This window comes from Triticum dicoccoides, chromosome 5B (assembly GCF_002162155.2).
Source record: "Triticum dicoccoides isolate Atlit2015 ecotype Zavitan chromosome 5B, WEW_v2.0, whole genome shotgun sequence".
NCBI classification, from domain to species: Eukaryota; Viridiplantae; Streptophyta; class Magnoliopsida; order Poales; family Poaceae; genus Triticum; species Triticum dicoccoides.
In genome coordinates, this window is record NC_041389.1 from 593911681 (window position 1) to 593983326 (window position 71646).

At 46.4% G+C, this 71646-nt stretch overlaps 3 protein-coding genes across 4 annotated transcripts; 1 reads left to right on the forward strand and 2 right to left on the reverse strand.

The window, feature by feature from the left end:
* Nucleotides 1–8942: 8942 nt before the first annotated feature.
* LOC119311880 (uncharacterized protein C630.12-like) lies at nucleotides 8943–16571 on the forward strand. 2 transcript variants are annotated; one of them, XM_037587591.1, is made up of 14 exons: nucleotides 8943–9345; nucleotides 9590–9628; nucleotides 9915–10093; nucleotides 10705–10840; nucleotides 13810–13906; nucleotides 14281–14343; nucleotides 14422–14522; nucleotides 14765–14799; nucleotides 15163–15220; nucleotides 15286–15360; nucleotides 15436–15584; nucleotides 15690–15950; nucleotides 16060–16262; nucleotides 16352–16571. In XM_037587591.1, the coding sequence occupies exons 1-14, from the start codon at nucleotides 9208–9210 to the stop codon at nucleotides 16393–16395; spliced, it is 1578 nt and encodes a 525-aa protein (XP_037443488.1). In that variant the 5' UTR covers nucleotides 8943–9207; the 3' UTR covers nucleotides 16396–16571. The 2 variants fall into 2 exon arrangements, with proteins under 2 accessions (XP_037443488.1, XP_037443489.1); XM_037587592.1 differs by having other exon boundaries at nucleotides 8944–9345; nucleotides 16060–16294; nucleotides 16384–16571.
* Nucleotides 16572–17588: 1017 nt separating this feature from the next.
* LOC119306258 (early nodulin-like protein 1) lies at nucleotides 17589–18568 on the reverse strand. Its single transcript, XM_037582528.1, has 2 exons — nucleotides 18238–18568; nucleotides 17589–18163 (listed from the first exon to the last, which is right to left on the reverse strand). Exons 1-2 carry the CDS (start codon nucleotides 18407–18409, stop codon nucleotides 17769–17771), a joined length of 567 nt encoding a protein of 188 aa, XP_037438425.1. The 5' UTR covers nucleotides 18410–18568; the 3' UTR covers nucleotides 17589–17768.
* A 5625-nt stretch (nucleotides 18569–24193) lies between these two features.
* LOC119306259 (uclacyanin-2-like) lies at nucleotides 24194–24840 on the reverse strand. The gene is made up of 2 exons (XM_037582529.1): nucleotides 24678–24840; nucleotides 24194–24598 (listed from the first exon to the last, which is right to left on the reverse strand). The coding sequence occupies exons 1-2, from the start codon at nucleotides 24838–24840 to the stop codon at nucleotides 24210–24212; spliced, it is 552 nt and encodes a 183-aa protein (XP_037438426.1). The 3' UTR covers nucleotides 24194–24209.
* Nucleotides 24841–71646: the final 46806 nt, after the last annotated feature.

Genomic DNA, 71646 nt, shown 5'->3' on the forward strand with positions numbered 1-71646 from the left:
CTTGTTTACTCTAGTCCACCTCTTCCAAAGCCAGTTCAAGACCACAAGGTAAGTATATGCATCACACTCATGTGCATGAAGATTTCTTTCTGAGGTATTATTTTTCGCAAGAAGGACTCATGAACATGAAGGTATATTTCCAGTATCTACACCATTTGCTCTGATGCATATAGCCAAGATACATGTAACTCATTGCTTGATCTTTCATGCTTATGCATTCTCATGCTCTCATATTCCATAATCACATGATTGCATACATGTAGGGGGGGGGCATATGAATGTTACATGTCTTTCCAAAGCTTTACTTGCTATTTACTTATATTCTTATCTAAAGCTTTGATTTATGTTGTCATCAATTACCAAAAAGGGGGAGATTGAAAGCACAAGTGCTACCTGGGTGATTTTGGTAATTAATGTCAACATATCTATTCTTGGACTAATATTTTCATCTAGTATATTTCAGATAAGTTCAACATTGGAGTGGCATGGACAAGAGGATGTGGAACCCCTTCTAGATGCTAAGGACAAACATTGGCAAAAGCTCAAGACTCTACATTTTCATTTTAGTGGTCCAAGATCACATTGAGTCCATAGGAAAAGCTAATACTATTAAAAGGGAATGAGATGTTGCTTAATGGCTTGCTTCCTCAAAGTGCTTAGTGATATGCTCCAAAGCCCTCAACCACTTTCTCACTTCCACATATGTCCTAAACCTAAAAGTCAAACTCGGCCCCACCGATTTGATCTATCCGGCGCCACCGAGTTCATTTGACATAGCCACTGCCAGAAACCCTGATCGGTTTGGTCTCACCGATGGGATCTCGGTCTCACCGAGATGGGCTTGCAAACTCTCTGTTGTCTGTTGCAATAATTTCGGTCCCACCGAGATATGCAATTGGCCCCATCGAGTCTTCTTGACCAACTCTCTGTTTGCTTATTACCAAAATCGGTCTCACCACGTTTGTGTAATCGGTCAAACCGGGTTGAGGTTTTACCCTAACCCTAGTACATCGGTCCCACCAAGTTGATGTTGTCGGTCCCACCGAAAACTCTAACGTTCACATTTTGAACCATATCGGTCTGACCGGGTTTCACTATTTGGTCCCACCGATTTGGGAATTTGTGTAACGGTTAGATTTTGTGTGGAGGCTATATATACCCCTCCACCCTTTCTCCATTCGTGGAGAGAACCATCAGAAAGTGCCTACACTTCCACTACTCATTTTTCTGAGAGAGAACAACCTACTCATGTGTTGAGACCAAGACATTCCAATCCAACCACAAGAATCTTGATCTCTAGCCTTCCCAAGTTGCTTTCCACTCAAATCATCTTTCCGCCATAGCCAAATCTGTGAGAGAGAGTTGAGTGTTGAGGAGACTATCATTTGAAGCACAAGAGCAAGGAGTTCATCATCAACACACCATCTATTACCTTTTGGAGAGTGGTGTCTCCTAGACTGGTTAGGTGTCAGTTGGGAGCCTCTGTCAACATAGCCTTCCAATATATCGATCTTTATGTCTCGACCATTTCGAGACTCCTTGTCATGTCTGTGATCACATCCGGGACTCCGAACAACCTTCGGTACATCAAAACACATAAACTCATAATACCAATCGTCATCGAACGTTAAGCGTGTGGACCTTACAGGTTTGAGAACTATGTAGACATGACTGAGACACGTCTCCGGTCAATAACTAATAGCGGAACCTTGATGATCATGTTGGTTCCTACATATTCTACGAAGATCTTTATCGGTCAAACCGCATAACAACATACGTTGTTCCCTTTGTCATCGGTATGTTACTTGCCCAAGATTCGATCGTCGGTATCTCAATACCTAGTTCAATCTCGTTACCGGCAAGTCTATTTACTCGTTCCGTAATACTTCATCCCGCAACTAACTCATTAGTCACAACGCTTGCAAGGCTTATAGTGATGAGTATTACCGAGAGGGCCCAGAGATACCTCTCCGAAACTCGGAGTGACAAATCCTAATCTCGATCTATGCTAACCCAACAAACACCTTCAGAGACACCTGTAGAGCACCTTTATAATCACCCATTTACGTTGCAACATTTGGTAGCACACAGAGTGTTCCTCCGGTATTCGGGGGTTGCATAATCTCATAGTCTGAGGAACTTGTATAAGTTATGAAGAAAGCAGTAGCAATGAAACTGACACGATCATAATGCTAAGCTAATGGATGGGTCATGTCCATCACATCATTCTCCTAATGATGTGATCCCCTTCATCAAATGACAACACATGTCTATGGGTAGGAAACATAACCATCTTTGATTAACGAGCTAGTCAAGTAGAGGCATACTAGGGACTGTATGTTTTGTCTATGTATTCACACATGTACTAAGTTTCCGTTTAATACAATTCTAGCATGAATAGTAAACATTTATCATGAATTAAGGAAATAAATAATAACTTTATTATTGCATCTAGGGCATACTTCCTTCACAACGGTGCGGGACACTGAGCTGATAGTGGGGCGCGCGTGGGTCGCGGGGTCGATGCCCAGCACACGTGCTTTGCGTAGGGCATGACGCGGGGCACGAGCTGGCGGCCAGGGCATGTTGGTCGCTGTCATGTGGCTCATGCGGCTGGCCTAGGCACGTGTTGCTATCCAGGTCGCAATGGCGTGTGGCTGGGCGCTAGTTCGACGCGTCGGGGAGGCACGAGGGAACGCATGGACGACGCTGGCCTGTGGATCTCTAGGGCATGACGGAGGTGCAACACATGAGGTGTTGATGAAGCGGGCAGGCCAGATCTGGCCCGTCTATGAGGCAGACGTTCCTGGTGATGGCGCCTCGGGTCTTAGGAGGGCGCGCGAGCATGCTCCTTATCGCAATGGGCGTCAGGGCGTGCCGCTGATGTGGCTACTGCGTGACGGCCGCTGCGGATTTGGGCGCGACAACGCATCTTTGGCCCAATCTGCTGCCCTGGCGTCCAGGTGATTTGTAGGAGGTGGTTGGTGGTCGAAGGGCCTGAGGGCATGCTAGTCTTGACACGAAGATGTTTGCATAGGTGGGCTAGTCGGGTCCATGGGTTGGAAGGCCGAAGCTGCCGGCGAAAGCCATACTCCGACAATGGCCGGAGTCATTGATGGCGGCGCCGGCAAGCGCCGCTCCCTTTCTGAAGGCGTTGATATCATAGTTCTCACCGCTGAAAGCACAAGTGCTCCCTGGGTGATTTTGGTAATTAATGTCAACATATCTCTTGTTGGACTAATATTTTCATCTAGTATATTTTAGATAAGTTCAACATTGGAGTCGCATGGACAAGAGGACGTGGAACTCCTTCTAGATGCTAAGGACAAACATTGGCAAAAGCTCAAGACTCTACATTTTCATTTTAGTGGTCCAAGATCACATTGAGTCCATAGGAAAAGCCAATACTATTAAAAGGGGATGGAATGTTGCTTAATGGCTTGCTTGCTCGAAGTGCTTGGTGATATGCTCCAAAGCCCTCAACCACTTTCTCACTTCCACATATGTCCTAAACCTAAAAGTCAAACTCGGCCCCACCGATTTGATCTATCCGGCGCCACCGAGTTCATTTGAAATAGCTACTGCCAGAAACCCTAATCAGTTTGGTCTCACCGATGGGATCTCGGTCTCACCGAGATGGGCTTGCAAACTCTCTGTTGTCTGTTGCAATAATTTCGGTCCCACCGAGATATGCAATCGGGCCCATCGAGTTTGCTTAACCAACTCTTTGTTTGCTTATTACCAAAATCGGTCTCACCGAGTTTGTGTAATCGGTCAAACCGAGTTGAGGTTTTACCCTAACCCTTGTACATCGGTCCCACCAAGTTGATGTTGTCGGTACCACCGAAAACTCTAACATTCACATTTGAACCATATCGGTCTGATCGAGTTTCACTATTTGGTCCCACCGAGTTTGAGAATTTGTGTGTAACAGTTAGATTTTGTGTGGAGGCTATATATACCCTTCCACCCTTTTTCCATTTGTGGGGAGAACCATCAGAAAGTGCCTACACTTCTACTACTCATTTTGTGAGAGAGAACCACCTACTCATGTGTTGAGACCAAGACATTCCAATCCAACCACAAGAATCTTGATCTCTAGCCTTCCCAAGTTGCTTTCCACTCAAATCATCTTTCCACCATAGCCAAATCTGTGAGAGAGAGAGAGTTGGGTGTTGGGGAGACTATCATTTGAAGCACAAGAGCAAGGAGTTCATCATCAACACACCATCTATTACCTTTTGGAGAGTGGTGTCTCCTAGATTGGTTAGGTGTCAGTTGGGAGCCTCTGTCAAGATTGTGGAGTTGAACTAAGGAGTTTGTAAGGGCAAGGAGATCGCCTACTTCGTGAAGATCTACCCAAGTGAGGCAAGTCCTTCATGGGTGATGGCCATGGTAGGATAGACAAGGTTGCTTCTTTGTGGACCCTTCATGGGTGCAGCCCTCCGTGGACTCACGCAACCGCTACCCTTCGTGGGTTGAAGTCTCCACCAACGTGGATGTATGATAGCACCACCTATCGGAACCACACCAAAAATCTCCGTGTCTCCAATTGCATTTGCACACTCCAATCCCATCCCTTTACTTTCTTTCAATTTGCATGCTTTACTTTCCGCTGCTCATATACTCTTTCCATGCTTGCTTGAATTATATTGTGAATGATTAAAATTGTGCTAATTTCCAACCTCAACTTGAAAAACTTAAAAACTGCTACCTTTACATGTTGAGGGTCTAATCACCCCCCTCTAGACACCTCTTCTCGATCCTTTCAACTGCCCTTCCCGACTTTCTCTTGGGGAAACCCCTAGATCCGGTCTTCCAGATTGGACGACGGCGACACTAGTAGTTGTGCTCGGCGCCGCTTTCCCTCTTGGGGGCATCGTCTTGGAGGTGGATCTGGTCAGAGGGGCCCGTGGCTCGTGATGGTGGTGGATGGCGGCTCGCGAAGGGGTGTTCGTCGGGTGATGTGGGCGGCTATGCTCCCGTGGCAACGATGACAGGATGAACGATGTGAGACATGCCATTAGTTGGGGTAGTCGGCTCTTCTCTGGCGTGTCCGTGGAATTGCATTGGATGTTTGTTGCTGTGAAGTCAAAGCTGCGATGGTACGGCCCTGGTGGCGTACGATGACCGGCGACATATGGTCTTTTCAGTGATCGTATGTGGTGCCAGCCAGCCTAGTTCTCCTTCGTAGTTTCTCCATTAGAGTCGAAGCTGCATTGTCTTGTCGTGGGTGGATGGCATTCCACATGAGAGGTTATTCCTAATTTGTAGCCAAGAGGGTTATTATTTTATTTTTTCTTTGATCTTCGGATCCACTGTTGTTGTTCTTCCGATGCTTTCTATTAAATCTAAATCAAGACAACAATTTGCTGGTTTTTCTTTCAAAAAAGAAAAAGAAATCTTGTCACGTATTCTGCTATGCGAGTTCGCTAATAGATGGGACTCAGGAGGGGCTTTAAAAATGCAACACCACATGGCTCCACCACAACACAGGTACATACGCAAGGGTGTACGAAGGATATCATATTGTAGCATTTCTTAACTTTAGGGACATTAGGGCAACTCCAACGGTGCGACCTAACATACACAAAATGTTTGCTCTTTTAGTCCATTCGGTGGCCAGGCGGATAGGTGTCCGACCCTTGTCCACCCTTTCCTAACCATGACACTCAACGGAGCGATCCATTTGGTCTGTCGTGTGCTTTTCCTTTACCAATTTGTCATTTTGGCCATTCTATATAGTATTAATTAGAATAAATAAAATATTGCACATGATTAAACAAATAAGTCACGTAGTTTACAACCCAAAAGTAATAAATCACATAGTTTGCAACAAAATAAATATAAAACTATAGCATAAAATTTGGAAGATTTTTTTAGAAAATATAACTTTTGGTTTCATATGTGAGTCTACATATTCTCAAGCAGATCATTTTGAAGTTGAATGTGAGCTGAACCATAACACATTTCATGATGAAATTGGATGAATAGTTCAAATGTTGCTGCTCCACCCCAGGCTCAACCAAATCACCATAGCAATCCCACTCTTGGTCATAGATGTTGTCATCATGCTCATCCTCTACGATCATGTTGTGCATGATCACACAAGCAATTATCACCTCTCACATAGTGTCAATGCTCCATGTTCTAGCAGGGTGACGAACAATAACCCAGTGAGATTGAAGCACACCAATAGCACGCTCCACATCCATCCTAACACTCTCCTGTTCTTTGAAAACACTTAGCCCTCTTCTCTCCTCCGGGAAGCCTCGAGAGTACCAAAGAGCGCTGAAGAACATTGATGTCATTGTGAGAACTTCTCATGCTAAAAAAAGAGTGCCAAATCCAAAGATCTTGTGATGTCACAGCTTCAAGTATGACTGCACAACCATTAACATGTCCCTTATATTGCCCCTGCCAAGCAAATGGATAGTTCTTTCACTCATAGTTCATACAAATCTATGCTTCCAATCATCCTCAAAAAGCCTCTCGAAGCATTGATCGATAATAACTAAGCTGTATCCGCAACATTTGGTTCTCTCAAGTACTCTGGGCCAAACAACTGAACCACATCTTTGCAGAACTTGTACATTGACTCAAGGATGGTTACTCACTCATGCATACATACTCATTAAAAAGATCATCGGGAACTTCATATGCAAGCATCCGAACATATGTAGTGTATTTCTGATAAGGGAAGAAGCCAATCTTACCAAGGGCATCTTGCTTGCATTTGAAGTAATCATCATAACTCATCACTCCCACCCGAATACGGTTGAACAATGATCTCGCCCTCCGGAGATTGGCGGGGAATAGTGGGGGCGTGCGACAAAAATAATCGTCAAAGAGTAGGACATGGGCCCATTATCTGTTACGATCCAACACAGGCGCATGACCATCTACTGATCCCCTGACAATGGTTGTTGCCTCGAAATGTTTTCATTTATGAGAAGTGTAGCAACCAAAACATCACTATCATCGTCGGACGTTTCTTTAGACGATGATGAATAACTGACGCTATTGTAAAAAAAAGCTCATTTGAGTTATCTGCCACGATCCTTCAGAGTGATGAATCCATACCTCACAAATTGCCCAGGAAAACGACATAACACCTTGTTGGCGGCGACGGTCACGGGCGTTGACGAGTCTAGGCTGGTGAAGACCCCCGTCCAAGTTGATTCTGAGAGCAGGGCCATCAAACTCAATGCCCTCCGGTAGTGGCGACGATGGTGGTGTGTTGGGGGCGATGACCACCCTTGTCGAAAGAGGTGTAGGGTGCGGGCTACACCGTTAGTAGCAAGAAGTGTAAACAACTCCAACGTTGGTGGCATCGGTGGTGGTTGGGTGGGGGAGTCGGGGTGACGAAGAGGATGAAAGCGGGGTGGCGGTGGCAAGGGCGAAGAGGACTAAGAGGTTAAAATCGATGGGATGGGGTGGGGGGTACTGGCCTGTGTGCCACTAGTGGTGGGCCAGGGGAGGACAACGCAGGCGTCCGCGCGGACGCAAACCCAACCCAAATTTGGGATGAAAATGGATCACAACAAAACAAACATCGATCCGCTCCGCATTAGAGCATCTCTAGCAGATCCCATAAAACCCTGTCGGGCCTTGTTATTTCGGCGGATTTACGGGACGCTGCAAGAAACCAGCCTGACTAGGACCGGTAAAAACGGCCCACCCGTATTTTTTATGGACAACCTGTAAACCATAGCCGAATCCGGGATATATACCAGCGTCGGGTCGATTTAGGGTTCCCGTCCTCGTTCTCCCTTATCCTCCTCCGCTGCAAATCTCAAACTCCAGCAAAAAAATCCACTTCCATCTGACGATGTTTAGTGACAAGCGTAGCGATAGGAAGAGAGCGCGGATGTCGTGCGTGGGTGGTGGTTGGGGTGGTCGAGGGCGGCTCGACGGCCATGACGGCGGGCCGCCTCGCAATTGTGACGCCCCCCGAAATACCTGGAGCAGGGAAAATATTCTCGGATATTTTCCCTCTTTTTTAAAATGCTTAGGGATGCATTAGAGCATGTCACCCACACATCTTGCTGCGCCATTGCATCTGTGTTGCATTTGTTTGCTCTGTTATTTATTATTTTTTTGTTTATCTTTGTGTCGTAGAGTTGTATTGCGATATTGACGCGAGTCACCGTTTGTGATTGTGCATGATGCGTGTATGATTATTGCATGATTATAAATGGGAGCGTCACAGTAAGCGGGACCATGACAAGGAGGCCGTGAGCTCCTCCCTCCGCTCTCCGATGGAGGAACGGCGCAAGGAGTAGGCGCGCGGTCCCACAACACCGACACGCGGGCGTGGACGAACTTCGATTGTCTTCACCGCATCTTTGATCTTGCGCTGCAGCGCCGCTGAGCGGCCGAGCACGCCTGGTTCGAGGCGAAGGAGGCAGCCGCCCCCGGGGACGAAACCCAGCGGCGGAGGTGCCGACAACCCGGGAGGAGTACGACCTCGCGTACGTGCTCTGCAACTCCCTCATGGAGCACCACCTCGGTGTGGGCAAGTCCGGCTCCGGCTCCGGTGAAGACGAGTAGAACGCTGGTGATCTAGTTTAAGTTTAAGTTTAATATCAAGTCTAGTTTAAGTTTAACTTTGAACTATCTAGCAAGTGGCGTGATATGTGCGGAACTATGTTTAATTTGCTTGTATGGACTATGTTGACGTAAACTATTAGTTTGAAAATTAAGTAAGAACTCTGACACACTGTTTATGAGATGTATTTTGCTGATCCGTTTGTCATCCTGCAAATTTTATTTATGAAATACTGCAAACTAAATTTGCAAGATAGCGGTTTACCGGATATGCTAGAGACAGATAGAAACAGACACGAATGAAGCAAAATGGGTCCCGCCGCTAGAGTTGCCCTTACGCACTGCACGCCAGTAAGTTGAAGGACTAGTTTTTCCGAATAAAAAAGGTTATTCGTGTGATTTTCTCAAAACCAGCGTGACATCGGCACAATTATCGAACGAGTTGACCTCCGCATCTCACGTATTCTCTCTGTTCTCTCGGCCCTTCTTGACCAAGTCACCCCAATTCCTCTCTAGAACCCTAGAATCGCCATTGCTACCGCGAGATCCCTGCTGGGGTCTCACAGAGCCGGAGGGTGGAGCTTCAGATCTCGACTGCAACGGCGCTGCTCCCCCTCCAGTGGGCCGTGGTGCAGTAAGCCACCTCGCCGGGGGAAGATGCAGAGCGCGACGCGGTTGACTCTGCTCCTGTGCGCGGCGTGGGTGGCCGCGCTGCTCTACGGCGAGATGGGCGCCTACTGGGCCGCCCACCTCTCCTGCTCCTGGCCATCCGCATCCTCTTCCTCCCCATCGCCGGTCAGTAATAAATGCCGTCGATTCGGTTTAGAGATTCAGTTGCTGTTTTGAGAGTCTGGATTGGGACGGGGTAAGAGCATCTCTAGCAGCTTGGAGCCCTCCCAATCCTGACGAAAATGCTAATTCGACCTTCATCTCGTCCAAGTCATGCTAGGCAGTGAAACTTCCATTTCTACCGCTCATTATTTGACACCAGCCCAAGTTTGCAGCTTTACCTTATTATCGTATTCCGTTTGTTGTGCAGAGTAACCATGTCAAGGTTGCCGTCATTGCTGATCCACAGGTCAGTTTCCCTTCTAACACTACATCATGCAATTGTGCCTATAAACCCAAAGTAGTACTACTCCCTCTGTTCCTAAATATTTGTCTTTCTAGAGATTTTCACAAGTGACTACATACGGAGCAAAATGAGTGAATCTACACTCTAAAATATGTCTATATACATCCGTATGTGGTAGTCCATTTGAAATCTCTAGAAAGACAAATATTTAGGAACGGAGGGAGTAGTACATAGTACAAAATATCTTCGAGTATATGTTGCTCCCTTCTGAAAGGTTTTTCCCTTGTAGCTTATGGACAGCACCTCCCTTGGTCTACCAGCAAGCTCAGTTGCACTGCAAGCTGCAGAGTTCTTCACAGATTTGAACATGAGAAGATCCTTCCAGTCTGTGATATTGCCGTTCAAGCCTGATGTCGTCTTATTTCTCGGTGACTATTTTGATGGGGGCGCATATATATTGGATGAAGAGTAAGGCACGGGTGCTGAATTCTTTTTTGCCTTATAAATGTGGCAACAAGTTTGCTTTTTCAACATTCCATCTGATGCCAGCTGGTCGTTCCGTACATTGTTGGTTAGAAACCACAATTATTTGTTTGTATGTGCTTTAGAGGATGATGGTGTTATATGAACTGATATGACTGAATATGCAATAAGGTATGTCAACAGGAAAAACAATTTGCAAGACACCTTAATGGTCCTATATCTGTGATAATTATATTTCATCTCAAGTGTCTCATAAATGAATAGATGGAAACTTCCAGTCCTCGTTCTCTGCATTCCAATTCATTGCTTTTACCACTTTACCTTTCCGGAAGGATGACATACGAGATAGAACCATGAGTTGGTCGCGGGATCCTATGGGTTTTACCTCTAGCCTACCCCAACTTGTTTGGGACTAAAGGCTTTATTGTTGTTGTTGTACCACTTTGCCTTTCTTGTTGCCATTGTGGTTTACAAGTTATGCCATATCTCCCACAAAATCATCAAAGGGTTCTAGGTTCCACTTTATCTACCCGCAAAAAAAAAGGTTCCACTTCATCTTTTTTTTTTCTTCCTAATTTATGTTGAAAACTTTTCAGGTGGCAGGATTCTCTATTCCGATTTAAGCATATATTCAGCATGAGCGAACAGAGGACAAGTCCACATGTCCCAGTCTACTATCTTTCAGGAAATCATGATATTGGTTACTCAGCTTTTCACTCAGTTCATCCTGAGGTGATTGACTATCATTGCCTACTTCTTGTAACTTCCATTTGTATATTTACATTTTTCTCAAATCTTAAGTGATTGTTCCCTTTATGAAAATATTGTTTCCACGGATGAGTTGCTTGCCATCGCCAGCTAATAATCTTTGCCTTGTTCACGGATTCAATTCTCCGACGCAAAAATTCCAACCTTTTCCCCCAAGCTGCTGAACGGAAGTTTTGGAGCGCGGCATGTCTCCTAAAATTATTGAGGGATGCAGCTACGTCATGTATTATCTTCAGTTTGGTGCTTCCTTGGACGGTAAATGTGGCCACCCCCTAGCAGCTCAAGGATGAGCTGCATGCCAAGGAGGGGTGTGATGTTATGTATGGAAGTACATGCCCCACCATGGAAGCTTCCATTTATGGGATGCGATTCCCAATCTCTATGTTAGGTAGTCTATCTGTAAAACTAGGAAGATATCTCTTAGCTTTGGCCTTAATCTAATTAGAGATAAGATCTATGATTTGTTACTTAGATTGGATTGCTAGCCCCCTGCATAAGGAGGACCCCATAAATGAGGAATAAAGCAAGCAAGAATTAGAACAATAGTTATTCTATCTTCCCTCCAGGGGTGAGAGCCTCTCCCTAGCCGTAGTACACAACAGAAATAAATTAAACCAATCATGTATTGAATCTGTTTTCGTATCGGGGATTGGCAAAGTAAGTCCATGTTGTTTGTTTTTCACTTTTGGAGATATGTGCAGCTTAGGGCCTGTTCTGATCTTCTCCAACTTCACAAAACTTCACATAACCAGCTTCTCATGCCAGCTTCTCGCTCTGCCTGGCGATCTCAATCCGTTCTGCTCGATCGATAGCTTCTTCAAGCGATCCATTGGCTGGCAGCCCAACTAGACCAAGATCTGGCCTGTTCGGTGGCATTTGGGCCGGCTGAAACCAGCCCATTTAGAGGGAGAGAGGAAAGGTTACATAAGAGGTAGAGCGAACCGTTTTCTTTCCGAGGGAAAGAGCGAACCGTTTTCTTAAGCGGTGGCACATCGGCCGTAATATCAGCGAACTTCATCTTTTTGATTTGGTGGAGCTGGGCCGACCTCGCTCCAGTTTTTTGCACTTTAATCGCCCAAAGCTTCCCAAAGCTAGCTTCCAGCAGCAAAATCGTTCGGCTCTGCTTCGCTCCAGAATTTTGTGAAGCGTGGAGTGGGAGGAGATCAGAACAGGGCCTTAGTATTTTGGGGACAGTGCTACAGAGCATAAACAACAGCTTTAATAGAGAGTCTTAGATCGCTGCTTTGAACAAGGAAAATAATCACGCAACCGTGAAGAATTTTAGCTATTTCACGGTGCATGTGTGTGATTACAAGTATCCACAACATTGTGATTTTGTGTAATTTACTCAGTTTATCGATGCATGGTTATGATGTTCTTTTACTGGATGGTCCTGTAAGAAGTTTATGGCCGTGCACTGATATATCAGTTATCAACCTCTAGATAAAACTAGCCCACCTCAAGATGAAGATTATTTTCACTGTTCCTCATTTTTTGGTTACCCACACCCTCAGACATGGTGCAACCTCTTGCTCTCAGTGATTTTTGGCATGAATTTGCGCTCTCATCAAGGACATAAGTCAATGATCAGTATTTTTCTTATTTTGCTACAAGTGTTGTGAGCTTTTTGTATTGGATCATCATTTTTTAGTAATTGCTCTTGGTGGGTTTTTGGTTTTGTTGAATGGGTGTTCATAACATGCTATTGCACCCTATTCATGTTTGTCCTCTTTGCTCTTAGTGTCTTTACTGTATAGTTACCTGAAGGCATTTACTTTTTTTGTTGCTTTTTTTAACTTGCAATTATTTCTCAAATTTGGATTTACTGTCCACATACGTAACTGGAACTACATAGATAAACATATTTGATATAGATACATTTGACTGATGTAGTAGTTTGACGAGCTTCAAGAAATGTTATGAGCATACTTTTCAAGACACTCAGTCTGCCTCGTTTGACCTGGAATTATTTCTCAAATTTAGGTTTACAGACAACATGTTTTGACTGAAATTACAGATAATCATATTTTGTATACAAGGCTTTCCACCTGATATTTATAGTTATGAAGAAGCTTGACAAGCTTCAAGAAATACCAATTGGAAAGTCCGGCAAAGATGCATATGTTTTGCAACTCAGGCTACCCGCTAACCTGTGATGATCTGAAAATGCAAGTGTGCTCTGAAGCTGGACGTTTTTTCTTTATTACTTAAGTGATTGTCTAACACCAGAGACATCCTCATCTGAAGGAACATCAACATTTTTGTAGACACTTCTTGCGTCATTCACAACAACACATTTCTGAGTGCTCATTTAAACATCCGAGATGTACTCATCCAACGGAAACATCAACATGTTGAAAGACTCTTTCTGCGCTATTAGCAACAATGGCACGCATGAAAAGTGAGTTCACCTATTCATTGATTGCCTTTCAGCCTTGCCTGCGAGCATAAGCTTGACTTATAGTGGGTGGCAACTACAATTCTGGAGTAGAAAATGATCCATGGACTTAATACTTTTCAAAATGACCTGCATGGATATTTTCATCATGTCAAACATGGCACATTTGGAAACAATGGAACGCTCAAACTTTTGACAATGTCCCTAACCATAGTCTTGGGTTCATCTCTATTAAAAAGAAGTCCCTCTTTTTATCTTTTAGATTTAAGTAGTAGTATATGAATTTTCTTTGAAACTGCACTGATTCTCTTTCATAACTTTTGATTTGCCTAGATTGCTGGCTTGTAAATAGTTGTCTGTACATTCCTGGTCTCTGTCTCTTGTAAATGTTGTTTCTATATTAATATGTTATATCTTGGGCCTACAGTTTTTCCTCAAATTTATATAGTAACATTACTGTGACTGCATAGAATATATGAGAATATAAATTTTTTGGTATACTACAACTTACAAGTTTGCTATTCTTTTCTTGCAGGTTATCAGTCGATACGAAAAAGAATTTGGACCTAGAAACTTCCATTTTTTGTCTGGGAAGGTGGACTTTGTTGTTGTTGATGCTCAAACTCTTGATGGTATGCTACAACGCCTCCATAGTTTTATATTGTATGTGCTACAGTGAACTGCACTAGAAAGGAATCGTACATCAGTAGCGCAATAGAATCCAGATTTTGGTTCTTGAATAAGAGTAAATTGTTTTGTAGTTTCCTTTCATGCTTCTTGGCGCAGTGGTAAAAGCTGCTGCCTTGTGACCATGTGGTCACCAGTTCAAGTCCTGGAAACAGCCTCTTACAGAAATGTAGGGAAAGGCTGCGTACAATAGACCCAAAGTGGTCGGACCCTTCCCCGGACCCTGTGCAAGCGGGAGCTACATGCATTGGGCTGCCTTTTTTTTTTTCCTTTCATGCTTCTGCTTTGTATAGCTAAAGAACTGTTAGTATCTGTTCAGGAGGAGCCAAACAGAGCAAAGAAAGGTCCTCTTCTTGGGAGTTCATCAAAACACTATCATCTGGTATGGCACTGAATAGATGATTATGCATAGTGTTGCAGTTACTATCAGAGAATTGACTACTTTTACATCTTGTTTAAGGTAATGAATCAAATCCAAAGATTCTACTAACGCACATTCCCCTGTACCGACCTGACAATACTCCGTGTGGCCCACATCGTTCTTCACCTGCTATAAATCAGGTATGTTCTCTCAAAGTGTTTTTCCTCTGCTAACTAAAAGTAAAAAGGAATTTCTATACCTTACCTATGCTTTTTGTTCATATACAATGAAGATAAGTCTGTGTCATATGTAGCATCAGTGCCCCAGTCTATGCACTAATTTATTCTGCAAGTTGCAACACGTTTGTATTTGAATTTCTGCAAGCAATTCGACCAACCACATATTTTTCTAGCTGATTGATTCTATTCTCTTACATTTCCAGAGGATATATAGTGCTCCTATGGACCAAGGAATCAAGTATGTCCTTCCTCAAGTATTGTTGTTTTCTGCTTTTGACTACCATAGCATGTAAACTTTGTGACAATTTGACTGGTAAACTTAGAATCATTGAACTCTCTGTCTGGTACATGTCACTGAACTCACTCAAGTATTAGTTTGTTTTGGGAACTCCTTGTCGACATTCTTCTTGGTAAAAGATTTGCTAATGTGATTAGCTGCGCAACCAAAGTTCTTTCAAAATTTCTTGGTTGAGTGTTGCCCTATGTGTTCTCTTGGAAATTACTTCTGGTTAAACCAGTCCAAATCGCTGCCTAACCGAAGTTTCTCCATATGTCAACATAGGGCAAAGCCATATACAATTAACGCAAGTTTTTTATGCAGGTATCAGAATTATCTAAGTAAACAGACTTCCGATCTTTTGCTAGGGTTGCTGAAGCCGGTAAGCTTCTTTTGCAATTTCTGGAGATTTGAGTCACATCTGAAAATATCTTGACTTGTCTTCAGATTCTTGTGCTCTCAGGGCATGACCACGACCAGTGCACAGTTGTCCACTCCACTCCTTTTGGGCCAGTAATGGAGGTAACATAAGTTTTAAGTTATCTTGTTGCTGCATGTACCATGCGTTGCATCTAAGCGCTGTTAATGCCACAACAGCACACCCTTGGGACAATAAGCTGGCAGCAAGGAAATCTGTATCCATCTTTTATGCTGCTATCTGCTGGGCCCCGAAATTCTACTGATTCTAGTCAGGAGGTTCTGACGAATCTTTGCTTCCTGCCTAAACAAACTCATATCTATATGTGGTAATGCTTTATAGCAGGCACCTGCTGATTCTTTTGCTTATATTGCAAGAGATGTACTACAACTGAATTGTCTGACAAGTTTGTTTGTGCCTGCTGTTTCTGCAGGTATATCTTTCAGTTTGTGGTTACCGTCCTTCTGCTGATGTTTTGGCCAACAAATGGTCTAAGCTCTCTTCCCTACGTGAACACATTTGTGAGCTTCATGAGTTCGGTGGGTGCTGACCTGTTTCCAAGAAGCAAAGAAAAAGATGACGCGGAAGATGGCGAATATGAAATGGTTTGGGATGCAGAGGGATCCATGCACCTGGTTAAAAAAGCAGTGGCAAGGCCCCCCATCACAAACTCAGACTCCAAAGCTACAGGACGGTATGTGTGTATTTTTGTTTTGGGTAATGCTTTTAGGTACTTTGTCGAACGGAAACTTGCCTGGTGCTTCTACTAATAATAACTGAAAGATCTCTAATATTCATGGCAGAGGAAATGTTGTGGCAAGGCCAACTGCGAGAAAGCACCAACAGGAACCTGATTCATCATCTGTTCATGTTGAGATGGGATCTGAAACGCCGCCTGAAGATGGAGGGAAGGCGCCTCGCCCGAGCAAATGGAAAATAAGGACGGTCCTCCAGAGGCTGTTCCGTGTTGTTCAGTCGGTTGCCATTATCGCCGTGCTGAATGTTCCTCTATACATGATGCTTCTGTTTAAGGATTGGGTTGACCGTTGAGAGTAGCTTCTCAGTCGGTTGCCATTATCGCCGTGCTGAATGTTCCTCTATACATGATGCTTCTGTTTAAGGATTGGGTTGACCGTTGAGAGTAGCTTCTCAAAGCCTAGCTCTATGTCGTAGTCACCAACGCACTGCTTGTTGGTTAGCAAACTCCCCAAAGGAGGTTAGTATTATTATTTCAAACGATTGTAAGGCCCTGGTTGATTAAATGATATGCTTTCCCCCGCAAAAAAAAAAAGCCTAGCTCTATAATTGCTACGTATTTAGTAGACTGTTATACGCCGGATCTGCTCTTGCAAAGCCTATATGAAGCACCGAAATGTGCATCAGATAATTGATCATTGCCACTCTGCATCATGTTTTTGTTGTGTTCCTGAACCCTATGGCAGCACACCAAGTCGAATTCAGGAGAGCATCTCTCTGCTTTACATGTTCAGGTTTGCCCATCGGCAACCAGCGACATACATTTGGATTGAACTCATTTCGATGCTTCTTATTTTTTTAGGGCTTTTCCACCTTTGATTTCTTACCTTATTTCCATTTCGTCCCCTTTTCCTTTACATTCGGTGAACCTAATTTATGGGCCAGACCGCAGCCCAGCTCGTGTGTGGATCCGACCTTGACTCCATGTCTCTCTTTTTTGTCCTTCTCTACAGGAAACAAACATAAATCAACAAGTTTCATATTGGTTTCACATTATGGTGGATTATATGACAACGAATGAGCCTTTCCACATATATTTTTGATTGATTAATCCTTTTCAGTTTTCATGTCTATTTTTCATAAGAAATTATAATTATGTTAGGGGTAACATAATTTAGAAAACCGCAAACTGGCCTTAATTTGAACCTCAAAACATTTTTTTTCTATTTTTAACCTCATGGGGAAATTTCTTCAAGAGCATTACTGATATCACATTTTTTTTTCTTAAATAGAGGGATGTCTGTTCATAGCAAAGATTTTTCGTGCAAGGATGTTCGGAATATCAACATTTTACACGGCAGCTACAGATTCTTTCAGAAAATAATCATTTCTGAACAAAACATTGTAGTATCATTTTTCTGAAGGACGTGTATCTTGTAAATTTTACGGCCCACCATTCTCACGAGCTATGTACATACATTTCTGAAATGGTGTTAATTTGCATTCTAATAAAGGAGTTGAAGTATTTCATGCGCACTCTTAAGTCTCAACTACGTATGTTTTAAAAGTACCGAAGTATTTCCAGTGCACTTGCATTTTATTCTTGTATCATCTTATACTTGTTACACTGATGGAATGTTTTGTACATTCATTCTTAAATTATTGTTCTTTCTCATGAAATGAGTTACCAACATAAAACGATCCATTTTGCACCTTTTAATTTGTTCTCTTATTTTCATTTGGTCTATTTACTTGAGAACATCATTTGAACTTTGGTCCATATGAGTATGAGTATCTTTTCAACGAGACGCCTAATTTAAGGGCCGGGCCTGGAGGACTCCATGTCTGCCCATTTTGTTCCTTGTACTCCATCGTCGCTTCGTCCTCGTCCCTGCACATCTCTCTCGCCCTCCGAGTTCCCTCGGGGTCCAGGCACCGGTGAGGTGGCGCTGCTCTCCACCATGGCGGTGCCGGGCGTGTCGTCGCGCCGCCTTTCCTGGACCGGGATGTCGAGGCGCATCCCGGCAGGGCAGAAATAGCGGACGCTGCAGGTGAAGTAGTAGAACTTGGCCTCGCTGAGCAGGACGAAGGTAGTGCCGCGGCGAGTACCGCCGCCGGGGTAGCGGTGGATAGGGTTTCCAGTGTCGCACACGTCGAACCCGCGTTTGTCCACCTCCACCACGTCCAACTTCTTGTCCGGGTGATAGAACGCTGCGCACGATGACACAGATTGAGTCAGCCGGAGAAACCACGGGAGAAAAAGAAACGTCGATCCTTGTACGTACCGAGGTAGTCGCCCTTGTAGAAGGGCCCATTGAGCTTGGCCCAGCCGGAGAAGTTATGGCGGGGCATCCAATCGATGTAGACCCTGCGCTCAGCCGTCGCCGGTGTCGCCGCGCACGCGGCCAGCGCTGCCGCCAGCAACAGCGCGGCCACCACTGTCTGCCGGCAGCCCATCACCCCCTCCTCCGAGTCAGAGAGCGGCCTCGGGGTGTGTTGTTGCTTGCTCCAAACGAAACGTGCTGAGCGGAGCGGGAATGGGGTTATGGTTGTGGCCGTGGCTGCTGTCTTAAAATGGAGGGTGGGATGCGTCCAACGAGGACGCGTGTGGCGTGCTTTGTGTTTGTGTGGCTTCTACACGTGCATACATAAAGATCATATATTAGCAGATATAAACCAAAAGCAATCTATCTAGACCAACGCCGATCTATCCACAGGATAGATCTAGATAGATTACCAACGCCTCCGCCGTTTGATTCATTACACAACATATCATCCATATTGTAGATGGACTACACAACAAAACGGTTTTCGATGTTATTGGTATGACTATTTCTCCACCGCCTGATTAATTTATTTCATGCAGTTGCGTGCCCGCTAGCTAGCACCGCTTTGAATATGAACATGTAATGGCATCTCCAAATCCAGAATTTTTCTCTCGCATCCGTCTTCGGACAGAGGGATCAGTCCACAGATACTGATAACGAAGACCGCCATCGAACATTGTCCGCATTCATTTAAACCACGGTTCAAACTAAGCGGACGACATTCATGCAAACCGACTGATATTCATGAAAGTTCAGATAGAAAATAGCAAAAATCATCCATACATAGCATGCAAATAAGTCTAGTACAATAATGTCTCAAATTCAACGAGATTAACCGGATGTCCAACAAATAATTCATCAACGGATCATGTCGTCTCATACTGCCCCTTTAGTTTCATCCATCCCTCTATCGTGTGGTACATTACAGCAACGCGTGCGGCCGTGCGGGCTACATATGAGCGAATGAATGATTTAAACAAGTTGAACAAGAAGCAAAACTTAGGATCTTCCCCTTTGCCGCGTTCAATGGCCACCTTGGCTCGAACTGACCAACCACGTGAGAGCATCTACACCCGGGCGTCCCAAATCCTCCTCAAATATCCGGGCGGCCCGCCTGGTCACTAATTGGTCATGATTTTTTGACCCAGACGAATGCCTCAAACGGGCCTCAAACGCCCGGGCTAACCGGCACCCCTCATATCCAGCCCAAATATGGGGCGGATATGGGGGCGCTCGGGCACGCCCGGGCGCGTCTGCCACATCGGACCAGGCCCACGTTGGTCCACTCTACCCCACATATATTCGTCCTCATCCGCTTGCCGGACCAAACCCTAGCTACTTCACACTCCTTTCCCCTCCACTTCCTCCGCCACCCGAGCTCACCTCCAGCGATTTCCGTCCTTATCCGGCATGGCGGGTAGCAGATCTGACTCCGACCGGTCCGGATCCGTCGACTAGGGTGTCCGCATTGCACTCTGCCGCTCCCGCGAGGACAAGCCCGACCGACGGACGAATCTGTCCGGCACAACTCCATTGCGTCGGCTCAACGGGCGCTCGGGTCCTCTAGGGCTGGATCATCGCAGTCTCGACAGCCGAACAATCTCTCCTTCCCCATCATCGGTCGGCAGACTATGAGTCCCAACGGGAACGGGCAACCCGCCGTGGGAAGGAGGGGATAAGGGTCGCTGAGGTCTATATCGCGGCGAAAATGGCGGCAACAGAGGCGGCTGATGCGACGGTGCCGGCGACCGCAGAGAAGGAAGCATTCGCGCCCGCATTGTGAAGAAACGACAGCGGAGGAACACGCCCGCCCTCACCCGAGAGCAGAATCGGGCGGTCCGTGTCATGGCCGGACTGCCACCGAAGGAGGAGAAGGAGGACAACGACGACGAGAACAGCTCCGGGGACGAGCAGATCTGGCTCGATCCCTACTGTATCTTGGACCGGTACTTCCGCGGCAAGGGCACCAGGAAGGGCAACGCCAGTCGTGGATGATCTCCATCATAGCCAAACATGCCAAAGTTTGGTAGTTCGATGACATGTTTAGTGTAGTGTGATGTAGCAGCCGGACGATGTGTGTGCGTCGACGTAGTTGCATGAGTTTGTATGGATTTGGGATATGATAATTGATGTGTCTGGACGTGGATTGCATTATTTGAGGCGTGATCGGCAGTGTCCGCGGACGCGCCCAGACACGTCCGCAGACGTTTGAGGGGCTGGATTTGCAAAGTCCGACTGTAGATGCTCTCACAATGATGGTCTGAATGATGTACCGGCGATACGATAACAACCTCACATTGTGTTCTTAAATGATGTGCATGTCGTAGGGCATAACGTGCGTGAACGATTGATGCAATTGCTGTCACAAGGTACCCCTCTGCTCCTCTCTACAAAATTCACGAATACAGCCAACCATATATCAAACAACAGTTCATCCTCCGGTTGAGTACCTACCATCCTTCGTACTCTGAAAAAACGCCATGGCGTCCGAAGTTCAGTCGGTTTCCATTATCGCCGCGCTCAATGTTCCTCTATACATGATGTTTCTGTTCAAAGATTGGGTTGACCGTTGAGTAGTTTCTCAAAGCCTAGCTCTATCACTTCGATTTAGTAGACTGTTAGGCCAACTCTACCGCGCGATCCCATCCTATCCGAGCCCGTTCGTTTGGGGTAAAACGGACAAACTGGGCGGCCCAGCGCACGGGAGCAAACGGACTTTTGTCCGTTTTGTGTCCGCTTTCGACCCATCCGCGGCCCAAGTTTGCGCCGCTTTTGGGGTGAAACGGATACCACGCGAACGTGCCGGCCATCTGCGCGTGTCCTCCCCTGGCCCGCCCGTCAGTGTCACAGGACGGGCCTTTTTCTATCTGCCCCCCTCCCTCCCTCCGGCCGCATCCCACTCCACTCTTCTTCACTCTTCCCCTCGCTGCCGCCGCCGCCGCTGCCATTGCAGCCATGCAACTCGGACGCACGCTCGCCCAGCCCCTTCCCCTCGTCGCCGCCGAGCTACCGCACCACGGCCACCTGGTTTGCGCACCCGCCGGCCGGATTTGGGGCGGATCCGGTCGGTCTTGAGCTCCCCAGTTGTGGGAGGCCGGGCCGCGCCATGGACTGGCCGGGCACCTCGTCGGAAGGCACTGGCAGGGCCGCATGGCCACATGCAGGCAGTGGCTCGTCCTCTAGCCGCTCGGATCTGCACCGTCGGTGGTCCGCCGGCAGATACGCGAATGGCGGTCGGCCGGGCTCGGTGCTTGCCCAAAAGCTCATCGGCGCACCGTTGCCCCTCATCAAGTGCGACCATTGCCCAAGGATGGTCGTGCGCCGCGTGTCTACAATGCCGGAGCATCCCGGATGGGTGTTCATCAAGTGCTTAAAGGATGGGGTATGTGCTCTTTTTAGCTTCGGTTTGTGCTCTCGGATTAGACTACTTGTGCTAACTTTAAGTTTTATTGTGTAGAATGGATGCAAGTTTTGGTATTGGGAAAAAAAGTACATCGATATATTGATAGATCAAATCTAGTACATGTCCGTGCACTTTTAGCTAGCCTAGAGGCTGTAGATGAGACAAGTGCACTTGTTGCTAGATTAGAGGCTAGGCACGATACTACGTGTGAGGAAGCAACGTCGACTTATGGCTTGAAGAAGAAAGGAGGATGCAACGTCGAGCCTCCTCCACAGATCAACAATGAGTGCATCGAGAAGGCCCTAACCAACTCAAGGGAGCAGTTATGGAAATTGGGTATCTTCTCAAATGTATTCTTGTGGTTCTTGTTTTCTTTGGCCTTACTTTACTAGTCAAAATGTGATGATGTATTTGCCATGTATCAAAAATAAATGACGAAAAAAAGTTTAAGGACTTGCAAAAAAAAGTGCACACGGACAAGATGCGGCCGGGATGCATCCGCACGCTGGATGCACGGCCACCGCATCCCGAAAACTATCCGGACACGATCCCATTACCCTACCCAAACAGACAGAATTCGGACAAAACGGACGTCCGTTTGGAGTCGCGCGGTGGAGTTGGCTTATACGTCGGATCTGCTCTTTGCGAAGCCGATATGAAGCACCGAAATGTGCATCAGATAATTGATCATTGCCACTCTGCATCATGTTTTTGTTGTGTTCCTGAACCCTATGGCAGCACACCAAGTCGAATTCAGGAGAGCATATCTCTGCTTCACATGTTCAGGTTTACCCATTGGCAATCAGCGACATAAGTTTGGATTGAACTCAATTTATTGGTCGCTCAGTTTCATCTTTTACACCCGTGCGTTGGCGAGATTGTGGCGACGAAATCGTTTGCCAAATTATTGGCGTGCCGGATTTCGACAGGGTTGGCCTGGGCGTGATCCAAACAACCCCCCTTTCTTTCCATGCTTCTTCTTGTCAGCCTTGCCAGCGATTGCATCCACCGAATGTTTCTTGGTGTCTTGCTTGGTCGTGGCATTCCCTTCCCCAAGCTGCTGCTGTGACCTGTGAGATGGTAGTTCTCCCATGTCTGCCATATTTTTTGCACTTCTGATTTTTTTAAGGCTTCACCACTTTCGATTTGGACAACTTTTTAGAATATCATTTGGTTTACATGGGTGGGCCTAATTTACGGGCCAGACCGCAGCCCAGTCCATACGCAGCCCAGTCCTGGTTTCTGACCTTACTCCATGTTGAGCCTTTCCACATATATTTTTTGATTGACCAATCTTGTTCTTCATGCCTATTTTTCATAAGGAATTATAAATTTGTTAGGGGTGACATAATTTAGGAAGCCGCAAACTAGGCCTTAATCTGAAACTAAAAAAGAAGTTCTCCATTTTTAACGTCGTGGGGAAATTCTCCAAGAGCATTTGTGATGATGCCACATTTTTTTTCTTGAAATAGAGGAACATCTGTTCATAGCAAAGATTTTTTGTACAAGCTAGTATGTGCAAAAACAGTTGTTCGAAAGATCAAACATTTTGCACGAAACAATTGTTGGAAAGATCAAACATTTTGCACGAAACAATTGTTCGAAAGATCAAACATTTTGCACGGCGGCTACAAATTCTTTCAGGAAAAAAAGAACATCTCCGAACAGAACATTGTATCATTTCCTAAAGACTTCTTTTGTAAATTCTATAGCCCACCGTTCTCACGATCTACGTACATAAACACTTCTGAAATAGTTTTAATTTATAATTTCCATGCTAATAAAAGAGTTGAAGTATTTTACACGCACTCCAAGTCTCAACTATTCTCTTGACTTGCTTTGTTGCCTTTCTCGGGCCGTTCACCTAGCCAATACTTAGATTCGTCTCTACCCAAACTTTCTTGGTTCATCCCAACATTATCCATTTGTCCGATTGTACCGATTGTATCTAAGTAGTTTTTCATACTCCCTTCATTCCACAATATAGTGCGCTCACGCTTCGAGATTCAAATTTGACCGTAAATTTAACCAACAAGACCGACTGCGGCGGGGACAAAAATTATATCACCGAATTCATATCGAAAATAAGAATTCAGTGATATAATTTTTGCTCCCGCCGTGGTCGGTCTCGGTAGTTAAATTTATGGTCAAACTTGAATATTGGAAAACGCGTGCGCACTACGTTGTGAAATGGAGGGAGTACTAAGCAGACACTGAATAAATCCTTCGAGGGTTAACTAATTACGGATGGAGGAAGTATGTTTTAAAATGTGGAAGCATTTCCCGTGCACTCTCGATTTTTTCTCATATCATCTTATATTTGTTGCACCAATGGAATAGTTTATATGTTCATTTCTAAATTAGTCTTCTCTCACAAATGAGTTACCAACATAAAATTATTAATCCATTTTCACTTTTTAACTTGTTCTTTTATTCCATTAGGTCTCATTTTTTTTGAGAACACCATTTGATTTTGGTTATATGAGTACCTAATTTTCAGCTAAATGCCTAATTTACAGGCCGGGCCTCAGCCCAACGTGCTTGTTGTTTTCCGGAACAGATGAACAGCATCGTCGCTTCGTCCTCCTGCCTGCCCCTCTCCCTCGCTCTCCGAGCTCGCTCGGGGTCCAGGCGCCGGTGAGGTGATGTTGCTCTCCACCATTGCAGCGCCGGACGTGTCGTCGCGTGCGGAGGCCGGCGTCCGCGGCATGTCATGGACCTCGATGGCGAGGCGCATCCCGTCGGGGCAGTACCTGCCGACGCTGCAGATGAAGTAGTAGACCTTGGCCTCGCTGAGCAGGATGGGGATATCACGGCCGCCGGAGGAGCGGTAGATGGGGTTTCTGGGGTCGCACATGTCGAACCCGCGCTCGTTCACCTCCACCACATCCAGCTTCTTGTCCGGCGTGTAGAACACTGCGCATGATGAAACGAAGCGTATCAACCAGAGAAATCACGAGAGAAAAAGAAACGTTGATTCCTTGTGCGTGCGTGCCGAGATAGTCTCCCTTGGAGAAGGGCCCGTGGCTCTTGGCCCAGTCCGAGTAGTTGCTGTGGGCCAGCCAGTTGATGTAGATCCTGTGCTCCGCCGTCGCCGGTGTCGCCGCGCACGCGGCCAGCAGCAGCAGCATGGCGACCACTCTCTGCCGACTGCCCATCACTCCCTCCTCCGAGTAAGAGAGCGGCCTCGGTGTGTGTTGTTGCTTGTTTCAAACGAAACGTGCCGAGCGGAGCGGGGATGGCCTGTGGCTGCTGTCTTAAAATGGAGGGTGGAATGCCTCCAACGAAGTCGCGTGTGGTGTGCTTTGTGCGGCTTCTACACGTGCATATAGGACAAACCAAAGATCATAGATTATATCATAGCAGATATAAATCAAAATCAATCTATCTTGTAGATAGATCGATGTTGGTGAAGAGAAGATACTCCCTCCGTCCGGAAATACTTGTCATCATATAAATAAAACATGATGTATCTACTAGATACATCCTGTTTTATTTATATGATGACAAGTATTTTTGGACGGATGGAGTACAAAACATGGATGACCTTCCAAAAATGATTTACATATTATTGGTTGAATATATGGCTATTCCACCACCCTTTGATTGATTTAATGCAATACTAGCAACAAGGGCCCGTCCATTGCAATGACAAAGCCATGGTCACATTCTACTAGCAGTAGAACTATCGCTCTCAATTTCGTGAAATCATGAAAAAAATAAACTCCTAAACATATTTGGAATCATGAATATTTTTCAAATTCATGATCACTTTTACAATTTTTTAAACATTTTCTAAAATCAAGAACTTTTTTGGATTCGTGAACATTTTATATTATTTGCAAACATTTTTTAAATTTTATGAACATTTTTTTAACAATTTTCTTGAATCGGCGAAAATTTCTACAATTGTCAAATATTGTTTTGAAAATTGGTGAAACAATTTCTGAAATTTACCAACATTTTTTGAAATGCATGATCATTTTTTGAATCAGTGAACATTTTATGAATGAATAAACTATTTTGTAAGTCGCGAACAATATTTGATTTTTAGGATATTTTTCCATTGATGAGCATTTTTTGAATTGGAAAAATTTTGTTCAATTTCATTAACACTTTTTAACATACGAACTTTTTAAAAAATCATAAACATTTCTTTATTTCCCAAACATTTGTTTTCAAAATTTCGAACATTTTTTGAATAAGCAAACATATTGTTATGAAATCACGGACACTTTTTGAATCCAGAACCATTTTCTGATTTTTATTTTTTTGTCTTCGGAACTTTTTTGAAGTAGAAAGAAACGAAAACAGAAAAGAAAAAGAAAAAATAAAGAAATATTTTGTAAAACTAGGCCGCCCAGGCAGGGGATTGCCCCGTGTGAAATGTTTTTTGTCACGTATAGATGACATTGGTGGATAATATTTTACAACTTTGGAGGCAATTTCCATGAAGGACCGCGAGAAGCAATAGCCCTTTATTATTAAGCATATATATTATATTATTAGGAGATATAAACCAAAAACAATCTATCTTGTAGATGGATCGTAGGTGGTGAAGAGAGATACAAAACCTGGATGACCTTCCAAAAACGATTTAGATGTTATTTGTTGGATATATGGCTATTCCTCCATCGTTTGACTGATTTAATGCAATATATTATATTAGCAGATATAAACCAAAATCAATCTATCTTAGATAGCTCGACGCTGGTGAAGAGAAGATACAAAACTTGGATGACCTTCCAAAAACGATTTATATGTTATTGGTTGAATATATGGCTATTCCTCCACCATTTGATTGATTTAGTGCAATATATAATAATTATTATTATTATAGAAAAGGAGGAGGACCCCCGACCATTGCATCTGGACGATGCATACAACCACTTTATTAGTTATTCACACATGACCTTAGAAAGTCATACAACAGTAAGACTAAAGCCACCGTTTTGGTAACATGTGTCACTACTCCTATCCAGTTAATGAAGAGATGCTGATAGTCTGGGCCTAATACCAAACAGACCTCGCAGCCGAACCTAACATCTAAGACCTTAGGTCCCAACCAGGACGCCTGCCGGGTATGGGGCACCTACCAGTCCGACGCACTCCTCAACCAGGACGCCTGCCGGGTATGAGGCTGCCGCAGCCACCTGCCATCAATCCATCTTCAGTGTTGTACTGCTGCATCTACCTTGCCCGGTCTAGCTGCTGTCGACGCCACCACGACGCCAGACAACGCCACCATCCTGCGCTCGTCCATCATCACACGCCCACCGGCGAGACCCCGATGCTCCATACCGCTGAGACTCGCCGATGTCGACGTGCCAGATGCCACGCCGCTCCTCCGTCGCGAACACCATCTGCTGCCATTGGTCCCATCCCCTCCGCCTGCAGTTCCTCTAACCGAGCACCCACATGCCCCAGGCGGCGCCTCCAAAAAGGGTACGACACATGCAGTGCCGCCGCCACCCAATCTAAGGAGATTTTGGGTTTTCACCTGGGCATGGGGTCGGGGTAGAGGGCAGGGACCTCGACGACGCCTGCAAGTAGGAGAACGGTGACCATGGTCGTCGCCACCATCGGGATGAAAGAGTCATCCAGAGTTTCCTCCGGTCCAATGTCACCTCTACCAGCCCCCGCGAACGCACCGGGGCCGACGATCGTGATCGTAAGCCACCAAGTGCAGCGGGAGAAGGCCTTCAGCGCGGAGGAGATCCACCGCCAACTCACCGCCCACGCGGTCAAGATGCCATCCATCCACCCCCGCGAACGTCGCCATGCAATATATTATATTAGCAGATATAACCCAAAGCAATCCATCTTGTAGATAGATCGGCGCAGGTGAAGAGAAGATACAAAACGTGGCTGAGCTTCCAAAAATGATTTAGATGTTATTGGTTGAATATATGGGTATCCCTCCACCATTTGATTGATTTAATGCAGTGCTCGCTGGCTAGCACCACTTTGACTATGTCCCATGTAAGAGTATCTACAACCGGACCAGTACCTGCCACAAACACTCAGACGGGCTGCCCGGTCACTCTTCGAACGAAAAATTGCCACCCAATTGAACTTGACTAATCTGGTCCAAACGGCTGGACTGACCGACACTCTTCATACCCGGCCTATATCTAGGGCGGATATAGAGACACCCGGATGCGCCCGCCAAGTAGGACTGATCGCAAGGGCCCGCACCAATTCACCCATATCCGTCCCCGCTTGCCCGACCAACCCTCTCCTCTTCTCTTTTCTCCATCGCCCGCATAGCCGCCATCGGAGTTTCGTCGTCATCATTGCTCCGCCTTCATCCCCAACCCACACCATCGCCGACTGTGCCACAACCGGTCAAGGTCGCCGCCACTGGACGCTGCCCCTGGTACGTCCAACTCTCCCGTGTATATACCTGTTGTACATGTTCGATGAAATGTCTGTGCTTCTCATTTTTTGGTCACCACTTCCAGGTCACCGATGGATTCATCGTGGAATGATGGCTATGGGAACCCTGACCTTGATGATCAAATTATTATATTCTTTTAATTTTGAAATGGCTATTATATTTTGTGTTGGACCACGTTATGATTTTCTAGGGACTATTTGGCGAGTCAAATGATGTTTATTTCAACATGATAAAAGATCAAGGGAATTTATATAATAATGCGAATAATTTAGTTTTACAGTTTGAAGAAATAATAATTTGACTTGCATTTTGAATTTTAATTTGACTTTACATTTATCCAGTGGCAATTTGGCTTAACAAACATGGTGACATGGCATCATTAGGTTAGAATTACTATACATGATTATTGGGATGTTACAAGTACTACCTTATTGATGGTATCTATCCTGAGTGGGCGGTGTTTGTGAAGATCATATCTGATCCCCAAGGCAATAAACAAAGCCACTTTGCAACAATGTAAGAGACGGTTAGGAAGGATGTGGCGAGGGTATTTGGAGTGCTTCAAGCTCATTAGGGTGTTGTTTGTGGAGCTACAATGATTTGGCAAGCTCATGATATGTTGTGTAATCTTGCACAACATGATTGTCGAGGATTAGGGAGAAGGGGTAGCTTGCACTCATAATTTTGAGAAGCCTAGTGTTCAATTCCGCCTCCAGGAACAAGAGGCAAAATACATTGCCAACTTTCTGGAGATGCATCGATAACTGCAAGATCAACATGTCCATATGCAACTTCTGTATGATCTTGTGGAACGTATGTGGATCCACACTGGAAATCAGTAAACTTTGCTTTTAATTTATAAATTATGCACTATGAACAATATTTAAGTTTTAACTATGCTTGTATTATGTATTCTTAAATACGAATAATTTGTATTTTAGTGCACTAATTGTTTGGCCAAGATGATCGATGTGCATGTGTTTGTATATATTTGATATTTTGAAATTTGGGATTGTGGTAATTATCTTGTTGTATATATCCCTAGAGACAATAATATTATATTTCCGTGTTCATAACTAAGAGTTTATATTCTATACTATAACTGCTATGATCTTGGAATATTTGATTCAGTGAAAAACTCATATGCACGTGTGGAATGATAAACGGTAAAATAAGACTCCCGGTCTCTTTTCTCAGACTGGCTCAAGTGTTGTTGGTGATCACATTTTCCAGATATTAGGATGTCTTTAGTATGACGTTAGAAGAACGATCATATTGAATTGACCCAAACTTGTCTGTTATACTTTGAGATGGTATCGTCACAAGTCAATTATTATAACACACAGTGTTAACGTGTGTTTTAGTTGTTTAGACCATGAGAGTATCGTAGTCACTTCTTACCGTACGATGAGCTTTGGTGTTGCTCAAACGTCATGTGTAACATGGTGATCATAACGACAACTTACAGATCGATCCGAAAGTTTGACAAAGGACATGGTAGCTCGAGATATTCTTAGGGCCATCTCGCCGTGACGTCATCCATCATAGTCTGCTCAGACACAGGTGACTACATCATGGTGATGCAAAAACACGTCAACAAGAAAGAAGAACAAAAACATCAACAAGGAGACTGGTATAATGAGCATGTGTATGACTCAAGAGGATACTGAGACATCTCATCTCGGGTTTTGTAATGTATCGTGAAGGAAAGGGAACATCACAAGATAACAAAAGGTTCACTCAAATGTTATTCGTGCAATCATAGGGATCGATATGGACGTCCTCGGTTCCGCTATCGGTCATTGAAAGAAGGGGTTTCATTCATGTCTATGTTTTACCGAACCTATAGGTGAAGGAAATATGCCCTAGAGGCAATAATAAAGTTGTTGTTTTATATTTTCTTATTCATGATAAAGGTTTAATACTCATGCTAGAATTGTATTGATCGGAAACTTAAATACATGTGTGGATACATAAACAAATATCGTGTCCCTAGTAAGCCTCTACTAGATTAGCTCGTTGATCAAAGATGGTTAAGGTTTCCTAACCATGGACACGTGTTGTCATTTGATAACGGGATCACATCATTAGGAGAATAATGTGATGGACAAGACCCATCCGTTAGCTCAGCATATGACCGTTCAATTTATTGCTATTGCTTTCTTAATGTCAAATACATATTCCTTCGACCATAAGATCAAGCAACTCCCGAATATCGCAGGAATACCTTGTGTGCTTTCAAACATCACAATGTAACTGGGTGATCATAAAGATGCTCTAAAGTTATCTCCAAAGGTGTTTGTTGAGTTGGCACGGATCGAGATTGGGATTTGTCACTCAGACTACCGGAGAGGTATCTCTGGGCCCTCTCGGTAATACACATCATAATAAGCTTGCAAGCAAATGACTACGGAGTTAGTTATGAGATGGTGTATTATGGAACGAGTAAAGATACTTGCCAGTAATGAGATTGAACTAGGTATGAAGATACCGACGATCGAATCTCGGGCAAGTAACATACCGATGGACAAAGGGAGTTACATATGTTGTCATAAGGTTCGACCGATAACGATCTTTGTAGAATATGTACGAGCCAATATGGGTATCCAGGCTCCACTATTGGTTATTGACCGGAGAGGTGTCTCGGTCATGTCTACATAGTTCTCGAGCTCGTAGGGTCTGCACGCTTAAGGTTCGTTGACGATATAGTGTTATATGAGTTATATGCACTAAAAAAGACACATCCATGACATTTCGTGCCGAGCGAAGTTTTTTCCTGGCATGCTTATGACACTTCTATGATGATAATTGTGACAAATCCCGGTATCATCATAGATTTGGTGGGATCCTACTTCTATGACAAAAAATCATGACATAAAATGGGCTTTTCATCCTGGGCGGGTCGGAGACGCGGCTGCATGACATTCTTTGGGCCGTTCATGATGGAAAAAATCATGGTAGAAGCGAGGGCGAGGAAATTTTAGGGAGTTCCCGGTTATGGTGGGTGGTCGGGGACAAGAGATGCACGGAGGGATTGCGCGTTTCTCTCATACATGTGCGCGCGTGTGTGCGAGGTGTTGGGCTCTAACTAAACCCGAGTGAGGCATTCGCTTATTGAACCCGAGCGATTGCACTAGCTACATTACTAAACCTGAGCGATCGATCCCTTGGCTGTTAACTAAAGTTGAGAGATTCCTTCGCTACTAGTGCTAACTAAACCCGAGCGATCGATTGCTGCTGCTGCTTACTGAAGCTAATCGAACCTGCTGCCTCTTGATGAACAATGAACATGGGGGTTGGTTGAACGAGTCGAGACATACCTGGTTGGGTTGGATGAACAGTTCCCGGTGAGGGTTGGATGAACAGGACTTCGTGGTGGTAGTAGTGGGCCATTGCCGCTGGATGAACAGGACCCTGAGAGGAGGCCGCCACAACCGAGCTGGTTGGGGGTGGATGAACAAGACCCAGTGAAGGGCTGGATGAACAGTAGCTGGTGGAGGCAGGAGGAAGACGCGGTGTATGAACAGTGTAGGTGGAGGCTGAAGCAAGTCGGCGGTGGGTGAATAGTAGCCCGTGGAGTCCCGTTTTGTGGTACGCCACACCCCTTCGATTAACAGGACCCCCTTTCGACCGTAGCACTCCAACACAAGTCTGTTTCCTCCGTTTTGCGGTACGCCACACCCCTCCCGATGAACAGGTTCCCCGTTTTGCCCGTAGCGCTCCAACACAAGTTTGTTTCCTTCATTTTGCGGTAAGCCGCACCTCTCTCGATGAACAAGATGTCATTTCGACCGTAGCCGGTCGAACAGAAGGTCGTTTCCTCCATACTACAGTACGCCAGACCCCGTTTCGGCTGTTTCATCCAAGCCGGTTGGCTCCCTTTAAACAAGACGCATTCTGACCTAGTTTGTTGCCTCCCAATGAATAGGACACTGTTTCTCCGTTCCGACCTAGCCGGTTGGCTGCTCGATGAAGAGGACACCGTTGCTGCCGTCCGTTGCCTCTCCATGTACATGAGCCCTAGCCGTACGTATGCACGAGTACGCGTTTGAGACCCCGCCCGTATGTACGTATGTGGACATATTTTTCGGCATGTGGTTGTACGTACGTGTACACGGCTTAGAAGGGACTGCCTGAAATGCTAAGTCGGGGGCTCTACTACTACACATGCCGCTGCTTGCTCGACCACGGTTCACCGTTGTAGAGAGACCGATCGACCAGTATGTATGTACACGTTCGCGACAATGCTATGTATGCTTCAACCGGGTGGGTCCCAGCTGTCAGGGAGGATAAGGATGCACTTCCTTGCATGCGAAGATATAGCTGGTTGGTCCCGGCTGTCAGGGGGAGGAATCATTTTTATTTTGTGAGTAATAAGGAGGCACTTCCTTGTGTTTGAAGATGTAGCTGGTGGGTCCAGCTGTCGGCCTCACAGCCTAAAGTCCACTTCTGATGGCTGTCGTTCATTGACCTTGTTGACCACGAGGTGTCGAGAGCATCAAGGCGATGGACGACGAAGAGGCCAAGGAAGGGAATGACGAGGAGCCAGAGAAGACAATGCGGGTGGATGCCCATGCGGAGGGGAGTACAAGGGTTCACTGGTTCGGCTGCGGCGTAAGACTGTCGTCCCCGAAGAATAACAGTGGGTGTGGGTGAGTAGAGGGAAGCAGTGGCGGAGCTTCTTGGGGGCCAACCTGGGCCATGCCCCCTAGCTCATAGGAAAACATATACATATGCCTTAATATTTGTCTTAATTTTCCAGTAAAATTGGCATAAAGAAATTATGTTTGCCCCCCTTCAGCCCATGGACCCCCATTGCTTCCTTCTCAAGCTCTGCCACTGGTGGGAAGGCCTGGCCAGTTGTAGTATGATCGGTCCATGAGGCCTGCGCGGCAACACAGCCGGCCACGGAGGCTGGAGCAAGTGGTACATCGGGCCTGGTTTGGGCGGCTGGAGCAAGAAGACCAGAGGTCGAAGACACAACACAAATGGTGATTTAAGATCAAATGGTTAGTGCATCTAGAATCGTTTTGACTAAGTTGGCCCACAAGTCAGCCTCCAAATCTGATGGGTCCCATCTAGCAGCGGAAATCATTTTTTTGCTCATAATAAGGTGGCACTTCCTTGCGTGCGAAGATGTTTTGTGGTTTTTTTAGTTTCTTCTTTTTCGAGTTAGAATAAAAAGAAAACAATTTAGCATCTTTGGTACAATCTATATTTTCGTGAAATGGATGATAATAAAGTTGGTGGATACCAACTATCATGGAGAGGTAACTTTTTTCCGCGTAATAAAGCAAACACTTCCCTATGTGCGAAGATGTAGCTGGTGGCTCAAACCTGTCAGGAGGAGAAATCATTTCCTTCGCATAATAAGGAGGGACTTCCTCATGTGCGACCATGGGCCATGTCGGTCCCTACTATCAGGCACTCCACGTACATGCCTCTTCTGATGGTTGTCATTTGTTGACAAAGTTGACCACGCCGCGTTGAGAGAACTAACACAGTGGACGATGTCGAGGCCTAGGAAGGGAACGACCTGGAGCTGATGAAGACACAACAATGGATGCCCACGCGGAGGGGAGTACGATGGTTCACTCGTTTGGCTACGGCATGAGGCTTCCATCATCGGACAATAAAATGAGGTGTTGATGAGTAGAGGAAGGGCCTGGACGACGATGGGAGTAGGGTGGGACGGTGAGGCCTGCGTGGCAGCACAGCCGGCCATGGGAGGCGGTAGCAGGCGGTACTGCTAAGGTGGTTTGGGCGGCTGAAGCATGAATATTCGAGATTAAAGAAGAAGCACGACATCCGTTGGATGGACATCCAACGACCATTGCTCCTAGAACTGTGTGTTGACTATAAGTTGACAAAGCCTTGCGTACGCGTCAACTTAGTAGGCCCACAAGTGTATGGCAGAGAACATATAGCCTATTTGCGATTTGTAAGAATGTACAACCCATTTTTGAATTCAATTAAAATTTACTACAACCCATTTACAGCTTCTTAAAATTACAGGCCATTTTCTAGCTAGGACAACGATTAATAATTTCAACCAACCGCTCAAAACAGAATTCAATAAAATTTCCCACATTTTGATGGGATCTGAAATGTTTTTATCCTGAAATTTCTAATCAGATTAAATATAATTTCAAAATAAATTTGCATTACATAAAAATCCAACGAAATATTGCGGGCGCAACAAGTAATGAAATTAAAATTTTCAAAATCCAAAAATATCTTTTTAACTAATTGCGTGTTTGGTGCATTTTTATAGTTACAACCCAGTTTTTATAATTACATCTCATTTATTATTTCTTAAAGCCCATTTTCTTGTTAAGCCTAATGCATCCCTCCTAGGAAAGATTTGCAGCCCAGCGGGGCAAAGAATAAGAGGTTGACCTCGGTTGGGTATTCCTCAAAAAAAGTATAGCTGGGCTAGCCATTTTCAGCTTGAAAAAAATTAATATCTAGACTGGATATTTGGTCGACATAAAATAATAGCCCGGGCTAGACGGGCCACATCCCACCCAGTTGGTACCCTGCTCTCCTCTGAACAACAAGAAAAACATCACTCAATAAAAACTCTGCTCACACCTCAAAAATACAAGTACTACTCGAGCTGCTGGATCCCAGTTGTCGGCCGCTCGTTGTGCAATCCTCTTGTTTATTGACTATATAGGTTGACAATGGTGTGGGACCGTGATGTCAGGAACCCAGGAGGAAGCAAAAAAAATTATAGTTGTATATAATAAGGAGGCACTTGCGTAGGTGCCGCTATGGCCCTGGTGGGTCCCCACTGTCATCCTCTCCAAGTAAAGTCATCTCCTAATTCCTCATGTTTGTTGACCATGTATATTGACAATGCAAGACAGCGGCGCCACAGCGAGGGCAACAACTCGAAGGACGATGGGGAGGGCCTCGCGGGCCCTACGGATGGTCTGAAACAGCGCCCGCTACTCATTTAGGAAGCCAGGATCATAGGGCCACATGTCCACGACGGCTTTGTCATTCTCTTGTTCGCTGGTGATTCGTCCTTCCGTGAGCCGGTACTCGATGAGGAGACGGAGGTTGCAACACAGGTCCTCCTGCGCCAGTAACTCTTCCAACATTAGGGCGTCGAAGTGCGGTTGCACCTTCTCTATGGTGAACACGACATGAACCGGCTTGGGCGGTGGCGCCGACTCCTGGTCGGAAGCCACGTCCATCGTCAGATTGTCGTCGCTCATCTCGGCGAGCTCGCTGGCGAGCCAACATGTCCAGCTGCTGGACCGACCCGTTGCCAAGCATGAGTCTGACCGCCCTGGCCCACCCATACCGCCTCCCTCGGTCACGCACGCTTTCCGCCCGTAACGGTCATCGCTGCCCGCGTCGCTTCCCGATGCAGGCAATTTCTCCGTGTTCAAATGACACAAGTGTCGTTCATCCGTCCATCTGTCGCCCTCATTAATGATATGCGGTTGCCGAGGCAGCAACTCTAGTGCCACCTGTCCGTCCCTTCGTCGCCCACAATTGCTATATAAACTATTGCGCCAGCCATAGCCGCAGTCATCCGCATCCATTCCCTTTCTCTTGTCTGCACCACTCCCACCATGGCTTCCTCGCGCTCCAGCACTCTTCATGACAGGCGGACGACGGACAAGAAGGAGATGGCAGCCATTGCTGCCGACTGGCTGGCTGGTAGGCAGCCGGAGGACAACGACGTCCCAATGAAGAACATGGTAGTCAATGATCCGTCGCCAACCCCCTCCTCCGCGCCATCCTCGCCGGTGCATTACACCATGACCATTGGCGAGGACCGTACCCAATACATGGACATGGTGAGGCAGAAGCATGAGGAGCAGTTACAGGAGGCGCAGGCCAACGCTGCCTACAACCACCATGTCCTGCAGAAGCACCTGCAGGCGAAGGTTGCGGCCGCCTATAAAGAGGGTGATGAAGCCGGTGAGGCGCTGTTTGGCGAGACCGACGACGAGACAATGCCGGCTCCGCTGAGGCCCCGCCCCACCGGCACCGAGGCGGAGAACTTTGCCGGCTTCGGTGAGGCCCTGCTCCGCTGAGGCCTCGCCCCGCCAACAATGAGGCAGAGGACACCACCGGCTCCACCGAGGCCCTGCCCCGCCGGCACCGAGACAGAGGACTTCGCCGACTTCAACGAGGCCATGCTCCGCCATGGCCCCGCCCTGCCAACAATGAGGCAGAGAACATCGCCGTCTTGAAAGCACAAGTGCTCCCTCGGTGATTTTGGTAATTTATGTCAACATATCTCTTGTTGGACTAATACTTTCATCTAGTATATTTCAGATAAAGTCCAACAGTGGAATGGCATGGACAAGAGGATGTGGAACCCATTTCAAGATGCCAAGGACAAAGGATTGTCTCAAGCTTGAAAGTTCAAGACTCTACATTTTACTTTTAGTGATCCAAGATCACATTGAGTCTATAGGAAAGCCAATACTATTAAAAGGGGATGAGGTGTTGCTTAATGGCTTGCTTGCTCTCATGATGCTTAGTGATATGCTCCAAAGCCCTCAACCACTTTCTCACATCCACATATGTCCCAAACCAAAAGTCAAACTCGGCCCCACCGATTTGATCCATCGGGCGCCACCGAGTTCATTTGACATAGCCACTGCCAGAAACCCTAGTCTTTTTGGTCTCACCGATAGGGATCTCGGTCTCACTGAGATGGGATTGTAAACTCTCAGTTTCCCTTCCCAAACGTTTCGGTCCAACCGAGATGAACCAATCGGTCACACCTAGTTTGCAATGTAAACTCTCGGTTTACCTTTTGTAACGTTTCGGTCCAACCGAGATGAGCGAATCGGTCTCACCGAGTTTGCCTGACCAACTCTCTGGTTAGCTAATTACCAAAGTTGGTCCCACCGAGTTTGTGTAATCGGTCAAACCGAGATTACGTTATGCCCTAACCCTAATGATATCGGTCCCACCGAGTTGACATGTCGGTCCCACCGAAATTCCTAATGGTCACATAATGCACTGGATCGGTCCGACCGAGTTTTATGATTCGGTCCCACCGAGTTTGGTATATGGTGTGTAACGGTTAGATTTTGTGTGGAGGCTATATATACCCCTCCACACTCTCCTCATTTGTGAAGGGAAGCCATCAGAACGTGCCTACACTTCCACTACTCATTTTCTGAGAGAGAACCACCTACTCATGTGTTGAGACCAAGATATTCCAATCCAACCATATGAATCTTGATCTCTAGCCTTCCTCAAGTTGCTTTCCACTCAAATCTTCTTTCCACCAAATCCAATCCTATGAGAGAGAGTTGAGTGTTGGGGAGACTATCATTTGAAGCACAAGAGCAAGGAGTTCATCATCAACACACCATCTATTACCTTTTGGAGAGTGGTGTCTCCTAGATTGGTTAGGTGTCACTTGGGAGCCTCCGACAAGATTGTGGAGTTGAACCAAGGAGTTTGTAAGGGCAAGGAGATCGCCTACTTCGTGAAGATCTACCCTAGTGAGGCAAGTCCTTCGTGGGCGATGGCCATGGTGGGATAGACAAGGTTGCTTCTTCGTGGACCCTTCATGGGTGGAGCCCTCCGTGGACTCGCGCAGCCATTACCCTTCGTGGGTTGAAGTCTCCATCAACATGGATGTACGATAGCACCACCTATCGGAACCACGACAAAAACATCCGTGTCTCCCATTGCGTTTGCATTCTCCTATCCCATCCCTTTACTTTCTTGCAAGTTGCATGCTTTACTTTCCGCTGCTTATACACTCTTTGCATGCTTGCTTGAATTGTATTGTGCATGCTTGAAATTGTGCCAATCTATCACCTCAACTCGAAAAACTTAAAAACTGCCAACTTTATTTGTTGAGGGTCTAATCACCCCCCTCTAGACACCTCTTTTCAATCCTTTCAATTGGTATCGGAGCGTTGGTCTCCATTGCCTTGGTTTAATCACCATTGGAGGAAGAAGGAGGAGTCTACGTTGGAGAGTCTTAGACATAGAGTGCCTATACTTGATGGGGAGTATTTTCATGAATGGAAAAATGAGATGCTTGTGGTTTTCAATGAATATCATTTGAAGAAGTACACTACTAGCCCTTGTGCACCTCATGTTGATCCTATGCATCCTACCCTTGATGAGTCTATTGACATGATTCACAATCTTAGGACTGTTAATCTTATCACTAGTGGTTTGCCGAGAAATTGATTGGTTGCTTGCCTACTCTTGATTGTGCCTACACTATATGGAGATTTCTTGAGGAAAGATTTCCCAACTATTCCTTGCAAAACTTAGATGAAATCCTTCATAAGTCTATTGCTTTGAGTAAGATGAATTCCAATGATCCTAAGTTTGGTGATTGCCTATTTGAGCTTACAAATCTCATGCGTGCGAAAGGGGATGTAGGAATCATTAGCAATATTATTTCCGAAGCTATTAGAATTCATAAACATGAACATTGTCAAAATCATATATCTAATGAATCACTCTCTCTAGGAAATGATCATTTGCAAGATGATGTTGGACATGGATACTATGATGAGGATGATGATAGTGACTATGATCTTGATGATGCAATGAGACACTTTGGTCTTATGGCTAATCTTCGCGACTACATGGCTAGAGGAAAGGAATGGGTCCTTGATAGTGGATGTATCGATCACATGACCGGAGACAAGGAAATGTTTCGTGAGGTTGCTAGAAACAACGACCCTCGAAAGTATGTCACTTTTGGTGATAACTCAAAGGGTAAGGTGGTTGCCCTCGGTAAGGTGGCCATCTCACATGATAGCTCCATACAAAATGTCATGCTCGTTGAATCTCTTGGCTATAATTTACTTTCGGTATCTAGACTTGCTGATTTCGGTTTCAATGTCCTATTTACCAAAGTAGACTGCCAAGTGTTTCGTAGAGATAATCATGAAATGGTCTTTACCGGTATACGTAGAGGTGATCTATACATTGTTGATTTCGCTAAAAAAGGCTCAACCTAGAACTTGCTTAATTGCTAAATTTTCTAAAGGTTTTTTGTGGCATAGAAGGTTAGGTCATGTGGGCATGCGAAACCTTGACAAGCTCATTAAAGGTGATCATATCCTTGGTTTTAAAGATGTCATATTTGATAAGGATAGACTTTGCAGCGCTTGTCAAGAGGGTAAACAGGTTGGAGGAAGCCACCCCGTGAAGAACATCATGACCACGAGGAGACCACTCGAGCTACTTCACATGGATCTTTTCAGTCCCAACGCTTACAAAAGTCTCGGTGGAAACTCATTTGGTCTAGTTATAGTTGATCATTTTCAAGATTTACGTGGGTGTTCTTTCTTGATGATAAATCACAGGTCCAAAAGATCTTCAAAAACTTTGCTAGGAAGGCCTAAAATCAATTTGATGTGAAGATCAAGAAGGTTCGCAGCGACAACGGAACAAAGTACAAGAACGCCAATGTGGACACCTTTCTTGACAAAGAAGGGATCTCACATGAGTTCTCGGCTACATACACACCTCAACAAAATGGAGTTGTTGAGATGAAGAACCGGACGCTCATCGAAATGGCGAGAACGATGCTTGATGAGTACAAGACGCCAAAGCACTTTTGGGCGGAAGCGGTTGAGACAGCTTGTCATGCAACAAATCGCTTGTATCTCCACAAGCTACTCGTCAAGACGGCATACGAGCTTATCACCGGTAACAAGCCCCAAGTTGGATACTTTCGAGTATTTGGCTCAAAGTGCTACATTCTTGATAAGCATCATCGTTCTAAATTTGCTCCTAAATCCCATGAGGGTTTCCTACTTGGTTTTGGCTCAAACTCTCACACTTACCGTGTCTACAACAATTTCACCTGAAAGGTTGAAGAGACGGTAGATGTGAAGCTTGATGAATCTAATGGTTCACAAATAGAGCAATTGCCAATTGATGTAGGAGACAAAGACCCTTCGGAAGCAAACCAAGACTTGTCTATTGGGAAGGTCCGTCCAACGGAAGTGAAGGAGAGTACCTTGTCTGTCCAAGTGGAAGCTTCTACCTCACACCACGGTGAACCAAGAGTTGACTTGGAAGCATACACAAGTGGGACACACCAAAATGAAGGAAACGAGGAAGTACACCAAGATGAACCTCATCAACCTCCTTCACCACCACGACAAGAGAACGACAACGTCAACAATGAAGAAGGCCAAGAAGAGGAACGAGATGATGAAGATGATGTTCCACCCCGGTCAAAACAAAAGCTCTCACGAGTTCGAGCAAGAGTCGCGAGAGACCATCCCATCAAGCACATTTACAATGATATCCAAACCGGGAGAGATCACCCGCTCTAAAACTCATTTGGCTAATTTTTGTGAACATTATTCATTCATCTCTAGCATTGAACCCATGAAGGTTGAAGAAGCATTGGAAGATCCGGATTGGATAAATGCCATGCATGAAGAGCTACACAACTTTGAGAGAAACCAAGTTTGGACGTTGGTCGAGAAGCCCGACAACAACCACAACATCATCAGTACCAAATGGGTGTTTCACAACAAGCAAGATGAAGATGGACAAGTTGTTCGCACAAACCACGTCTCGCCGCCCAAGGCTACACTCAAGTTGAAGGTATGGACTATGGTGAGACATATGCCCCCGTTGCTAGACTTGAGTCCATTCGCATATTGCTTGCCTATGCTAATCACCATGATATCACTTTGTACCAAATGGACATTAAAAGTTCTTTTTTAAATGGTGAAATTGAGGAGGATTTCTATGTTAAACAACCTCCCGGATTTGTTAATCCTAAGAAACCCAATCATGTCTACAAACTTCACAAAGCTCTTTATGGTCTTAAACAAGCTCCTAGAGCGTGGTATAAATGCTTGACCAAGTTCCTCATTGAAAAAGGCTTTGAGATAGGAAAGATTGATTCTACTCTTTTTACTAAAAGGGTTAATGGAGAATTATTTGTATGTCAAATTTATGTTGATGATATTATATTTGGATCAACTAACCCTCATTTTAGTGAGAAGTTTGGGAAGCTTATGTTGGAGAAGTTTGAGATGTCTATGATGAGTGAACTCAAATTCTTTTTGGGTTTGCAAATCAAGAAAACTAAGGAAGGAACCTTTCTTTCTCAAACAAAGTATATCAAGGACTTATTCAAGAAGTTCAGTATGCAAGAATGCAAAGGTATGAGTACACCCATGCCTACTAGTGGACATCTTGACTTGACTAAGGACAGTGAGCCCGTTGATCCAAAAGTTTATCGCTCTATGATTGGTTCATTGTTATATCTATGTGCCTCTCATCCCGATATCATGCTCAGTGTGTGCCTGTGTGCATGATATCAAGTAGCCCCCAAAGAATGTCATCTTAAGGCTGTGAAAAGGATAGTGAGATACTTAATACACACACCAAATTTTGGCATTTGGTATCCAAAGAGGGCCTCTTTTAATCTTGTTGGTTACTCCGACTCGGACTATGCCGGTGACAAGGTTGATAGAAAGTCCACTTCGGGTAGTTGTCAATTTCTTGGTAGATCTCTTGTGTCTTGGTCCTCCAAGAAACAAAACTCGGTATCCATATCCACCGCCGAAGCGGAATACATTGCCGATGGATCATGTTGTGCTCAATTACTTTGGATGACCCAAACTCTTAAAGATTATGGGATATATGTGAAACATGTTCCATTGCTTTGTGACAATGAAAGTGCTATTAAGATTTCTCATAATCCCGTGCAACATTCTTGAACTAAGCATATTGAAGTTTGCCATCTTTTCATTCGAGATCATGTTGCTAAGGGAGATATCAACCTTAAGCATATTCGCACCGACAAGCAATTCGCAGATATTTTCACTAAACTACTTGATGAGAAAGTGTTTTGCAGGTTGAGAGGTGAATTGAACATCATTGATGCTTCAAACTTGGAGTAGGAACTTCATTTGGATACAAGCTAAGGATGAGACTATAACTAATCCTGAATGTTTCTCTTATGATGAAAATCATATGTCTTGGATATATTTGCACCCTTGCATGCTATCTAACCCTTGCAGGTACTTGGTGGAATCTAAATCTATGAGATTGCAACTCACCCACATCTTGAGCAATCTCTACATCAGCAAGACACTACAATCCGAAGGTTGAGGACAAGGAAGCATGAAACTCTTCAAACATATCCTTTTGACAATTTATATATCAGAATTATTTTGGTATCATATTTCATAATCGTCACTTTGAATACACAAGTGCAATTACTTGCAAGACTAACTCATGTAGGTAGATGAACTCAAAATTCCAAGTGGAGCTCCCAACTCTTGTTGAGCTACATCAAACTCCCTACATGATCAAGATTATCACCACCACCCAAGGTATGTTATTCCATCTTAGAGAAGCTTTACCCCAAGAAATGGGTCAAAGCAACTCAACAAGATGAGAATACATCAAAATGCTTAAACAAAAAATGGCAACCCCATTTTAAGCTTAAATGATGAGTATGACCTATGATCAAGTGTCTTCACTTGACTCCTAAGTCAATATACTCTAACATATGTGACTTTGTCGCCGACCATCTCTAGATGAAGTTTTCTAGTGTTTCTCTGTGTTCTTGCATTTGTCTTATGCATATTTGTTTTCCCCTTTCAAAAAAAACTTCATCTAGATTTCTTTTCTTTTCTCTGTTATTTTCTGCATTTTCCCTGCATCCAATTCATTGCAAATCATTCTGTTAAATTCCCTGCAAATCTTTGTGAGATTTTATTTGCACAAGTGAGCTGAGATGACTAGTGTCTTCTCAGTAATGAACTCGGACACACCGATCTGCCTCTTTAGGTCAAACCGAATCTTTTCGGTGCAACCGAAGAATACAACTCGGTGGTAGCCGATTTCAATGCTGAGAACACAACTTGTCATTTACTTTTTGCACATTTTGTTACGGCTCCACTCGATGATTCTTATCCTTTACTAGCACCTTACTTTTCCATGTTACTTTGCCATGTGACTCAAGGACTGTCGGTGTCAAAATAGGCGGATCTCGGGTAGGGGGTCCCGATCTGTGCGTCTTAGGCTGATGGTAACAAGAAGCAAGGGACACAGTGTTTACCCAGGTTCGGGCCCTCTAGATGGAGGTAAAACCCTACTTCCTGCTTGATTAATATTGAAGATATGAGTAGTACAAGAGTAGATCCACCACAAGATTGTAGAGGCTAAACCCTAAGAGCTAGCCTATGATGGTATGATTGTAATTGCGATCGGCCTTCTAAGGACCATCCTCTCCGGTTTATATAGACACCGGAGAGCTAGGGTTTACATGGAGTCGGTTACAAGGAAGGAAATATAATATCCGGATCGCCAAGCTTGTCTTCCACGCAAAGGAGAGTCCCATCCGGACACGAGCCGAAGTCTTGAGTCTTCTATCTTTACGCTTCTATAGTCCGGACGATGTGTTCAGTCCGGCTATCCGGATACCCCCTTATCCAGGACTCCCTCAGTAGCCCTTGAACCAGGCTTCAATGACGATGAGTCCGACGCGCAGTCTTGTCTTCGGCATTGCAAGGCGGGTTCCTCCTTTCGAATACTCCAAGGTTATTATCAAACACGTGGGCCGTGTCCGGATCTACAAAATGATCTTCACATACCACCGTAGAGAGAATGATACTTTAGCTGACAACTTTTGAAACGACGTGACATGTTCTTATGGTTGGGTCATTATTCAAATCGTTTTTCTTTTCACAACCAGCCAGAGCACGTATTGCGAGGCAGTTTCCCTGACATGTCTTGTCAAAGCAGAGATCATGCCCCCTTATCACGGGATTCTCATCAATACCGGTACGGGTAATCCCCCCGTGCCATCAATCGTGGCGCTTGGGAAGTAAGCGATTCTCAATAGGCTAGTGGGGAGGAGCTCCGCTTTCGTCGCCTCTATAAAGGGATAAGAGTTCCCCATTCGTACCCATGCCTTCTTCCTCCTCTGCCCACTCTTGCCTCCTCGAGCTCCAGCGCCCTAGTCCAAGTCTTCTCCGCACAACTAAACATGTCCGGAGCAGGAGGCAAACGGGTGGCTTCCACCGTGAAGGAGAAGAACATCGCAAGTCTTCGGGCGGCCGGATACCTGGCCGCAGACATAACGCACCGGCTACCGGACAAGGGGCAGATCATTCCAACTCCAGGACCCCACGAGAGGGTCGTGTTTCTCGCCCACTTCGTCCGTGGACTGGGGTTTCCACTCCACCCCTTCGTCCGCGGGCTTATGTTCTACTACGGGCTAGATTTCCATGATCTAGCCCCGAACTTCGTCCTCAACATCTCGGCGTTCATTGTCGTATGTGAGGCTTTCCTCCACATCAAGCCTCACTTCGGCTTGTGGCTTCAAACCTTCTGCATAAAGCCGAAGATTGTGAGCGGCCAGCAAGCGGAGTGCGGAGGAGCCATGGTGGGAAAAATGCCTAATGTCACCTGGCTTGACGGCTCCTTTGCGGAAACCGTGAAGGGGTGGCAATCAGGATGGTTCTACATCATCGAGCCACGCGACGCCGACTGGGCGGCGGCCCCCGAGTTCCAATCCGGAACCCCTATGCGGCTCACCTCCTGGGAACAGAAGGGCCTGTTATGGGGCGAATCTACAGAGCTGACCGGACTCATAAACTGCATCAAGGGCATGAAGGACAAGAACATCAAGCTTGTCAATGTGATCCAGGTCATGCTCGTTCGCCGGATTCTGCCGTGCCAAAGGCGGGCATTTATTCTGTTGGAGTTCGTTCCAGCCAAACACCAGACGCTCCAGAGGCTCTATGGCATGAAGCACAAAAACGCGTGGAAGGCGTTGTTCAAGGCCTCCAAAGTACCTCCTCTCATATCTGAGGACCACGGGCTCCACGCCGCGTGACACCCTATCCAGGTGAGTTCTCAAGCTGCCACCGAGTTTGGTTCTTCCCAATATATTCATGGGGAATCCTTAAGTGATTGTGTATATATGTTCAGGAGTATGTGGAGACAGCGGAGCAGATAGACTGTCCGGCTCCTCTGCCGGAAAGCCCATCTACTAATCTCCTGACGAAGATGCTGGTCCCGGCGCCCTACAAGGGGCCGGAGAAGAAGGCCGATAAGAAGGCCCCAGGGACCCGAAAGGGTCTCCGGCGTAAGGCTGCGCCCAAAGCCTCGTCCGAAGAGGACGAGGAAGACTCCTCCCCGGAAGGGGAAGAAGGAGAAGAAGAAGAGGCCGCCCTATCCGAACAGGATGGGGGGCCTGAGACGGCGGAACAGGGGACCAGGAGAGGCCCCCGGCACAAGGTCGTCATACCCTTGTCGTCTGATGACGACGAGACAGATTCCTCCCGCAGAGGCGGGGAGGAACAAGAAGAAACACCACCTCCCCGTGTCGGGAGAGGGAAGAAGAGGAAGGCCGCCCCGGTGGGAGAGACTGGGACGTCCAAGAAGGGGAAGGTGTCCCTTCCAGACTACTCCGCCACCGCAGCCGATAGCGAGGAAGGGTGGCTACCCAGGGAGAAGCCCCTAGTGCGATCGTAAGTATCCGCACCCAATCGTAATTTTGCTTCATAGTTTTGTTATAACGCCGAACTTGTATGCAGTCCGGCCAGGGCCCATCCCGAGGTGTCATCCTCGGATGGGTCCTTGAGTGAGTCAGCAATGAACTCACTCCCGATGGCCACTTCTCCTCGGCCTGCGGATGACACGGAGGTGTTGTCCCAAAGGCTCCCAGAGATGGGGGAGGTGGCCCTGGAGGCGCCTCAAGGCGGCGTTCCAGACGTCGGACTCGCGGGGTTCAAGATCCCCGCGGATCGTGTTGGTGAGAGCCGGAGTAAGCCGAACGCTCAGCCGAACACTGCCCCGGAGCCTTCAGTGGTTTTGGATTCAGGCGGGCAGCCCCTCGTTAGGGAGGGAGGGCCGTATGTATCGAGGAATTCCATTGCGCCCGAGGCGCCGGATTGTCTACTGGAAGCGCTTCGTGGCGCTTCCATAGATGAAGAGCACCGTACTCTCATGAGTGCTGTGATTCACAAGGCTTCGTCCGCCAAGAGCGGACTAACCGAAGCCTGCACCAGCCTACTAACAGGCTTTGAGGTAAGTAGTAAAAATGTGTGAAATTACCACCCGATAGGTAGTAGCCCCTGATACTCTGTTTGGTGTTCGGAAGGAAAAATCAAACGGAGGGTCAATTATAATCCGCAGGAGTCTAACAGTAATTCTGAATGTGAATAAACAGGCTGTGCTGCTGGCCGCTGCTGCTCGTACGGCCGAAATCGCCGGCCTAACGCGGGACTTAGAGCAGGCACAGGGAGAGCTCGGCCTCACGAGGAGGCAGCTCGAAGAGAGCAAAGGTGAATGATTCCCCTCTCCCATATAATAAATGGTAAATAAAATTTGATTATGCTAACGATTAAGCGTTGTGATTTGGTAACACAGGCCACCACCGAAGTGGCATCTCTCAAGAAGGCGCTGTCCGAGGCCGAACACAAAGCGGCCTTGGAGCGCAAGGAGCGCAAAAAGCAAGAAGCCCGAGTGGGCAAAGTACAAGAAGAGCTCCAGGAGTTCGCAAGAAGCTCGAGTCCATGGAGCATGAGCTTAAAGCAAAAGAGGCCGAGCTTGCAAAGGCCCTTACAAATATAAAAGACACCAAGGCCGAAGCCGAGAGGGCACAGCAGGAGATCCAGGAGGCCAAAAAGATAACGGCAGGTAAGAAATTCTTTATGCAAAGCAAACATGTGGAGGAGGCGTTTCTTTTACTTACCCGAGTTTGGAACTCTCTAGGGGCATTCGCAGATCTGCCATACAGCGTATCAGATGCCGTGGAGTTCTACCGTGCCCAGGAGGGGAGCTCGACGGAGAAGCTGTTCTGGTCCGAGTATGCTGGGGCCGAACATTCAATGCCTCTGAGTGACCAACTGAAGTAGTTGGTCGAACTCCACAAGGCGGCCGAAGTGGCTACAAAGGATGTCATAGTCCGGATGTGGCCTGGTGAGACCCTGCCCACCAGCTACTTCGGCCTGATCAAGCGGATGGTGAGTGCCTGTCCGCGCCTGGAAGTCATCAAGCGATCCTTTTGCATTGAGGGTGCCGTGTATCTGGCACGAGCGATCGAGTATTCGGTCCAAACTGGACGGGCCCGGAGTATTTATTTTGAATGGCTTTTTCCGCTGACCGGGTTTAGAGCCTCTGAATCCGGCATTAACTGCCGTATCCTCATTATTGTCGCCGTTAATGCGGCACTTGTGCTTGTTGCGACGCAACCTGCCATTGTTGTCATTGGTATCCGAATTACCAGGGCTCTTGGTCATGTTATTACTACGAGCTAGCCAGCTGTCTTCTCCCGCGCAAAAGCGGGTCATGAGTGTTGTGAGGGCTGCCATGGATTTCGGCTTTTCCTGTCCTAGGTGCCGGGCAAGCCATTCATCACGGATGTTATGTTTGAAGGCTGCGAGGGCCTCTGCGTCCGGACAGTCGACTATTTGATTTTTCTTGGTTAGGAACCGTGTCCAGAATTGTCTGGACGATTCATCTGGCTGCTGAATGATGTGGCTTAGGTCATCGGCGTCTGGTGGTCGCACATAGGTGCCCTGGAAATTGTCGAGGAATGCGGCTTCCAGGTCCTCCCAGCAACCAGTTGACTCTGCTGGCAAGCTGTTGAGCCAATGTCGAGCTGGTCCTTTAAGCTTGAGTGGGAGGTATTTGATAGCGTGTAGATCATCACCGCGGGCCATGTGGATATGAAGGAGGTAGTCCTTGATCCATACCGCAGGATCTGTTGTGCCATCGTATGATTCGATGTTTACGGGTTTAAAACCCTCGGGGATTTGATGATCCATTACTTCATCTGTGAAGCATAGTGGGTGTGCGGCGCCTCTGTACTGGGCTATATCACGTCGTAGCTCAAATGAGCTTTGTCTGCTGTGTTCGGCCTGGCCGTATTTGCCATATCCGGCCTGACGGTTATCGTTACATGCCATGGGGCGCCCACACGATCCGTAGATCGATCTTGTTTGCCTTGCCTTGTCCTCCAATATGTCTCACAGGTCTGGCGCAATTCACCGCCCCTTGTTATTTTTTGAGCGATGACAGGGTGTGGCTTGAGTGGATGGCCGAGAGGCCTCTCTGTCACGGCCACGAGGTGGCCGGTCGGTCGCGTCGTGCGCTGGTGATATAGGTTTAGGTGCTTCCTCCTCTAATCGGGGTAGCAGCCTGCGCTTTGGGTAGCTCTTGGAGGGGCGTTCGAGTTCATACTCTTCGGCCGCAAGGACTTCAGTCCATCTGTCGGCTAGCAAGTCTTGGTCAGCTCTAAGCTGCTGCTGTTTTTTCTTGAGGCTGCTTGCCGTGGCCATAAGCCTGCGTTTGAAATGCTCTTGTTCAACGGGATCCTCAGGCACGATAAATTCGTCGTCGTCGATGCTTGCCTCGTCTTCAGAGGGAGGCATGTAATTATTGTCCTCTACCTCTCTATCTGCCGCTCTCTCATGAGGGTTGGCTTCTCCATCCTCCTATGCTGAATCCTGCTGGAGGGGGTTGTCTTCGGCACTGTCCGGGGTGTTATTATCTCCCGTGCTGGAATCATCATTTTTGTTTTGGCGGGATTTAGAGCGGCGCCGCTGACGCCGGCGCTTAGCCTGCTTCTTGGAGGGGTCATCCTCCGTTGTTCCATCGCCATTCCCTTCTTTTGGGGTGTCCACCATGTATATGTCATATGATGAGGTGGCCTTCCAGTGCCCTATAGGTGCTGGTTCTTTGTCGTCTCCTGCATCGGCGTCCATACCGTCGATGTCTTCGGAGTTGAAGTCGAGCATGTCGGTTAAATCATCGACAGTGGCTACGAAGTGGGTGGTGGGTGGGCTTTGAATTTCTTCGTCGTACGCATCCCAACCTTGCTGACCATAGTCTGGCCAGGGCTCTCCTGATAAAGAGAGAGACTTTAGTGAATCCAGAATGTCCCCGAAGGGCGAGTGCTGAAAGATGTCCGCGGTGGCGAACTCCATGATCGGCGCCCAATCAGGTTCGATCGGCAGGGGCGCGGAAGGTTCGGAGTCCGGAAAGGAGTCCGACACCTTGGAGTCACGAGCTTCGTAAAGGACAAGGCTGGTGTTCGGCTCGATCGCCGTAGGGATTGCAGCCCCCGAGGCGGTGTCCAGCCACCCGTCCTCGATTGGCGCAGTCGGCTCCGAGCTAAGGGTCGGAGCGGACGCTGGGGTGGCCTCCTAGGCACTGTTCACCGGCAGAGCTAGATCATGCCCATCGTGACAGTGCGGCGCGCCCGTCTGTGGCTCAAATCCGTCGAAGATCAAGTCTCTGCGGATGTCAGCCGTGTAGTTCAAACTTCCAAATCTGACCTGATGGCCAGGGGTGTAGCTTTCGATCTGCTCCAGATGGCCAAGCGAATTGGCCCGCAGTGCAAAGCCGCCGAATACGAAGATCTGTCCGGGGAGAAAAGTCTCACCTTGGACCGCTTCGTTGTTGATGATCGGAGGAGCCATCGGGCCTAAAGATGACGACACAGAGGAACTCTCAATGAAAGCACCAATATCGGTGTCAAAACCGGCGGATCTCGGGTAGGGGGTCCCGAACTGTCCGTCTAGGCGGATGGTAACAGGAGACGAGGGACAGATGTTTTTACCCAGGTTCGGGCCCTCTCGATGGAGGTAAAACCCTACTCTTGCTTGATTAATATTGATGATATGGGTAGTACAAGAGTAGATCTAACACGAGATCAGAGAGGCTAAGCCCTAGAAGCTAGCCTATGATATGATTGTTGTTCGTCCTACGGACTAAAACCCTCCGGTTTATATAGACACCGGAGAGGGCTAGGGTTACACAGAGTCGGTTACAATGGGAGGAGATCTACATATCCGTATCGCCAAGCTTGCCTTCCACGCTAAGGAAAGTCCCATCCGGACACGGTACGAAGTCTTCAATCTTGTATCTTCAAAGTCCAGGAGTCCGACCAAAGGTTATAGTCCGGTCATCCGGACACCCCTAATCTGGGACTCCCTCATTCGGCCCGACCGGATTTGCTGTTAGTGTATCCGGTATGACGGTCATCTTCATGCGCTGCGGTGCGACCCCGTGATCCGTAGATCGATCTTGGTTGTCCTGCAACGTTATCTAGTTTATCGCGCAGGTCCTGAGTATTGCCCCGGGCCGTGGTAAACCGACGCGGGGGTGGGGGCTGGTATTCGGGCTGATATGCCGATTTATCCTGACCTTGAGGCGGCCGGTCAGCCGCGTGGCGCTCGAGTCCATATTCCTCAGCTACCAGGGCTTCTGTCCATCTATCTGCGAGCAGGTCTTGATCAGCTTGAAGCTGCTGCTGCTTCTTCTTCAGGCTTCTCGCAGTGGCAATAAGCCGATGCTTGAAGCGTTCCTGCTCTGCGGGGTCTTCGGGTACGCCGAACTCATCGTCGCCGAGGCTAATCTCGTCTTCGGAGAGGGGCATGTAGTTGTCCTCCTCCGGATACCCGTCCGTCGCCTATTCATCTGGGCTTTCATGCCCATCTTCCTGTTCGTCCTGCTCGAAGGCGGGCTGTTCGGGGTTGTATTCATCGTCGGCACCGTACGGATTGTTTTCGTCTCCGGTTCCGGTATTGCCTTGGCGGGGCTTGGAGCGGTGCGGGCGACGCCCATGCTTTACTTTCTTCTTGGAGGGGTTATCCTCCGTTGCCTCATCGCCCTTGGTTTCTTTCAGAGTGTCCACCATGTATATATAGTATGAAGAGGTGTCTGTCCACCGTCCCGTGAGCGGTGGCTCCTGTACGTCTCCGGCATCGTCGTCCATACCGTCGATGTCTTCAAAGTCGAAGTCAAGCACGTCAGTTAAATCATCGATTGTGGCAGTGAAGTGGGTGGTGGGTGGGCAGCGAATTCCTTCGTCACCTGCTTCCCACTCGAGCTGGACATAGTTCGGCCCAGAGCCTTCTGACAAAGAGAGAGACTTTAATGAGTTCAGCATGTCACCAAAGGGCGAGTGCTGAAAGATGTCCGCAGCGGAAAACTCCATTACGGGAGCCCAACCTGGTTCGGCTGGCTCAAGAGTGAGCAGACCGGGACCAACGACCGGATACGAGTCCATGGGTCCGGGGATACAGGCCTCCACAGAGGTGAGACCTGTGTTCGGCTCCACCGCCAATGAGTGTGCGGTCTGCGGGGTGGGGTCCAGCCCTCCGTCCACTGACAACGCAACCTGCCCCGAATTTAGATCCGGGGCTGCTGCGGGGATGATGTCCCGAGCATCGTCCGACAGCAGGTCTAGGCCGTACTCATCGTGACTGTCCGGCGCTCCTGGCACAGGCTCGAATCCGTCGAAGATCAAGTCTCCATGAATATCTGCTGTGTAGTTCAAGTTTCCGAACCTGATCTGGTGGCCAGGGGCGTAGCTATCGATCTGCTCCAGGTGGCCAAGCGAATTGGCCCGCAGTGCGAAGCCGCCGAACACAAAGATCTGTCCGGGGAGAAAATTCTCACCCTGGACCATGTTGTTGACGATTGAAGACGCCATCAAGCCTTGAAGCAACGACACAAAGGAACTCTCAATGAAAGCACCAATGTCGGTGTCAAAACCGGCGGATCTTGGGTAGGGGGTCCCGAGCTGTGCGTCTTAGGCTGATGGTAACAAGAAGCAAGGGACACAATGTTTACCCAGGTTCAGGCCCTCTCGATGGAGGTAAAACCCTACTTCCTGCTTGATTAATATTGAAGATATGAGTAGTACAAGAGTAGATCTACCACGAGATCATAGAGGCTAAACCCTAAGAGCTAGCTTATGATGGTATGATTGTAATTGTGATCGGCCTTCTAAGGACCATCCTCTCCAGTTTATATAGACACCGGAGAGCTAGGGTTTACATGGAGTCGGTTACAAGGAAGGAAATATAATATCCGGATCGCCAAGCTTGTCTTCCACGCAAAGGAGAGTCCCATCCGGACACGAGCCAAAGTCTTGAGTCTTGTATCTTGACGCTTCTATAGTCCGGACGATGTGTGAGTCCGGCTGTCCGGATACCCCCTTATCCAGGACTCCCTCAAGGACCAATCTTATATTGACTCACACTCCATAGAAGACCCTTCTTGGAAATTGATGTCAAAGGGGGAGAGAGAGTTCACATCAAAGCTTAATCATATCAAAAGGGGGAAAGAGAGATGAATAATCACATCAAAGTGAGACCCCAGATGCTTGGTATTCAAAGAGGAGAGAAGACACATGTCTTTTGGAGGGGAAAGACAAGTTCTTGTTTCTTGTGTATTTGTTTTGTTCTGATTTTCTATTCCTTATCTTCTCCCAATATCCCATGTAAGATTCGGGGGGAGCAAGACATCTAAAGGAAGAAAATCCTCAAATTCTTTGCATATCTTTACCTTTGGGGACATGTCTACATTCAAATAGAGTACCTAGTACTCAATCTCTACATGTCATCCCAATCTTGGTACTCTTGTGGTTTCCTACTCCGGCTTTGTTTTGTAGATGTTTCTGTGTTGTCTAACCTTGTTTTCTCAGGTTCATCTCTTCCAAAGCTAGCTCAAGACCACAAGGTAAGTATACGCATCACACTCATGTGCATGAGGATCTCTTGCTGATGTACATACTGTTTGCAAGGCGGATTCATAAGCATGAAGGTACATTCTCTTCATTCTCATCATTCACTCTGATGCATATAGCCAAGATACATGTAACTCTTTGTTTGCTCTGTCATGATTATGCACTAACATGCTCTTATGTTCCATATTCGCATGATTGCATACATGTAGGGGGAGCCTATGCATGTTACATGTTGTTTTTCCAAAGCTTTACCTGCCTCTCTCTATATCTTTATCTAGAGCTTTGATGTATGTTATCATCAATTACCAAAAAAGGGGGAGATTGAAAGAACAAGTGCTCCCTGGGTGATTTTGGTAATTTATGTCAACACATCTCTTGTTGGACTAATACTTTCATCTAGTATATTTCAGATAAAGTCCAACAATGGCGTGGCATGGACAAGAGGATGTGGAACCCCTTCAAGATGCTAAGGACAAAGGATTGGCTCAATCTTCAAAGTTCAAGACTCTACATTTTACTTTAAGTGATCCAAGATCACATTGAGTTTATAGGAAAGCCAATACTATTAAAAGGGGATGAGGTGTTGCTTAATGGCTTGCTTGCTCTCATGATGCTTAGTGATATGTGTCAGTGTCAAAACTGGCGGATCTCGGGTAGGGGGTCCCGAACTATGCGTCTAAGGCTAATGGTAACAGGAGACTGGGGACACGATGTTTACCCAGGTTCGGACCCTCTTGATGGAGGTAATACCCTACTTCCTGCTTGATTGATCTTGATGATATGAGTATTACAAGAGTTGATCTACCACGAGATCAGAGAAGCTAAACCCTAGAAGCTAGCCTATGGTATGATTGTTGATGACAATGATAATGAGTCCTACGGACTAAACCCTCCGGTTTATATAGACACTGGAGGGGGCTAGGGTTACACAGAGTCGGTTTACAGAGGATGAGATCTACATCCGGATTGCCAAGCTTGCCTTCCACGCCAAGGAGGGTCCCATCCGGACATGGGACGAAGTCTTCCATCTTGTATCTTCATAGTCCAACAGTCCGGCCAAAGTACATAGTCCGACAGTCCGAATACCCCCTTATCCAGGACTCCCTCAGTAGCCCCTGAACCAGGCTTCAATGACGATGAGTCTGGCGCGTAGATTGTCTTCGGCATTGCGAGGCGGGTTCCATCTCTAAATACTCCAAGATAAATTCTGAACACAAGGACCGTGTCCGGCTCAGCTAGATAACATTCCATATATCACCGTAGAGAGAATAATAATAATCCACGAATCCAATCTGCTGACAATTCTTCGAAGAGTGACATCACGCCATGGTCCGGTTTTTATTCGAACCGTTTTCTATGACCTGCTTCCGCACACATCACGAGGCGGTTTCTTTGGCACGTCTTGTCAAAGCAGAGATCATGTTCCCCTTATTGAGGTATTCTCATCAATATGGGTATGGGTAATCCAACCGTGCCTGTTGGCATGACCCCGTGTTTTTGGGCAAGTCCCGAACGACCACGTTTGGGGACGGTTGATATTCTTCCCCCTTTATAAAGGAGCCGAGGCCTATCCCTCTATCTCCACGCTCGCACATCTCGCACCCTGAGTCCCAACACCTAAAGCCCGAGCTTAAGCACCCCGGATCTTCGATCATGTCTGGGTCTGGCCATCAAGGCCGATGGATGGCTTCCTCTGTCACAGAGGAGGATATTGCGAAGCTTAGGGAGGCTGGGTATTTGATCGCTGATATGTCTCTAACGTATCTATAATTTTTGATTGTTCCATGCTATTATATTACCTGTTTTGGATGCTTATGGGCTTTATTCTACATATTTATATCATTTTTGGGACTAACCTATAACTGGAGGCCCAACCCATATTGCTGTTTTATTGTCTATTTTAGTATTTCGAAGAAAAGGAATATCAAACGGAGTCCAAATGACGTGCCAATTTTTATATGGACCTAAAGAAGACCACGGAGCATCGGAGTTGGGCCAGAAGAGCTCCAGGCTGCCCATGAGATAGGAGGGCACGCCCCTAGGGGGGGGCGCCCCCCTGTCTCGTGGATGGCCCGGAGACCCCCTTGACGTGAAACCAACGCCAATAATTCCTATAAATACTGAAACTTTTGGGAATTAAGATAGATCAGGAGTTCCGCCGCCGCAAGCCTCTATAGCCACCAAAAACCTCTCGGTAGCCCTTCCCGACACCCTATCGGAGGGGGATCCTTCACCGGTGGCCATCTTCATCATCCCGGCGCTCTCCATGACGAGGAGGGAGTAGTTCACCCTCGAGGTTGACGGTATGTACCAGTAGCTATGTGTTTGATCTCTCTCTCTCGTGTTCCCTCTATGGCACGATCTTGATGTATCTCGAGCTTTGCTATTGTAGTTGGATCTTATGATGTTTCTCCCCCTCTACTCTCTTGTGATGAATTGAGTTTCCCCTTTGAAGTTATCTTATCGGATTGAGTCTTTTATGAGAACACTTGATGTATGTCTTGCCGTGCTTATCTGTGGTGACAATGGGATATCATGTGCCTCTTGATGTATGTTTTGGTGACCAACTTGCGGGTTCCGCCCATGAACCTATGCATAGGGGTTGGCACACGTTCTTGACTCTCTGGTAGAAACTTTGGGGCACTCTTTGAAGTACTTTGTGTTGGTTGAATAGATGAATCTGAGATTGTGTGATGCATATCATATAATCATGCCCACAGATACTTGAGGTGACAATGGAGTATCTAGGTGACATTAGGGTTTTGGTTGATTTGTGTCTTAAGGTGTTATTCTAGTATGAACTCTATGATGGATTGAGCGGAAAGAATAGCTTCATGTTATTTTACTATGAACTCTTGAATAGATAGAACAGAAAGGATAACTTTGAGGTGGTTTCGTAGCCTACCATAATCTCTTCGTTTGTTCTCCGCTATTAGTGTCTTTGGAGTGACTCTTTGTTGCATGTTGATGGCTTGTTATATGATCTATCTATGTTATTATTCTTGAGAGAACTTGCACTAGTGAAAGTATGAACCCTAGGCCTTGTTTCCTATCACTGCAATACCGTTTATGCTCACTTTTATCACTTGTTACCTTGCTGTTTTTATTATTTCAGATTACAGAAACCTTTATCTACTATCTATTTTGCACTTGTATCACCATCCCTTCGCCGAACTAGTGCACCTATACAATTTGCTATTGTATTGGGTGTGTTGGGGACACAAGAGACTCTTTGTTATTTGGTTACAGGCTTGCTTGAGAGAGACCATCTTCATCCTACGCCTCCTACGGATTGATCATCCACTTGAGGGTAATTTGCTACTGTCCTACAAACCTGTGCACTTGGAGGCCCAACAACGTCTACAAGAAGAAGGTTATGTAGTAGACATCAAGCTCTTTTCTGGCGCCATTACCGGGGAGGCTAGGTAAAGGGCACTCACTCACACCCCATCAACTAAGCTCTTTTCTGGCGCCGTTGCCGGGGAGGTGAGTGCTTGAAGGTATATCTTTAGATCTTGCAATCGAATCTTTTTGTTTCTTGTCACTAGTTTAGTTTATAAAAGAAAACTAAAAAAATGGAGTTAAGTTTGTCTCATACGCTTCGTGTTTTTAATATCTTTCGTGAGTTTGATGGAAAGGAAAATTGTGCTCAAGTGCTAGAAGAAGAATTATATAAAATGTTTTGCATGAAATCTTTGAATGATGAGTATGATTGCAATGTTGTTAGTATGAATTCCTTGAATATCCATGATGCTAATGATATGCAAAGCCACAAGCTTGGGGAAGCTACGTTTCATGATTATGATATTTTTTGTTCCCCAAGTTTTGATGAGAATATTTGTTATGATGATAGCATGCCTCCTACCTATGATGATTATATTGATGAAAGTGGGTTCGGAAGAGTATCAACTTTAGGAAGTAGTGATCCCACTATTTTGGAGGATGTTGAATCTATTTGTGATGAATATGAAAGTGGATTTGGAAGAGTGTCAACTTTATTTAGTGATTCCACTATTTCGGAAGAGGTTCCAATTGATTATGAGAACAAAGTTGCTATATGTGATGATTATTGTGATAACTTGTATGCTATTAGGAATAATGATAACCATGAAACTTGTCATCATGATTTTAGTTTTCAATTGGATTATGCCTCACATGATAATTATTTTGTTGAGTTTGCTCCCACTACCATTCCGAATGAGAAGAATTTTGCTTATGTGGAGAGTAGTAAATTTTCTATGCTTGTAGATCATGAAAAGAATGCTTTATGTGATGGTTATATTTTTGAATTCATTCATGATGCTACTGAAAATTATTATGAGGGAGGAACTTACGCTTGTAGGAATTGCAATAATATCAAGTTTCCTCTCTATGTGCTTAAAGTTTTGAAGCTACGCTTGTTTTACCTTCCTATGCTAGTTGATTATTGTTCCCATAAGTTGTTTGCTCACAAAATCCCTATTCATAGGAAGTGGGTTAGACTTAAATGTGCTAGTCATATTCTTCATGATGCTCCCGTTATGTTTCAATTCTTATCTTTTATGTGAGCATCATTGTCATCATCATGCCTAGCTAGAAAGGCATTAAAGAAAAGCGCTTGTTGGGAGACAACCCAATATTTATCCTTACTGTTTTTGTGTGTCCACATGATTATGATACTGTAGTAATCATGTTTTATAGCTTTTGTTTCAATAAAGTGCCAAGTAGGACCTTTGGGAAGACTTGGGTGAAGTTTATGCGATCTTGCTGTAGAAAACAGAAACTTTAGCACTCACGAGAATGGCTGCCGTTTTTTACTGGAGAGTGATTTTAGGTTGATTCTTTTTTAATATGATTAATAGACAAATTCCTCAGGTCCACAAATTTAGTTCATAATTTTTGGGGTTCCAGAAGTATACGTTTGATACAGATTACTACAGACTGTTCTGTTTTTCACAGATTCTGTTTTCTATGTGTTGTTTGCTTATTTTGATGCATCTATGGCTAGTATTAAGTGGTATGAACCATAGAGAAGTTGGATTACAGTAGGTTTAACACCAATATGAATTTAGAATGAGTTCATTACAGTACCTAAGTGGTGATTTATTTTCTTATACTAACGGAGCTTACGAGTTTTGTGTTAAGTTTTGTGTGGTTGAAGTTTTCAAGTTTTGGGTAAAGATTCGATGGACTATGGAATAAGGAGTGTCAAGAACCTAAGCTTGGGGATTCCCAAGGCACCCCAAGGTAATATTCAAGGACAACCAAGAGCCTAAGCTTGGGGATGCCCCGGATGGCATCCCCTCTTTCGTCCTCATTCATCGGTAACTTTACTTGGAGCTATATTTTTATTCACCACATGATATGTGTTTTGCTTGGAGCATCATTTTCTTTTGTTAGTTTTTGATTTATGTTAGTTAGAGTAATGTTTTGCATCTTTAGTTTCAATAAAAAAGTCAAGGATAGCCTTTGCCATGCTTATTTTGCTAGTATACATGTTGCTGTTTGAAAACAGAAAGTTTACCTCTGTTGCCAAAATTCCCTAGAAAAGTCAGAGAATGGTATAATGTTGAATATTTTTGCATATTAGGATCTGATAAATTTATTACAGTGGGAATTTTAGTTCATAATTTTTGGAGTCAGGGAAGTATTTATACTCTTGCATTCTTTACAGACTGTACTGTTTTGACAGATTGCTGTTATGGTTGCATTGTTTGCATATGTTTGCTTGTTTAATGATTCTATTTGAGGATAGGAGTATTAATTATGCAGAGACATTTAGTATTCAATGTTGAATAATAATTTTAGTGATTTGTTACAGTAGAAGATGATATGGTTTTGCATTGGTTTATACTAACCTATCTCACGAGTTCTTGTTGAGTTTGTTGTGAATGAAGCTTTTGATAAAAAGAGAAACCGCGACATGAAAGGAATTAAGGAGACACAAAAGCTCAAGCTTGCGGATTCCCAAGGCACCCCAAGATAATATTTCAAGAAGTCTCAAGCATCTAAGCTTGGGGATGCCCCGGTAGGCATCCCGCCTTTCTTCTTCAGCAATCATCGGTTAGTATCGGTTGAGCCTAAGTTTTTGCTTCTTCACATGAGTTGTGCTATCCTTGCAATGTCATTTTATTTTGTTTTGCTTGCTGCTTGAATAATATACCAAGATCTGAAATCCTTTAATGAGAGAGAGTCTTTGCATAGTTGCATAATTATTTAGCTACTCATTGATCTTCACTTATATGTTTCAGAGTAGTTTATCGTTTGCTCTAGTACTTCACTTATATCTTTTTAGAGCACGGCGGTGGTTTTATTTTGTAGAAATTGCTAGTCTCTCATGCTTCACTTATATTATTTTGAGAGTCTTAAACAGCATGGTAATTTGAATGAAAACTATCATAGGAAGTGAATTGGATACTATGATCAACTTGATGCTTGATAATTGTTTTGAGATATGGAGGTAGTGATATTAAAGTCATGCTAGTTGGGTGATTATGAATTTAAAGAATGCTTGTGTTGAAGTTTGTGATTCCCGTAGCATGCACGTATGGTGAACCGCTTTGTGATGAAGTTGGAGCACAATTTTATTTATTGATTGTCTTCCTTATGAGTGGCAGTCGGGGACGAGCGATGGTCTTTTCCTACCAATCTATCTCCCTAGGAGCATGCGTGTAGTGCTTTGGTTTTTGATGACTTCTAAATTTTTACAACAAGTATATGAGTTCTTTTGATTAATGTTGAGTCCATGGATCATACGCACTCCTTTCACCCCTCCATTATTGCTAGCCTCTCTTGTACCATGCAACTTTCGCCGGTACCATACACCCACCATACTCCTTCCTCAAAACAGCCACCATACCTACCTATTATGGCATTTCCATAGCCATTCCGAGATATATTGCCATGCAACTTTCCACCATCCCGTTCATATGACACACATTACTTTTGTCATATTGCTCTCTGCATGATCATGTAGTTGACATCGTATTTGTGGCAAGGCCACCTTCATAATTTTCATACATGTCACTCTTGAGTCATTGCATATCCCGGTACACCGCCGGAGGCATTCATATAGAGTCATATTTTGTTCTAAGTATCAAGTTGTAATTGTTGAGTTGTAAAAAAATAAAGTGTGATGATCATCATTATTAGAGCATTGTCCCAGTGAGGAAAGGATGATGGAGACTATGATTCCCCCATAAGTCAGGATGAGACTCCGGACGAAATATAAAAAAAGGGTGGCCATAAAAAAATTGCCCAATAAAAAAATGAGAGAAAAAGAGAGAAGGGACAATGCTACTATCTCTTTTTCCACATTTGTGCTTCAAAATAGCACCATGATCTACATGATAGAGAGTCTCATATGTTGTCACTTTCATATACTAGTGGGAATTTTTCCTTATAGAACTTGGCTTGTATATTCCAATGATGGGCTTCCTCAAAATGCCCTAGGTCTTCGTGAGCAAGCAAGTTGGATGCACACCCACTAGTTTCCTTTTGTTGAGCTTTCATATATTTATAGCTCTAGTGCATCCGTTGCATGGCAATCCCTACTCACTCACATTGATATATATTAATGGGCATCTCCATAGCCCGTTGATACGCCTAGTTAATGTGAGACTATCTTCTCCTTTTTTTGTCTTCTCCACAACCACCGTTCTATTCCACATATAGTGCTATGTCCATGGCTCACGCTCATGTATTGCGTGAAAGTTGAAAAAGTTTGAGATTATTAAAGTATGAAACAATTGCTTGGCTCGTCATCGGGGTTGTGCATGATTAAATATTTTGTGTGATGAAGATAGAGCATAGCCAGACTATATGATTTTGTAGGGATAACTTTCTTTTGGCCATGCTATTTTGAGAAGACATGATTACTTGCTTGGTATGCTTGAAGTATTACTATTTCTTATGTCAATATGAACTTTTATTTTGTATTATTTGGATCTGAACATTAATGCACAATGAAAGAAAATTACATTGAGAATCATGCTAGGTAGCATTCCACATCAAAAATTCTGTTTTTATCATTTACCGACTCGTGGATGAGTAGGAATTAAGTTTGGGGATGCTTGATACGTCTCCAACGTATCTATAATTTTTGATTGTTCCATGCTATTATATTACCTGTTTTGGATGCTTATGGGCTTTATTCTACATATTTATATCATTTTTGGGACTAACCTACTAACCGGAGGCCCAACCCATATTGCTGTTTTATTGCCTGTTTCAGTATTTCGAAGAAAAGGAATATCAAACGGAGTCCAAATGACGTGCCAATTTTTGAGGATTTTTTATGGACCAAAAGAAGACCATGGAGCATCGGAGTTGGGCCAGAAGAGCTCCGGGCTTCTCACAAGATAGGAGGGCGCGCCCCCTGTCTCGTGGACGGCCCGGAGACCCCCCTGACGTGAAACCAACACCAATAATTCCTATAAATACTGAAACTTTCGGGAATTAAGATAGATCGGGAGTTCCGCCGCCGCAAGCCTCTGTAGCCACCAAAAACCTCTCGGGAGCCCTTCCCGGCACCCTGCCGGAGGGGGGATCCTTCACCGGTGGCCATCTTCATCATCCCGGCGCTCTCCATGACGAGGAGGGAGTTGTTCACACTCGAGGCCAAGGGTGTGTACCAGTAGCTATGTGTTTGATCTCTCTCTCTCTCTCTCGTGTTCTCTCTCGTGTTCCCTCTATGGCACGATCTTGATGTATCCCGAGATTTGCTATTGTAGTTGGATCTTATGATGTTTCTCCCCCTCTACTCTCTTGTGATGAATTGAGTTTCCCCTTTGAAGTTATCTTATCGGATTGAGTCTTTTATGAGAACACTTGATGTATGTCTTGCCGTGCTTATCTGTGGTGACAATGGGATATCATGTGCCTCTTGATGTATGTTTTGGTGACCAACTTGCGGGTTCCGCCCATGAACCTATGCATAGGGGTTGGCACACGTTCTTGACTCTCAGGTAGAAACTTTGGGGCACTCTTTGAAGTACTTTGTGTTGGTTGAATAGATGAATCTGAGATTGTGTGATGCATATCGTATAATCATGCCCACGGATACTTGAGGTGACAATGGAGTATCTAGGTGACATTAGGGTTTTGGTTGATTTGTGTCTTAAGGTGTTATTCTAGTATGAACTCTATGATGGATTGAGCGGAAAGAATAGCTTCATGTTATTTTACTACGAACTCTTGAATAGATAGAACAGAAAGGATAACTTTGAGGTGGTTTCGTACCCTACCATAATCTCTTCGTTTGTTCTCCGCTATTAGTGTCTTTGGAGTGACTCTTTGTTGCATGCTGAGGGCTTGTTATATGATCTACCTATGTTATTATTGTTGAGAGAACTTGCACTAGTGAAAGTATGAACCCTAGGCCTTGTTTCCTATCACTGCAATACCTTTTACGCTCACTTTTATCACTTGTTACCTTGCTGTTTTTATTATTTCAGATTACAAAAGCCTTTATCTACTATCTATTTTGCACTTGTATCACCATCTCTTCGCCGAACTAGTGCACCTATACAATTTGCCATTGTATTGGGTGTGTTGGGGACACAAGAGACTCTTTGTTATTTGGTTGCAGGGTTGCTTGAGAGAGACCATCTTCATCCTACGCCTCCTACGGATTGATAAACCTTAGGTCACCCACTTGAGGGAAATTTGCTACTGTCCTACAAACCTGTGCACTTGCAGGCCCAACAACGTCTACAAGAAGAAGATTGTGTAGTAGACATAAACCGCCGATGTCAAGCACAGGCTTCCTGCTCCCGAACAGGTTATCCCCACTCCCGAGACCAACGAGAGCGTCATATTTGTCTCCCACTTCCTCTGGGGCTTAGGTCTTACTCTTGATCTCGTTGTGAGGGGGCTCATGCACTACTACGGGCTAGATTTCCACGATCTAGCTCCGGATTCCATCCTCCACATCTCGTCATTTATCATTGTGTGTCAAGCCTTCCTTCACATTGCCCCCCCCCCACTTCGGCTTATGGCTCAAGACTTTCAACGTGAAGCCGAAGATAATTGAGGAGCGACACACAGAGTGCGGAGGTGCCATAATAAGCAGGAACACTGATGCCCCGTAGCCCGAAGGCTCCTTCCTGGAGGTATCCGATTTATGGCAACGGAGGTGGTTCTATGTCACAGCTCCCCGAGGCTCAAAGTGGGCGGCCGCGCCCGCCTTCCGCTCCGGCCCTCCACCTCAACTGGCATCATGGTCCAACGTGGGACTAAACTGGGGGCCTGCAAACGATGTACCAATGCTACAAAGCCACATTCAGGAGCTCCTCGAGAGGGACATTAGTCTCATTAAAATAATCCAAGTAATGCTAGTCCAGCGGATCCTGCCTTGCAAACGCCGGCCTCTCTGAATGTGGGAATTCAATCCAGAAGGTCCTCGGACCATTCAGCACTTCCTCGGCGTGACGCCCGAAGGGATGTATAAGTTGTTCTTCAGACCGCGAATAAAGTGTCCGGACACCACCGAGTATGCGGGCCTGAGCTGCAATCGCCTCGATACCCAAGTAAGTAACCCTATAAACGAACACCTCGCTTATATTTGTCATAGCATTGATCTGAACACTGTTTGCAACCAGGATTGGCTTAGTAAGGCGGAGAGGATCAGGTGTCCGGCCCGTCTTCCCGAAGGTTCGCCTGGCCCGGCAATGGCTAGGATCCTTGAACGGACACTAAGTCGGGTGCCACCAGAGAGAGCTGAAGGGGAGAGCGGGGAGGCCAAGAGTGGGCCTCACACATTGCGCATCCAAACCAGGGGAATCAGCGCCTTCACGTAGGAGGAGAATCGAGGAGGCGATTCTGAGGTTTCCTCCCCCCACGGGAAGAAGAGGGCTGCCTCCGAAGATTTGGAGACGGGGGCGCCTAAACAAGGGAAAATAACTTCGCTAAAGGGCCCTACCCTGAAGGGCGTCCTCACCGTGCAGTGCCCGCGAACGGGCCAGCCCTCCACCGAGCTGTAAGTTTAATTAAGCAAGGATCTTATTGCTTTTTTCCTCAGAGAGTAATAACCGGGACCTGTGTTTTGTAGCCCGGCCAGCAGTTCATCTCAACAGGGTTCGTCTTCGGGGGATCTTCTTCCGGAGATGATGGAGAGCGAAATCCCACCTGCCTCTCCGCCCCGTGAGGCGGGAGACCCTAAGGTATCGTCACGGAGGAGTCCGGATCCAAAGGGGCCAGTAGCTAACACTTCGGCTGCCCCGAGCCCGGCGCGTTCGGCTCCTGCGGTGGACAATGGAAAGGGTCCGGGAGAGTCCGGTGTCCGGCCGAACACGCTGATGGGCCTCCTGGAGTCAGCTGATCTCTTGGAGGATCATCATACCCTAATGGGTACGGCGTCAGAGAAAATTTCCTCTGCCACAAGTGTTTTAAACGAGGCTTTTAGGAGCCTACTCAAAGGCTTTGAGGTAAGCCGCAATTTTTAGTTGAGCCGCATGCAATACATGCACTCTGTGTAGATAGTAGCCCCTGAGACTGTGGATGCCAGCCCATGGCGGCAACCGGAGGATTAAACTCCCAGTTAATGGTCGCACTTGCATTGATGTGCAGGTTGCTAAGGGTTCGGCAATAGACCAGGCCACTGAATGCACCGAATTGAGGCGGCAGATTGACGTTGTGGAGGCCGACGTCATGCTTGTGAACAAGCGATTCGAGGAGTCGCAGAGTATGCTTTCCTATATCCACATCTATTTTTGCAAGAAGGTTGAAATATTAATGTGATGTTATGTAGTTGCAGGCGGAGCTGCTGCCGTTGAGGCCCTGAGGGCGGAGCTTGCTCTAGCCAAGGAACAAGATCGGATTAGCAATGCAGCTGCTCTAAAGGCAGCCAAAGAATTAAAGGCCAAACAGGCCGCTCGTCTTCGAAGCGAGGAGAAGATAGCCGAGATGGCTGTGGAGCTGAGGGACGCCGCCGGCCGGTATGAGCTTCTCGAACAGGAGAATCAAACAAAGGCGGCCAATCTGAAGAAGGCGATGGATTCGGCTAAATAGATGCGCTCTCAGATTAGAGACGCACGGGAGGAACTTCGACAAGCCGGAGAAACCGCGGCCGGAAGTCCTTATGTGTTGCGGATGAAGTTTTTAGATCCAAAGTATGCTCCGTTGGATAAGCTGTGGAGCACCGCAGATGAGTATGCGGACTTGGCGAAGAGTGCGGCTGATGCGACCAAGTTATTCAAGGATCATGAGGATAACAAAATGGAGAGGCTGTTCTGGTCGCAATTTAATGCTCCAACGCGCTCCTTGCCCTTGAGTGAGAAAATGGCCGCTATAGCCGAGCTCCATAGGTTGTCCGGCCTTGCAATGAGGTCTGTAATAGACCATCTGTGGCCAAAGGAGCCAAAGCCGGACAGTTACTTTGGTTTGGTGCAACGATTATTTGGCGCAAGAGCGCAGATTGATGCCATGAAGAGATCGGCATGCATAGAGGGTGCGCGGATGGCTTTTGCCCGTGTGAAAACATATTAGGCGGATATGGAGGCCACCCGTACTGCAATCCGGGGTCCGGCAGGAAGCCAAGACCCAGCCGAGCACTATTTTTAGCAGGTCATAGACGGTGCTCGTAGAATAGAGGCCCAGTGCTCCAAGAATGTCATGTTTGAGTGACGAAATTGTAAACAACTATGTGTTTGATTATAGAGGCTACTTCTTATATATATATTGCCTGAAAGTATTATAGTGTCTCCTGTGCGGCTATTTATATATGCATATAATCGTGAAAGTTAGCAGTCGTTGGCTTCAACCCCCATGCACATAATGCGAGGGTGTTTGAGAAAATATGTGTGAACACACTTGATCCAACGTCTTGGTCCATTAAGGAGGTGATCGCACGTCGAACTAGGCAACCAGACTATATAGTTGTAACACTTTCGCTTAGCCATAGGAGTTGAAAGGTGGGGCTACTATATAGCCCTTGGTACTTCCGCGTGCATCCGGATACGGTGCGCGTACTTGACCAGTGGACCGGTCCTTCGTTAATGCGGCGGAATCCTATAGATTCCGATGAGTCCTTGAGTGGTTGATCAGTCTCTCGCTATATCATGACAGTCAGTTTTCGGCTTTCTCTACTGAAGTGCTCATGCGGAATAACCAGGGCACAATCACAGTAGTTCTCCTTTGGCCGCCTTAGCCGATAGAACGGAACGTAAGGCAGAAAACCCAGGAGCCGGGCTATCCCAACATTTGACCAAAGACATGATTCGGAGCTGATGCATATATAGGCCAAACTCGTGACGCCGAACACTCCCAAAGGTATCCGGACTTTATAACATATATTGGGCTGAATAATGCCCTTGACCCTGTGGTTCCAGTTACGCGCGCTTATCTGTCGTGGCAAAAAGCCTAAAACGCCAGTGTCCCTTACATGTGTATGAAATACTCAAGGGACGTTGAGCAACAAGAGACAGTAAAAAAGCTTTACGCAGGGGCTTAATCTAAAGAGAAACCTGTGGGCGGGGCCCTGCTGCACGTCCGCGCCTGTGTCTCTGTTGTGCCGTATCCTGGAAGGGTGTCACACTGGTAGTGTCTGTGAGAATGAAAGAAAAAGAAAGCGTGCGAAAAGGTAGTTATGCTCGAAAAATGTTCGAGATCCGGCAAGCCAAACTGTGGGATTGTGTTGCATGTTTTCAGCCCCTCGTATTATTTGTGGGGACACATGTGCAGCCCCTGGCCCATGTTTATCCGAGCCATTATGAAGAATGGTGTTTTGGACTCGTCTAACCGTGTCCATGGTCTTGACGACCGGTCATGCGTTCCGGTGGGAGAGGCCGCCTAGAGTCCGGCAGCGGGAACTGCCGCATACTGTTCTGTGTTTCCGCTAACCGTGATGATGTCGCGTGGACCGGGCATTTTTAGTTTAAGGCAGGCGTAGTTTGGTATTGCGTTAAAGCAAGCGAAGGCCGGTCTTCCAAGCAACGCATGATAGTCGCTGCTGAAGGGAGTGATATTGAAGAGTAAGTTCTAGCGTCTGAAATTGTCGGGAGAACCGAATGTTACTTCTAACAAGAGAGAGCCCCAGCAATGGGACACGACGCTTGGAATTACTCCATTGAAGGTGGCGTTGTTTTGATTTATTCTGGATGGGTCTATCCCCATCCTGCGGATGGTGTCTTGATATATCAAATTACGACTACTGCCGCCGTCCATTAGGACGCGAGTAAGATGGTATCCATCAATTATTGGGTCGAGCACCAAGGAAGCCGATTCTCCGCGCCAGATACTGGCCGGGTAGTCCCTGTGATCAAAAGTGATCGGGCATGTTGCCCAGGGATTAAATTGGGGGGCTACAAACTCTGCGTGAGTTGCGTGTACCATGTTTACCGTTTTGACATCCGGTGGGAATTGTTTCTGGCCCCTAGTGTTCGGCTGGTGAGGTTCATCCTCGTCTTCGATTGGTGTTTCCCTTCCCTTATGTTCGGTGTTTAACTTGCCGGCCTGCTTGAAAACCCAACATTCTCCGTGGGTATGATTTGCAGGTTTGTCGGAAGTGTCGTGGATTTGGCACAATCTGTCCAGGACTTTGTTCAGGCCGGATGGTTCCTCTTTATTGCCATTAAATGGCTTTTTTCCTTGACCAGGTCGAGAGCCCCTGAATCCGGCGTTGATCGTTGTGCTATCCGGACTATCGTTATTCCGACGTTTATTCTTAGTGTGATGTGGCTTCCCATTGCTGTCTCGGATTTCGGATGTGCCTAGGTCGCTGGTGCCTTTACGGGCCAACCAACTGTCCTCGCCCGCACAAAATCGGGTCATGAGGCTTGTTAAGGCTGCCATCGTTCTCGGCTTTTCTTGGCCGAGGTGTCTGGCAAGCCACTCGTCTCGGATACTGTGTTTGAAGGCCGCTAAGGCTTCGGCGTCCGGACAGTCGACAATTTGATTCTTCTTAGTGAGGAATCTATTCCAAAGCTTGCGGGTTGACTCTCCGGGCTGCTGTATTACGTGACTAGATCGTCAGCGTCTGGAGGCCGGACATAGGTCCCTTGAAAGTTGGCCCTAAAAGCATCCTCAAGTTCCTCCCAACTTCCAATTGAGTTTTCGGGGAGGCTTTTCAGCCAATGGCGGGATGGTCCTTTTAACTCGAGGGGGAGGTATTTGATGGCGTGGAGGTCGTCCCCATGAGCCATGTGTATGTGAAGGATAAAATCTTCAATTCAGACCCCGGGGTTCGTCGTTCCGTCGTATGACTCTATATTCACGGATTTGAATCCATGTGGAAATTCATGATCCAACACCTCGTCCGTGAAGCATAGGGGGTGCACAGCCCCTCTATATCTGGCCGTGTCGCGGCCTGCTGCCGGCTGTTGTTGCTCTCGGTGTTGATTCCGGGCTGTTATTCGATCAGCATGATCGTTGTGGTGACCATAATCCCGCGTCGGAGCCTGTTCTCTGGACCCATAGATGGACCTGGCCGCACTGGCCTTTTTGTCCAGGAGCTCTCATAAATCATGTGCGGTATCAGTGGCTGCTCTATCGCGGCCATGAGTTGGCTGGTCCGGCTGAGTAGCCGTATTGTTTTTGGGCCGAACGGGTGCTGCAGCTTTGTTGTCGAATTCGGGTAGCAGTTTGCGCTTTGGGTAGCTCTTTGTGTGGCGATTATCGCCATGTTTTCCTTCGGTGTCCAGCACCTTATTCCATCGTCGGTTGAGCGTATCCTGCGCGGCCTTGAGCCTTTGCTTCTGCTTCTTCAGGCTTCATGCTATGGCCAGGAGTTTTCTGCGGAGTTTGTCTTGTTTTGACTGTTCTTCCAGGATGATGAACGCATCGTCAACCGGACTGTTATCTTCTTTGGAGGTAGCATGATGAGTTCGGCCCTCTGAATTGTGATCGGGCGTCTGCTCCGGGCTGTGTTCGGCATGACCTGGTTTATCCTGCTCCATCGTTGGGTCCCTATGGTTGTTGTTGCCTTTGAAATCAAATGGAGTGTCATCCTGTTTTGGGTTGTTATCGCTATTTTTACTGTGACTGGACCTAAGGCGGCACCTACGCCATCGTTTTTGCTTTTGCCCGGGGGGGTTTATCCTCCATTGTGTCCCTTTTGTCAACATTGTCTTCTTTGGGGGTGTCCACCATGTAGACGTCGTATGATGAAGTGGCAGTCCAGCGCCGCGTGAGCGGTGGTTCCGGATCTTCCCCTGCATCAACGTCCATACCGTCGATGTTATTGGGGTCGATGTCAAGCATGTCTGTTAGGTCATCGATAGTGGCTATAAAGTGGGTGGTGGGTGGGTCGCGATTTTCTTCGTCCTCCGTATCCCACACGGGCCGGACATAGTTTGGCCAGGAGTCTTCTGACAGAGAGAGAGAGAGACTTTAATGAATCCAGCATGTCTCCGAAGGGTGAGTGCTGAAAGATATCCGCGGCGGCGAACTCCATGACTGGAGCCTAGTTAGATTCGATGTGCACGAGTGCGCGCGGTCCGGAACACACCGCCGGAGATGAGTCCGGGGGTCCGGAGACGCAGATCCCTTTAGGAGAGGAGTCTGTGTTCGGCTTCAACACAGAGGAGTGTGCGGCCTCCGGGGCGGGGTCCATCCACCCGTCCTTGGAAGGCCTGACTTGCTCCGGAACGAGGTCCGAAGCTGTAGCAGGTGCGATGTTCCAAATACTATCCGACTGCCGATCTAGGTCCTGCACGTCGAGATTGTCCGGCGCTCCTGACACGGGCTTGAATCCATCGAAGATCAAGTCTCCGTGGATGTCGGTAGTGTAGTTTAGGTTTCCAAACCTGACCTTATGGCCAGGGGCGCAGCTATCGATCTGCTCCAGATGGCTAAGCGAGTTGGCCTGCAGTGCGAAGCTAACGAACACGAAGATCTGTCCGAGGAGAAAAGTCTCACCCAGGACAATGTGGTTGAAGGTTGGAGAAGCCGTCTAGCCTTGCAGCAACGACACAGAGGAACTCTCAATGAAAGCACAAATGTCGGTGTCAAAACCGGCGGATCTCGGGTAGGGGGTCCCGAACTATGCGTCTAAGGCTAATGGTAACAAGAGACTGGGGACACGATGTTTACCCAGGTTCGGGCCCTCTTGATGGAGGTAATACCCAACTTCCTGCTTGATTGATCTTGATGATATGAGTATTACAAGAGTTGATCTACCACGAGAAATGAGAGGCTAAACCCTAGAAGCTAGCCTATGGTATGATTGTTGATGACAATGATAATGAGTCCTACGGACTAAACCCTCCGGTTTATATAGACAGCGGAGGGGGCTAGGGTTACATAGAGTCGGTTTACAAAGGAGGAGATCTACATCCGGATCGACAAGCTTTCCTTCCACGCCAAGGAGAGTCCCATCCGCACACGGGACGAAGTCTTCCATCTTGTATCTTCATAGTCCAACAGTCCGGCCAAAGTACATAGTCCGGCAGTCCGGATACCCCCTTATCCAGGACTCCCTCAATATGCTCCAAAGCCCTCAACCCCTTTCTCACATCCACATATGTCCCAAACAAAAAGTCAAACTCGGTCCCACCGATTTGATCCATCCGGCGCCACCGAGTTCATTTGACATAGCCACTGCCAGAAACCCTAGTCTTTTCGGTCTCACCGAGATGGGATTGTAAACTCTCTGTTTCCCTTTGCAACATTTTGGTCCAACCGAGATGAACCGATCGGTCACACCGAGTTTGCAATGTAAACTATCTGTTTCCCTTTTGTAATGTTTCGGTCCAACCAAGATGAGCGAATCGGTCCCACCGAGTTTGCCTGACCAAATCTTTGGTTAGCTAATTACCAAAGTCGGTCCCACCGAGTTTGTGTAATTGGTCAAACCGAGATTACGTTATGCCCTAACCCTAATGATATCGGTCCCACCGAGTTGACATGTTGGTCCCACCGAAATTCCTAATGGTCACATAATGCACTGAATCGGTCCGACCGAGTTTTATGATTCGGTCCCACCGAGTTTGGTATATTGTGCGTAACGGTTAGATTTTGTGTGGAGGCTATATATACCCCTCCACCCTCTCCTCGTTTGTGAAGGGAAGCCATCAGAACGTGTCTACACTTCCACTACTCATTTTCTGAGAGAGAACCACCTACTCATGTGTTGAGACCAAGATATTCCAATCCAACCATATGAATCTTGATTACTAGCCTTCCCCAAGTTGCTTTCCACTCAAATCTTCTTTCCACCAAATCCGATCCTATGAGAGAGAGAGAGAGTCGGGTGTTGGGGAGACTATCATTTGAAGCACAAGAGCAAGGAGTTCATCATCAACACACCATCTATTACGTTTTGGAGAGTGGTGTCTCCTAGATTGGTTAGGTGTTACTTGGGAGCCTCCGACAAGATTGTGGAGTTGAACCAAGGAGTTTGTAAGGGCAAGGAGATCGCCTACTTCGTGAAGATCTACCCTAGTGAGGCAAGTCCTTCGTGGGCGATGGCCATGGTGGGATAGACAAGGTTGCTTCTTCGTGGACCCTTCGTGGGTGGAGCCCTCCGTGGACTCGCGCAACCGTTACCCTTCGTGGGTTGAAGTCTCCATCAACGTGGATGTACGATAGCACCACCTATCGGAACCACGACAAAAACATCTGTGTCTCCAATTGCGTTTGCATTCTCCAATCCCATCCCTTTGCTTTCTTGCAAGTTGCATGCTTTACTTTCTGCTGCTTATATACTCTTTGCATGCTTGCTTGAATTGTATTGTGTATGCTTGAAATTGTGCCAATCTATCACCTCAACTCGAAAAACTTAAAAACTGCCAACTTTATTTGTTGAAGGTCTAATCACCCCCCCATCTAGACACCTCTTCTCGATCCTTTCATGGCTCCACCGAGGCCCCGCCCTGCCGGCAACAAGGGGGAGGATTTCCCCCACTCCACCGAGGTGCTGCCCTGCTGGCAACGAGACAGAGGACATCGCCGGTTCCGTCGAGGCACCGCCCCACTGCCAACGAGGCCGTGCCACACACAAAACAAGGAAGAGTAGAACACGGTAGGTCACCGCCGCTTGGGTCCAAGTAAGGCCACCGCTGCTACCCTCTGGTTGAAGCCCAACTTGGCAGGTTGAACACTAATGGCCGATTAGCTTCTTGGCAGCAACGTGGAGTCGGAGAACTGTGCTGGAGAAGA

Excerpts from the sequence above, each read along its gene's own strand:
- LOC119306259 (XM_037582529.1), bottom strand. The coding sequence starts at position 24,840 with ATGGGCAGTCGGCAGAGAGTGGTCGCCATGCTGCTGCTGCTGGCCGCG. Across the intron at positions 24,599-24,677 it reads CTCCAAGGGAGACTATCTCG|TGTTCTACACGCCGGACAAG; the intron begins GCACGCACGCAC and ends CATCATGCGCAG.
- LOC119306258 (XM_037582528.1), bottom strand. The coding sequence starts at position 18,409 with ATGGGCTGCCGGCAGACAGTGGTGGCCGCGCTGTTGCTGGCGGCAGCG. Across the intron at positions 18,164-18,237 it reads CTACAAGGGCGACTACCTCG|CGTTCTATCACCCGGACAAG; the intron begins GTACGTACAAGG and ends CATCGTGCGCAG.
- LOC119311880 (XM_037587591.1), top strand. The coding sequence starts at position 9,208 with ATGCAGAGCGCGACGCGGTTGACTCTGCTCCTGTGCGCGGCGTGGGTG. Across the intron at positions 15,361-15,435 it reads CTTTTGGGCCAGTAATGGAG|CACACCCTTGGGACAATAAG; the intron begins GTAACATAAGTT and ends ATGCCACAACAG. Across the intron at positions 15,585-15,689 it reads CAAACTCATATCTATATGTG|GTATATCTTTCAGTTTGTGG; the intron begins GTAATGCTTTAT and ends CTGTTTCTGCAG.